This window comes from Maylandia zebra, linkage group LG23, assembly GCF_041146795.1.
Source record: "Maylandia zebra isolate NMK-2024a linkage group LG23, Mzebra_GT3a, whole genome shotgun sequence".
NCBI classification, from domain to species: domain Eukaryota; kingdom Metazoa; phylum Chordata; class Actinopteri; order Cichliformes; family Cichlidae; genus Maylandia; species Maylandia zebra.
Genome location: NC_135188.1, coordinates 27,899,124 through 27,971,212, shown reverse-complemented (window position 1 = coordinate 27,971,212; position 72,089 = coordinate 27,899,124). Strand labels below are relative to the sequence as shown.

The 72,089-nt window shown below is 40.0% G+C and overlaps 1 long non-coding RNA gene across 1 annotated transcript; it reads right to left on the bottom strand.

The window, feature by feature from the left end:
• Nucleotides 1–12,828: 12,828 nt before the first annotated feature.
• LOC143414939 (uncharacterized) lies at nucleotides 12,829–55,230 on the bottom strand. Its single transcript, XR_013095545.1, has 3 exons — nucleotides 55,084–55,230; nucleotides 52,258–52,378; nucleotides 12,829–12,949 (listed from the first exon to the last, which is right to left on the bottom strand). It is a non-coding gene; the product is annotated as an uncharacterized LOC143414939 (long non-coding RNA).
• Between the last annotated feature and the right edge of the window lie 16,859 nt (nucleotides 55,231–72,089).

Sequence of the window (72,089 nt, the reverse complement as noted above, 5' to 3'; positions counted from 1 at the left end):
GAGTCAGTGCTAATGTGGCCGATGTGGTCCATATTTGGATCAAATATTCACTGCTATCTGTGAAGAAATCCTGTCCCGCGCTGATAATTGTACAGTTTATGTTTATGAAGCCAGTAACACAAAGACAGCTTCAAATACAGACCAGTCTTATCTGTCCGGCTTGTTTTGTGCCTTTCTACAATTTTCCTTATGAGTTATAAATTGAAAGCTGAAAGTTAGATCTGTACATGTTTACACCCTCACCTGCATCCTTTCTCCCCCCGCTGTTATTATTTTAAACCTCCCACGGCCCTAATATTCCTCTGTAATTGCACCTAAAAATCACAAACATTAAACAAGCAAGATGTCTAGACTGGTGTATCTGCATTTTTTCCCGTGTTGCCGTTTGTTTAAACAACTCCAATATCCACCCCATAACCTTTTTTAGCCATTCGGCCCTCGACTCCCTCTCCTGCCTCTTGATTTCCCCAAAGTGCCGTGTTTTATGTGTGCTTTTCTTTGGAATCGGGCTGTGGGGGCGAGAGGAGCAGAGACGACTGTCCCGAGACGTGGGAGAATGAAATGAGGTGGCTGTTTATTCTCCCCCGCCAAAGCCACATACCTTTTTAGAGTGGCTTTGGAGCCAGGCCTAAAACAACACCAGAGGCCATGTACACAAATTACATGTCTCGGAGTGAGGAGAAGGATGCATGGAGGGATGGGAGGAAGGATGGAAGAGTGTGGTTCCCAGTAAGAAATAATAGCACTCGTCCAGATCAGTTCGAGCTGATGTGCCAAATAAGCCTGTTTCTAAAATATTTTTTTAATTCACCACATTCACTCTTTTTTTTGCTGTCTTCAGACAGAGTTCATGTGGAGGCCGCAGAACATTATACAACATCGAGTTAAGAGCTCGCGTTTCATTTTGCGGAGGAAACGGAGGCTGACTTTGATAGATTACAGCGAGGACGAGTCGTCCTAATTGAAACGAATATCGTAATTTTTCTCTCACGGCGTTTTTCCCGTCCGCCCTGAGAAACCCAGACAAATAAGAGCAGACCTGCTCCGTTGTTCACGCTGCAGTGAAAACAAAGGTATCGGTAATAAATGCCACGCTGGGGTTTGCGGTTTTTAGATCGTCAGGGGGGAAAATAACAGCCAGCGTGAAATGATAGGGATGGTAATCCAAGGTAAATATTTAAAAATTGTCCCTTTTTTTGTTCTTACTTTCAGTAACAGATATTTTTTAGGGGGAGTAATTTTATTGAATATGAGCAGAAATCTGGGCTCTTTGCTCATCATGAATATTCAGCTCCATCATCAGGCACCTCGTGGGCTTTTTTGTTTCATAAATGTTTGCTTATGTCAAGGAAATCCTGTAGTGTTTACCTACCCTGAGCCGTGTAGCTGCTTCTCCTGTTATTAATTTGTGTCGGGCTTATTTATTATTAGGCTTGTCTAAGCACTTTATCTCTGCTGCGAAAACTGCTGCACCAATAAAAATGTATTATTATTGCGATTACTCTTATTTACTCTGCGGTTAAGTAACCTCAGGAAAAGTGACAATTCCTGGAGTGTTTACCCACATTAATCTGCTGTGTGAGCTCTGATCTCACACGGCCTCCCTCCCTCCCCATGTGACCGAACGCCCGGACCCATCCCGTGGCTGATGGGGTCCAGGAAAGGGGTCAGCGCGAAGCAGGAAATGGGGGAAGCTGATGATGATGACCAGCGGCCTGGAAAGCGTCTGCCCATCCATCATGGCGGTCCCTATCTTCCACAAGGCGATGCGACCCGGCTCGGGCTGTGAACCGACGTCCACGGAGCGTGAGCAGAAGCGCAGCTTGTGTTGAGGTGATTGCTGTAATTATAGCGTTTGCCATTCCAGCTGAGAGAGACGGAGCGAGAGAGGGGGAAGAGAGTTCTTTGCTGGTTGGTAATTGTGTGTGAAAAGGTGGAGAAGCATGGGTGGGTGATATCATCCGGCCTTGGAGAGATGAGACTCAATATTCCCTGTGTGTAAGCATGTGTGTGTGTGTGTAGGCTCAGTATTGTTTGGCAGTCAAACATTGCATTAGTGGTGCTGTGGGCTTTGACACACCCCAGCTGTACTCCGTGTGAGAACGCAGGTTTGGGACTATTTTGGATTTTCCGCGCAGTCTGTGGTGCGCAGAGACGTAATCACGCAGCCAAATCAGAGGCCCGGTTATTTATTCTTTTCTTTCACATTAAAAAAATAAAACACACACACACACACACACACATAGGAACATTAAAAGTTTTACAAAGAGCGAGAACAACAAGAAGAAAAAGGAAAAAAAATGATGCCAGAATCCAGGCGTAACTGCCCATAGGCTGTGCAGAGGCGGCCACAGCTGCTGGCTGGTCGAGCAGGCTGGATGCTCTCCGAGGCTATGCAGATGTTGGAGCCCTGCAGCCACAATAATGCACCTCTTAACCCCACCCCCACCCTCATGATGTGCTCTTTTGAAGCTTGAAAGCACCTGTGCATGAAACAATAGTTAAACGATATCACAGGAAACGGCAGCCCTCTCAGCTTTTCCTCTTAAAAGGGAGTTTTTCCTCCTCACTGTCACCAAGTGTTCCTCATGGAGGGGTCATTGGATTGCTCCACTTTGGGAAACGGGCTTCTTGAAACAACTGTTATTGTGCCATCCTGTCTCAGCAGATTTAAGCGCTGGTGATGTTTCACTTTCTTCTTAGCACTGTTCTCAGGGACCCCGCACAAATAGATTATCCAGGGGGAATTTTATGCTTCTTTTAAAGAGACAAAAACAGCTAGTGGAGGAATGACATTTGCAGTCGGGAATCAAGCCAGGCACTGCTTTGCACCCATGTGGTATGTGCCCGAAATACTCTGCAATCAGATCTCTTCCAGATGTATGTGTATGCCAGCTGAACTCAGCCTCATTTACACAACACCTTTCATAGCCCAAATTGTTTCACAGAGCAGGAAAACAACAATAAATAGAGTTTCGTTGAACATGAACAGCAACAAAACAGTGAAATGTGCAAAAATGTTATCAAAGGTTTAAAATTCAGATGAGGAGAGGGTAAAAATAGCAGCAAGGAGTAAAAATAGGGATGCTCATGATTTTCAAATATTTGAATATAATGTAAAATATAACGTAAGTCTAAAAGTTCAAAATGCGACTTAATAACAAAAAAATTCAGGTTATTTTCTCAAGTTTTTTTTATTCTCTCAGAAGTTAGAGTCAGTAAGTTGAAAATTTTCTGTAATAACCTGAAAGTTGAACTTAATAAATATATAAATACTTTATGTATTTATTATTTACTTTCCGTGGTGGAAACAAACTTCATAATGGTGCGAAGAGTATTTTTATTTAATCGGACAATAAAACCGCAAACGCACAAATTTAGGAATACTGTTTTCTGTCTTTGATCTGTGTTTGGCATTTTTAAAGCCGTTTCTGTAGTTTCACAGACAACTAAAGGAATGCAAACTTGCTTTTGTAATAGGCTGCTAATAACAAAGTGACCCTTTGCTAAGTTCTCTGTTATGCATAGACACATCTCTTTGTGTTAGTGGCCCTTTTTATGCTTCAGTGACTCATAGGTCAGCGTTAAGGGTCTTAATAAACAAAGCTTTCCTCTGAAAATGGTCAGGTACAAGAACTGGAGTGAAAAAGCAGATTACTTGATAATTACAAATGTCAGTATCATTCAAAAGCCATATTCCTTTATATGTCTTAGACCCGAACATGAAAAGGACAATTTTTTTATCTTTCTACTATGAGAAGAAATGTAAATGTCATCATATCTGGATAAACCCCATGAGACAGAAACAATCAGTATATAATACAGACAGAAATCACATGAAGCCACAGATTGACAAAGTAAATGAAACTACAGCCTTAAAAAGACCAAATTTAATGAACAATGAAGTTAGATAACAAATAAAGTACAATAACCAAAATAAAGGAGTAGATGACATACACATGATAAAAAGTGGATACTTAAAGGTAGCTTTTTCCGATCAGAGGGATCCTTAAACATAAAAGCTTTTTGTTTTTGCCAACCTCTTTAGCTACAAAACACGCAGTAAGACAAATTGATCAGAGGTTCTAAACGCATAACTCGAACTAGAAAGAGCTAAATATGTCATAGACATTATAATGCATTTAAATCTGTAATAAAACATTTGTATTCCTCCTTTAAAGTGCCTTTAGAAGCTTAAAAGTTGTGTTTGCCTTATATTTCCTCATGCTCAGAGGTCACATATATACTGGCTGGGATAAATGTAAATATCTTTGTGATCCAAACAACTCAGACTGCAGAAAAAAACAAAAAAAAAAATGAAACTGTCTGCCCAAGTGGGGCGTGTAGGCAGAAGAAAAGCACTAGGGCGGGCAAACAGCCATGAAATCCCCGATGCTTCCTGCCAGTGTGGAGATAGGCCCCGCCAACTGCCCAAATCCACAGCAAGTCCTCATGCCTCCAAAGCATGGAGGAGGAGGAGGAGGGTGGAGAGGAGGGATGCCGCTAAAGCCTCTCCCAATGTCAAGTGGCATTTATTAAATACACGGACAAGAGGATGTTTTCATGCGAGGGTCCCCGGTGATCTGTGTGGTCCAAACTAGAGTGCCAAACCCAGAGCTGCTGTCTTTCTCTTCGTCTTAGTCGCTTCTTCTCGCCGGTTTTGTCACCGGTCCAGATTGGCGGTAATCCCTCGAAAAGGCCTCTCCGAGTCTCAGGTACACCTCGCGAGCGAACAAAAACGTCTGATAAGACGACGTGGCTGACGGCGATGATAATAAATAAGCCATTAGGAGACGCGGCACCTGTGGGAGATCTGTTCGGCTCCTGCAAAGAGACGCTTTGCGCCACACTCCGAGGACTTGAGAGGATTTGGGTGCAAATCACATTTTGTTATATTTTTCTCGCCCTCTTTTGTGCACCGTAATGTTTTGGCTAGGGTGTGGAGTAGGGTGGTATCTTCCACAACCGCCAAGCAGAGTCATGGGTGGTAAATCTCCCCTCCCGCCCTGAAGAGTCAGTCGGGGGCGGGGCAGGAGGGGTCTCCTCAGGGGCCTCAGATTAGTTCTATTTTTTAACACGTTGGGGCCGCGTGGCGTTGTGGCGGCTCTGTGAAGTCGCCGGATCTTATTTTGTGTGATGCCGCAATCAGCCAGCGCAGACGATACCAGCTGCAGACCCCGAGTCGAATGCTTATTGTTCATTTTGGCTAGAGCTGTCCAGCAATCCCAAGAATACGGGAGTTCATATCCAAGGATAATCTGTACCCCCTGTTTAATGCCTCGTCTCGAGTGCATACTACTGTTTGGTCAAAGAATAGAAGAGTGGAAAAAAAGAGAGAGAGGAGGGAGGGCAGGTCGCAGAGAGAGAGAGAGAAACGAGAGAAAGCGAGCTTAGGAGTTAACAGCATCCACTAATCCTTGGGTGACCAGTGGCGAGGCCCAGATGAGCGCTTACATTAAGGCGACCGGGATAGTTTTCAAAACTAGCGGGGCTGTCCTTTTGTCTTTTCAATGCACCGAAGCACATTACGCAGAGAGCAGGGGGGACGAGGCGGGGCGACATGAGAAGCTACATTTATCAGTTCACAGTTTCAGAGGATATTGCAAATCAATTTATTAGATTATGAGGCCTGCTTTGAGCTCTGCTTTTTTTCCTCCCCCTCCTCTGCCTCCCTCGGCCCTCCTCTATCCTCTGCCTTCAAACGTAATATTTTAAAGGAAACTCTATTTCCAGATTATAAAGCACTTTATCGCAGAACAAGGAAGTATAAATTCTGGCCCAGACATCCTAAATCCTATTTTCTCTCTCTTTCCCTTACAGTAACGTGCCTCGATCTTCTCAAGGACATTGACATAATGGTGTTTGTTATGCTTTGGTCTGTATTGCCCAATTTAACCTTTTTAGATGTGGATTCCTGTAAAGACAAAAATTAACTACTGCAAACATTTATATCTGTAACAGAGAAAGACACATGAGACTTTTGTGCTCTTTGTGGACATCAAACATCAGATTTTTTTATTTATTTAAAGACGGTGTGATGAATTAGAGTTGGCTAGCGCTTGTCCACTGATGCGGGTTCACGCTGCAGTCCAGCCCCCACAAAGTATAAAGTGTAATAATACGCAATTAATCTTCCAGCAGCAATCCAATTATCTAATTGAAGCTGCAGTTTATGAATGCTTGGCTTGTTATGTGCCGAGATAAAGCTCGGACTTCTCCTTAAATGGCGTTATCCATGTTTGGAGGATTTTTCTCACTGTGGCATTTCAAAGCGGCTCGCGCATGCCTGCTATGGAAAAGATAATTCACAATGGTAATCAGTGCTCTTTAAATCCACGCCTCCCATGTTGGGCTGACTTTGGATAAGACCCTTGAGGGGAAGGCCTTCTCTCTACTGACGGATAGCCTTTTTATTTATTTATTTTTGGATCACAATTCATCTAGGATTAATGGCACTGATGGCTCAAAAAACCGTCATATCATGTTCCAGATAGTTTTAAAAGTTGGTGCATGCGAATGCTAAGCATCAGAAAATTCAGTTAATGTGTAACAACAACTCGGTTTTCGTCAGCTAGTATTAACTTTATAGTTTTGTATTTTAGCTCGAAAACTGCAAAAAAAGCAAAAGTCATAACACGTAACAGACTTGTAATTCTAATTCAGCTTATTAATACTGAAATTACCAAGGACCGCATCCTTTATTTGTGGCATTCTGTTCTTTAGTGACTCTCTAGAAAGGGTTATCAGCCTTAGACTGAACGTAAATTATTATTTTCTTTTAGCTTTATATGTTTGACATCGGTTCAATTCATTACATCCGCCACTTCGTAGGGCTGTAGAGCGAGTTCATGCTAACAATCCATTAAATTTTGGCTTGCATCCACCAATGTCTTCAAGGTCAACTCAATGATTTGACAAAAAGCCTTATAACTTAGAAATTATGATTTTTACAAGGTTGGTGTTTGTGGTCAAAATATAGAAAGTACCGTATACGTGTAAAGATTTAAGATATGACACATTTGACTCAAACTGCCCAGACAGCTGCTTTGGTAGAGGCTTGTACTCTCTCTCAGTGCTTCTTGGTGTATTCCTAGTTTCATTGATAATATAAGTCTTTGCTGCCATGATTGCAAGAATGTAAAATTTAAGAAGTTCAGAAGAGTGAAATAATACAGCAATGCAGACAGATGATTCAGTGACGTAGACATATCACTCTCTAAAACATCCGCCAAAGTTTGTTCTCTGTTGACATTAGTAGGCAGGGACGGGAAAAGCCTGAAAAAGCCACAGACTTTCTAATATTTCCAGTGCTTGTTATCTTAACTTCACTGTCTGCAAAAATCTCTTAAAAATGATGTCCAAACAGTTTCTGATGCATGAACGGAACATGAAAAACCCCCACAATTTTGCATTGCCTTGTACAGCAAACTACTCAGCTATGAGGGGAAACCCCTCCACTCCTTGGTGTACGACCTGACGCAACCTTTCCCAAGTAAGGAAAGAGCAAATGGGAATGACACATGAAACAGTCTGGGACAAAATTAAAGCCAGACCTCTGTAGCCTTTCGGCATACGGTGTGTCTGCTCAACCAAGTGAGCTACAGCAGCCATATTTGCCCCCTTTAGTGGTGCGCTGTGCGGATTCTGATTGATGGACAGTTTCTTGCAAACTTAGAGAATTTTTGATATTAATTTCAATAATTTTTGAATGATTACTATTCAGACAGACCCAGTTTAATTTATTCAAGTAAAAAAAACAAAAAATATGCAAATTAAACAAAGACAAATGAATTCTCTTTCTTACATGTTAATCTGGAAGGTTTTTGAAGTTTTAAAGTTAACAAAAGATAAAGTAAAACATGAAGACTTTGGACTATTATTTTGACCAAATTAACAAAGACATTTGTGTTGTTTAGTCTACTAAAATGTTTTTCACATTTAGATGTTATTTTTTATGTGGTTTGGGTAACTATTATAATCTTGGTCTACAGATGTACAAATCTGAAGGCAAAAAAAGATTCTGGGAACCTCCAATTATGCAGGAGGAAGCTTTGGTTGCAATGCATGTGGAGAACAATCCAATGATTACATTTGCTAAACTGCAGTCCAGACTATTTTGTTTTAATTAGCTTCTTTAAACCAATCCGAATTCATAAACAGGGGGTGTTGAACCGAACAGGAAGTCTTGAACCAGAAGTTGGTCTTGATATCTCAACTTCAATGGAAACCCTAAAAAAAGTGGTTTGCTGGTGGTGTTTTTGAAGTCCCCGCACACCTTACATGATTTTTTTCGAGAAAATACAAAGTCCCAACATTTTCTTGTTTCTGGGTGGTATGTATTTATAAAGAGAAGGGGCAAAAGGACCAATTTTGTTACAAATGGAAAAGAACCTTTGTAAAAACGATTGGGTCCAGAAGGTGGTGCTTGGTCACACTATTAGTGAAAAAGTACAATAAAGTTATATACATTTAAAAAATATAATAATATAAATAAAGTTATAAACTTTAAAAAAAAATCAACTAAAATGTGCAAGTAACATTTTTGAGTAATCCTGAAAAAACACAAACAACAACAACAACAAAAAGGACCAATCACACAATCTCCTTGCTGGTAAAAATGTATAACATCTTAATTTAACAATAATTTTACAATTTCTTTACTCATTTTACCGTTCCAAGTTAGCAGCTTCACGGACTCCAAAATATTTAAATATGCATCAACTGCATCTTAAATATAAAAATATAGCAACTCAACCTCATCATGAATGTACAACAACATGCAGTATATCCTTTTTGCCTGTTTATCGCACGACCGTAATACCTTCCCGAACACTGTATGTAGTGTTGTGCTGCCACATCAGCTCTGTCAGGGGAGATTTTTCAATCCAAAATAATCATCGCTTACAGACCTATTAACTCTGAAGGGTTTGCAGTGCCGCGCTCTCGGCTTTAGGAAACACTGCATATTAACTTTGCGGCTCAGCTCTGCTGAGCGGCGGCTGGTTTGTGTGTACCTGTCACATTTTGTCCCATTAAACCAAAAGACCTGCAGAAGAAAGACAGTTCCTGTCTGCAAAAAGCTGTCCCCTGCTGCTTCTGTTTATCCAAAACACTAGCATTTTACTTGTGCTAATGGACTACTACTCAAATCAAATCTGACCTCCAGAATGAGAGTAGGCATTACCAAAAGCAATATGATAATTCTCTTTTCCCCCCCTCTCTCTGGATAAATAGCAGCACAAAGCAGGGTTCCATTTGATGGCATCTTTTTATCCAAGAAACAAGAGAAAGTGAAATAACCAAACAAAGAGACGCTGGAAACGACTTTAACACCCGTCAAACTAAGTGTGCATTCACACACTTTAAACAAAGATGTGGTTACCTAAGTCTGCTTGTCCCACCATGCTAACGTTGCATTGGTGTTGTTTATGCTTTCTAATCAACAGATTTTTAGGTTTAAATTAACAAAAAAGAAATAACAAAAGCCCTACACCGGATCTGACGATATTACAAGATGTAGAAGTATGTGTATACTTCTGCAGCGTGTCCTGCACAGTGACAGTGGAGAAGGAAGGTCGTGAGTTAGTGTTGAAACAGCTCAGGGATTAGTAGATGAAATGAGCAGTTCACTCAGGTAAACCATTGAAAGGATGTAAAGACTCGGCTTGTAAATAAATACAAGAAGAAGAATGAGATATTTACAACAAAACGAGCATTGTGCATGAGCAGGTAATCAGTGCGAAATCGCTGTTATTTGAATGAACTCTTTAAATTAACATAAGCTTTATAATTATCATCCTGTGAGAGTAACATAATTAAAATTTGTGAAGATGAGAAAAATGTTAAATTCCACCTACAAATAATGTGTTTTTCTTTTGCTTCATTTTAATCTGAATTTTTTTTTTTTGATTGTTTGGTCACATCTAGTTTTGTTTTTAAGGATGAAAAGATATCATTATACACTCTCTCATAGAATAAACCCCTTACCCCCTAACTGTTGTTTATTTGTTGTGTATTGTAGACTGTAATATTTTTACTCTTTGTCATGCTGCTGTAACACAAAAATGTCCCTTGTGGGATCAATAAAGTATGTGTCTGTCTAATAGGTCAATACGTTACCTGATATTTGCAGATATCAGTGTCTCCTGTTCATCTCGGTTTTGAGGTTGATTTTAACAGAGTGATTTAAAATGTGAGTTTTTAATGAAGACTTAATTGTTTCCCTAGCATGTAAGGGGGACTACGTAAAATAACAACAACAATAAAAAGCATTAGCACTGGCTCTTAGCCAAATTAATCTTGAAACACAGGAATCAGCCCATGAATCTGACAAGTATCCCAGCTTGTTTTAATATTTCCAGGTGCTAACACGGCGCCAACATGTCCTAAAGGACTGTGACATTTTTTAAAAGGGTGTTTTTCCTCTTTCCTCCTCGTGTACTCAATTTTTTTTTGGAAAGATTAAGGGCACGCACTAAATGTAGCATGGGAAAAGCTGAAAGCTTCATTTTTCAATCCTCCTAACCTTCTATTCTAGCAAGTTATTTGACTTACGTGTGATCTGAAAAAGAAATATAAAATGTCATTTATTTACTTGCCAACTGGTGGGGGAAAAAAGACCAAAAAAAATGCTAAAAATGTTATATAAAGATTTAGAGCATCCATTAAATATAGCGTGGGTAAAGATGTCCAAAAAAGATTAGAGTTCTATGTTCTTCCAAGTATTTAAGTTAGATGTTAAAGGAACATAAAAAAGAAAATGAATATGTAGCTTAATTACCAATTGTTAAAAAAATATCAAAAAGTCAATAATTATTTCATATGCAAGACACTTTACTCCACCTATCCCTCAGCTTCATCTTTATTAATCTTAATATCAGGTGTTAGATTTTAGTTATTTTTAACTTCAATACAAATAACCTGAAGTGTCTCAAAATACATTATTGATAGTGTGTTCTCAACTGTGCACCTTAAGGATGAGTGTGTGTGTGTGGTAGGGGTGAGGGGGGGGCAGGAGAAAGGAGAGGGAGGAGGCTGAGAGAAGAGCAGAAAGGAAAAAAAAAACAAAAAAAAAGGAAGCAAAGCTGATGAAAAGGACGTTATTAGCTTGGTCGCGGTCGGAGCCCATTTGCGTCCATTTGCATCTGGGCTGAAACCTGCAGCTGAGAGCATCTCGGCGATGTATAATGACCGGTTGTCACAACAACACGGGAGGTGGCCCCGCCGGCAAAATGACGGCCCTGTCACTCCTCCGCAAAGACGAAACGCTGGCAACCTGTAATTCCCCTCGCAGCGCTGCTTCCTTCCTGCCTGCCGCCTGGTTAAATGGCACTTTTGAAGGAAGTAAATCTACAAAGTTGTGTTTAATAACATTGCCAGAGCCCGAATGTTTGACGGGGTGAGGTGTGTTTGTGGGGGGGCGGAGAGCGAGAGGCTCACAGGGTTAAGAGGGATTTGTCATTTGTTTGTGCTCGCAGGCCCTAATCTGTTCATTGAAACGGCCCATCTTTTCAGCTAGCTGTTTTCAAAGTAAATGAAAAACAATTATGCAGCGAGAGGAGAGGAAGGAAGGCAAGGTGGGATGCTGCTCGCTCTGGGTGGAGAGGGAATGATGCTGGATCCCCCTCTGACAGGATTCATCTATGCTTAATGTGATTTTTCAATTAGGTTTTTCCGACACTCAGACTATTAAAATGTAAAATGAGGAAATATTTATGTGCTTCACTTCCCGAAAGAGGGGTATGGTAAAAAAGTCTATTTGTGCACCTAAAAATAGAGTCTGCACAAATGTTCCTGGTCAGGGCTAATTACTGGACCTCAAGGTAAATATGTGCAGCCTTTTAAAGACCAAGAAAGATACATATACACATATGTGGTCCCAATATTCATATTTATACAGTTTCTTCTGAAAACGACATAAATAGTAGGTCAGGGTTTGTTCACTAGATCAAGAAATCAGGTAAAATATGAATTTCATTATCAGACTGGTTTTACTTTTAGTAAAAGTAAATCCATTTACAGCTATCAGATAACATGCAATGAATTCCCCCCATAGTAACCACTTCTGATAATTTCAGGACAAACAGGGAAGTATGTTTAAAAGCTTTTTAAACTATTACAATTAAACAAGGTACAAATTGAAATAGATTTCAGGGCAACTTTAAAACCACTCACACTGTTTTCCCCATTCATGGTTATGTTTTTGTCCGTGCATGTAGATAAAATGGTAAAATGGAAGCAGCTCAATGACAGATTTATATATAAAGGCAAACCCATGAGAAAGTCTGCATACATACAAAGATGGTTACTAAGCAGCAGCATTCAGAAAACAGTGCGAGTTTCCCCAGCAGGCAATAAAATGTAAAACAAAGCAGCGTACAGTATTCAGCTTTAATGCTGGTCATCTCAACAGAAAAAGGATTCATTCCCAGAAAAGAATTTGAGGTTCAGCATGCACACAAAGTTCCCATTGTGATCTTAAGAAAGAAATGCTAATACACTTAGACAGCTTTATCTGTTCTGTAATGTGGCAGCATGACAGTGCAGAGGTTGGATCTGGGTTCGGACACATTTTAGAGGTCTCGGTGGCTCCAAGTTGGCCAAGGGTGCAGGCAATAGTTTATTATGTCAAAGGTTGGAATAATTAACCTTATAGATAATTAAAAGGAAAATACCACAAAGTAAAGACCCTAATCAGTCTAAATATAATATGATATGAACAAGGAGTTTAAATTTAAAAATGAATGCAGGCATTGTGGTAAGAGGTAGTAAATATTTTCTGTGTGTTTTGTTGTGTGACTGCAGTTGAAAAAAGTGTTAGAGAAAGTGCTCAGCTGCATGTCCAGTGTATGGTGCAGAGGGTGTTCAGGAACCAATAATTCTCCACAGTCGGTGATTTGGATAACCTCTCCGTCAGCTGAGTCCAAACCGTGTGTTGATTCAAACAGCTCTGCAATGACATACTCTTTCTAGTAAGTAATGTGGACGTTGAGCAGTTTCCTGTCCTTTTAAAAATGAGTCAACACTACTTATAATAAAATATATTATTATTGCCCTTCTCTGTTTGCTCTTCCATGGTCACCCATCAGCTGATGGAGGAATCCGAACCATGTGTTCCCTTCTTTTGTAAAGGCCACTTTTGGATTAAGGTACAAAATTGCCACCAGACGTTCAATATTTGTCTCAGTAAGGTACAAACCACAAGAGAAGAAAGGAAGTACATTAGAGGTTACAACATACCGCTAAAGCTCGGGTGTCAGGGTTTCCAATACAGACCAATGGGTGGCTTTGCAAAGTGTGAGAAGTGTAACAGAAATGTTATAAAAAAATATAGTTATTTCTAGATCTTTGCATATTTGCTCCACTTTGAGATGTAATGCACATGTAATAAGACATACTGTTTTTTTAAAGAAAGTAGTTCAATATTATTTTTAATTAACTGACAATTAAATATAAAAGATAAAGCTAGCTTATCATGCAGTCCGACCCCGTGTAGATCAAGTTTGAGTTTAAAACCCTGCTGTCATGTTTCAGTAAGGTACTGCATTTTGCGCACATGAACACCTTTGCTTTTTATTGAATTCATTTTCATAAATAAATGACATTAATAGGTTTTTTACCTTACCTTGGACCTTCCAGGCAAGGCAAAGGAATTCAGTGTTACCTCTCATGTAACATTCAACTATGTGAAAACAGCTGCAGGTACCCTAAAATGTGCCATCTTAAAGTTAAACCCTTCCTCGCCCCTCTATCTGCTTTAGAGCCACTCTGACAAATCTCATGAAGAAAAGTGAAACTCCAGAATAGATTTTATATTGTCTGTAATGAGTCAAACACCACAGTTGACTCGCTTGGGTTGCAGCCTCCTGTCTCTGCAGATGTGAAGTGAAGTGACACATTGATATGCAGAGAGAGAGGGAGAAAAAAACCCTACTAAACACTAAAACTCACAACCAAAGGCCTCCCCAAAAGGCAAACACATAACTAAACCTGTGCGTTGAAGAAGCAGCGGGGAAATTAGCGACAAAGCATTATAATTTGTCACTGATGCATAAATCTTGCTGACGTGCTCAGTCACTTTAATGGTGCCGCGGCTGCTCGGTGGAAGGCTGTGCAAACTTGCGCAGTTGCAGAAAAACAGAAAAACTATATGTTCGAACATCACCTTATTTGCATAATTTACCAAAAGCCAATGAGGCAGCTCAAGGAGTGCGGGTGATAGTAATAAGTGTTTGGGAAAGGCAGAAAGATCACTAATGGTTTGCCTATGGGGATTTCTCCACGCCATGGGGGAGGAAAATGAGAAATATTTTTCAAACAGCAGGGGTAAAGGTTTTAAAACTAGGAGCACATGGGGAGATAAAGATGTTCCTGCCACGGGGTGCTACGCGGGAAAAATGCAACGGCGAGGATGACAAAAAGAATGCCCCCGTAATTTCAGCATTAAGAGGTAATAATCATGTTTCACCGATGATATTAAAAACGGTAACCCGCAAAGCCGGGGTAAAATAAATAAATATATAAATAAAAGTGGAGAGGGAGCGAGAGGGGGAGGAGGGAAGAGGAGTGGGCCCATCAGGTAGAGGAGGTAATGAGGTGGTGGGTGGTGGGTAGGTGGGCGAGGAAGAGGAGGGGCTGGGCACTCATCACCAACTCTGTGTGAGAGTAAACAAAGAGTGAAGTGAGCGGGGAGAAAGAGTTCGGAGATCACGACCAAGCGGCAGATCGGTGGCTCCCCGCCGGGACCCGTCGTAAAGAAAGACGTCCTCATCCGGATGAAATATGCCATCAACACAATGCACATCCAGACATCAGTGAGATGTATGCATGTGCACTGTGTGTATTGTAGGAAGCTCACAGGCTTTAGAGTACTGTGCAAAAGTGTGGAGCCACCTCTCGTTTCTTTATGTTACGCTTCCAAGGAGCCAAATAGGCCCGTAAATTTTGAGGTGGTCTTTAAGGTGGAGCAAAAGTTTTCCATTTTCTAAAGCTTGTTCAAGGTTTTTCTTTAGACAAGGGCTGCTTCTGCTTCTTTTTAACACACGTAAAATAAGGATCTTGCACTAACTTCCAAGGTGATTTCCAAAGAGCTTTTCATTGAAAAATATCTCAGAATTGTGCACATCCATCCATCCATCCATTCGCTTCCGCTTATCCTTTTCAGGGTCGCGGGGGGTGCTGGAGCCTATCCCAGCTGTCATAGGGCGAGAGGCAGGGTACACCCTGGACAGGTCGCCAGTCTGTCGCAGGGCTAACACACAGGGACAGACAACCATTCACACCCACATTCACACTCACATTCACACCTAGTGGCAATTTGGATTATCCAATTAACCTATCCCCACAAGTTGCATGTCTTTGGACGGTGGGAGGAAGCCGGAGTACCCGGAGAGAACCCACGCAAACACGGGGAGAACATGCAAACTCCACACAGAAAGACCCCGGCCTGATGGTGGAATTGAACTCAGGACCTTCTTGCTGTGCGGCAACAGTGCTAACCACCGTGCCACCGTGCTGCCTTGTGCACAGTGTGAGGAAAATGGGCAAGTGGAGGAGAAAAGAAGACGTTTCAGGCCCACAAAACTATCTACAGGCAGATGAACAGTACCTGAATGTCATGACCCTAATAAACAGGAAAGAAAACCCAGCAAAGACCTGACACAGGACCTAAGAGATGCATCTGGACCTTCAGCTGATCATCTACTGTTCACTGAAGCCTCATCAGAAATAGTCTCAGTGGAAGGGTGGCTGTCAAGAAGACATTTTTAGATGTCCTGTGGAGTGATGAACCCAAATTTGACATTTATGACTGGCCATCTAGCCATCTGTAAAACAGGCTCTGTCATGGTTTGGAGCTGCATTTCACTCAGTGGAGTAATCCTTTAAATTTCATCCTCCATTTAAATGAGGATGAAATTTAAAGGACTACCTGGTTCACTCTGATACGCGATAGTCATCCATGTCAAACCCTCTTGAGTCCCCTTGGAAATTAAAATTATCGATGTGGCACCCAGAATCATAACATTAGTAAAACTACATACTTTTGACATCCACATACCGGTAAAAAACTTTTAATTAACAATGTGATTACATGTGCATTTACTCATGTGATACATAAGATACGTTCCCCTTGTAGTCTTGCATATATCAGTAAAACTACACGGAAATTAAAACAGAGAATAAGTGAACATAAAAGTGTGACATGAAACATGATGTTCGATGCAACTTGTACTCATGACCTTGATTTTTTGAGCTGTATTTGGTTTGATATGTAAATTGTATAAAAAACACCATACATCACGGAATTGACTTTAGCATAAATATTTGTTGTAAACTGGTTTTATATTTGTGGTAATTTTGGATCTAAGTGATATTTTTAGAATATATAGGAGATGTGGATGTTAATTGTTGTTTGGAGACTCGATGACAGAATCATCACCTGTTTGATACTATGCACGTGTGAGATGTCTAGTAGCCAGGAATCCCTAATTGGCTGAATCTTACTGATTGTGAAGGTCGCACAGATCGGAACTTGAATAAACTGAACTGAATAAAAATAATGGTAAGTGGGACAGCGTGCTGATGTTATAATTTATATGAATTTTAATTAAAAAATGCCAGAAGGTGCCAGCAGCACAACCATAGTTGAGAGATTCAGGTCACTGACTTGAATTAGTGTAGGTAAAGCCTAAGAGGTAAGTGCCGACTAGGAAGCTAGCTATCTCTCAGTCACAGCAGCCCCGCTCATGTTAATCTGTTTCATTATCCAGTTAAAACAGGTGTAAGGTGGGATATTTATGGGAGTCTATAGGGCCTGACTCACTTTTGGAGCAAGTCCTAAATTTGTAGTGTTGCAGTTTACACTGGATACATGATAACTTCATATCTGTTGTTATACTCCACTCAGATTGCATAAAATATAAAGTTATGGCACAAAAAGTCTTTAACACATAAAAATATACAGTGGTCCCTCGCAATAACGCGGTTCAGCTTTTGTGGCCTCACTGTTTCGCTGACTTTTTTTTGGTGCAATTTTTTATTTATTTCTTTTACAGCGCATTGTGTTCTGCGTCCTGATTGGCTGTAGACCATTGTCAATCATTGTCAGCCGCATCTCCTGTCCAGTACAAAATGCGTTCAGCTTGTCAAATTTACATAAATCTTGCCAAGACATAAAGTGCTGTACTGTATGTTTGTTTTCTCCCCGTTAAACACAACGATGTCGATGAAACTTTTGCACCGCCAAAGGCAACCGCAGGTGCCTTTGGTTTCATTCAATAATACTGGATTCATTTTTCTATGAAGGTTTGAACTTTGAAAGTATTTAAACCATTGAAGTGTGAAAATGTTCATGCCTGTCTGAGAAAAGTGTATAAAGTGTGTAGTGAGGGGTTTTACAGCCTTAAAGCATCTATAGTTATTGTAAAAAATAAAGTTGGCTACTTCAGAGATTTCACCTATCGCAGGTTATTTTTAGAACGTAACTCCCACGATAAACAAACACATAATTTTCAAGCAGCTGCCCACAATGAGAGCCCAAAATATATATCTCTTCACTGACAGATCAGTCGAGGTCAGACAGTTAGATTTTTGAAGAGGAAATAATGAGGAAAAGGTGCTTGGAATAATGTAAAAATGATGTGACAATATACAGTATAGCAGTTACATCACAGCTGATGCCAAGGTGGGCAGAGTTATGCGCTGTCTTCACTTTGCTAACTAATTGCTAACCTGAAAAAACATGGAGAGAAAATAATTACTATAGTATTACTATAATACTTTTAATCTCAGTACCTCAGAAATTCATTATATAGTATGTATGTAGCATGTAGCAGTTGCAGTCACTTAATGTGTGCTTTACAGGGATGCAGTTGCAGCCCACGTTGAGTTTAAGTGGGCGGGGCCTATGGAACTACATGAAAAATGTGTAAATCTACAGGACAGAGTCTGGGGTTTCATTCAAACTTGAATTATTAATAATTCAGATGTCAAAGTGCTTTTATGCTGTTGTTGCTAGCTATCTGTTAGCAAAGTGAAGACAGCACATAACTCACCACCAGCCCACCCCGGCATCAGCTGTGATGCGACGCTGCTACACTGTGCTGAGAGTATGTGGACCAGTAAAGAGTGAAACATGTACTGTTAGAAACACCGGATTAATGAGTTTCACGTGGTTGCCGGCAGGTAGCAAAACAACTGCTGGGACTCCAGACATGCTCACAACAGTATGGGATGAGTTTGACTGTTGTATAACCATATGCTGTCTGGTCCAGAGAGGGAAACCTTTGGTATCTGTGAACATTTTGTGGGTAAAACTTTATAATTAGCCATGTCTTTTAAAATTTACCACTAGCTTCTATGCCCTTTAAAAAATACAAATCGTCTGATTGTTTTTGACAAACCCTTATATCTGTTTGTCTGTATTATTGAAGGGTTTTACCTCATAATAAAAAGTACATAGAGGTGACTGTTGTTGTGATATATAAATAAAATTGAATTGGATTTCACATTATAAAGTGAAATATATTAGCAGAATGCAATGCCTTTTATTGGATTGATACTTTATGTGTGACTACATAATTATATATTTAACTTTCCATGAATTAGGCTCAGTATTTTCAGTATTTTTTTTAGTACACTAATGTCATGTTTCAATGAGGTCTGGCTCTATGTACAAACACTGAGTTCAGCACGCAACAAAGACAGGCACACAAGCAATAAACTCAAAAGTACAGAAATGACTTCTGAATAATGTTCTGTGAATGTGTTTGTCTGGCGCGCTAAGGACAAGTGCTGCAGAGAGAGTTTGGTGAATGTCAGCGGACGCCTGCCTTCAACTTCCCATGAAGAAAACGATAAGCAGGGAGCCGGTTGAGACGGTCGGTCGGCGCAGTACATTGTGATAATGACATTTGGGGAGGGATAGTGTTGCAAAGCTGTTAAGCTCTTTCATTGCACCAAGAAGATTAGTCGACGAGATGGGGCTGAATGACAGCGAAGGTAGCGTCCCCAGCCTCGCCTGCTGAGGACTTGGCATGCAGAGGTCCGTTAAAAGCCAAGCGCTCACTTTACACCGAGGACCAATTGTCCTTCACTCGTAAAGTATTGCAAACCCCCACAAAGCAAGGGCATTCTGTTGTTTGTGTCTCTTTCATGTGGCTGTTGATGTCGCCGGATTTACCACTGATTTCTACTTCTGTGCTTCACCTTTTTCTTTTTGCTGGGTTCCTCGTTCTTTTGACGGATGACTTTGACTTCATTATCCGAAGTTGTTGCCCTTTCTAAAGCTCAAGTTTGGAGTTGTAAATACAGCCGGTGTCTGGCGAGGCCTGTGTGGCGAGGCTGTATTTAGTTTATCTGCTCACCCACCCCACTCTAAAACCCCCAGTCGGCTGCACAGCCACCACATTAGGCCTTGATTGACCGAAGCAAAGCAGGAAGTGGGAACTCTAGACAGCTTGTCCTATTATCTGGAACACAGGCCTGCCATCCCTTTAACTCTTTGTCACAATGCCTATTCGCGTTATAAGCCTTCGTATACATTGACGTGTGGTTTTAACCCGAGTTTCCCCACAGGCCTCTGCAAACACTTTGTCCATCTCTTGATGTTCTGTCTGGATCCTTCTGCCTCCGCCCACGCAGGAGTCATTCTTATTTATTATCTCCTGTGACAGCCGAGGGAATGACGGGGAGTCGGAGAAAGCATTTTGTCAGCTCCAAAGTGTCTGACAATCTGAATGAAGTTTAGCATGCGAAAAAACAAGAAGGCGTCCCCGATTTTTTTCTACTTATATTCCTGCTGATGGAAAGATGGGAAGGGCCAAAGAGAAAGAGGGAGAGAGGGAAATGACAGAAGGAGCAAGAAAGCTGTGTGGTACTGTGGCGATAGGCGGGAAGGTAAGGGAGGGGACGGAGTATCACACAGTGACCCCCCGCTACGTGTCCACGGTCCCCTGGTGGTCACAGCCCCAGGAAAACGCGGGGTGCAAAGTGATGAAGCACGCGGGCTGCCAGTTTGACAGGAGCGTCATCTCATGAGAGGATCAGTCTCAAACATGGCAACTCCTTGGCCTGTCAGCCACGGTCCTCTTCTTCCTCTACTTGTTCCCTGATTTTATCAACAATGATGTCAAAAAAGAGGCAAACAGTAGGACTTAAGTTTAGTATAGAGTGATGGGGGGCAGTGATGAGTGCTGAAACAACAAATTAATTCATCAACTGGCACAAAAATTCTGATATTTCATTTATAAAACACGACACTTGCATCGCACCACGACGCCCATTCACTGCAGCGATGTTGAACGTAGAGAGATAACAGTTATCTCTCTACGTCCATCTTAGGAGATTGAAGTGGTGGCGGAGTCATAAATAGTAGATGTGGCAGACAGGAGACTTTTGTGCTTTACACCTTTTCATTATGATTAAAAAATGCATCATTTTACAAAGAAGAAACAAGAAGATCCTTCTCTGCAAATGCTCAAAAAGTACTTAGTTTATTTATTTCTCTTTGTGAGAGCTTGTAAGTTTTCAGATGTCACCACGTCCATATGGTTTGTTTCTGCTCATTAAAATATTGCAGATTACTTACAATGTCCAAGTAAAGATGCTAATCTAGGTTCTGCTAATTCTTTTTTTTTTTTTTTTTGCCTTTATTATACCAGCAGATAGACAGTTCTAGGAGAAAACAGACTGGGGTGGACTCAAACCCTGCAGTAGCCTTTTAGCATATGGGTCACCTGCTTTACCAGGTGCGGTCTAGAAGAACCCTGCGCTGCTTGATTTTCCAGCCGGCACAGCTATGAAGCCACACATTTGCAACAGTTGATTGATTCAGTCACAAATCTGCCTGTTTTTACAAAAAACACTTTTCTCTTGAGATTTTTAAGGAAAATATAAATTATTTGCACATTTAAAAAATGTCATGTTACCTGTCTGAAGTGACATGTCTCAATATAACCTGTCCCAGTAACAACTAGGAACATAGAGCCTAACTTCAATCCAGTCTTTTTTTGTAATGTTAATGGATATCAACGCACCAACAATATAAGATGTGAAAAATCCAGATTATAATAAAACTGCTTATTTACATCTACACCTCTATAGTTAAATTAAAAAAAATATATGCCAAAAAAACAGCACAATGAAACAAATCAAACAGAAGCAAATTAAATGTGGTCACAGATTGGTTTGACATGAACTGCTATTTTATATTTAAAATATAAAATAAAAATTGTATTTATGTAACACCAAATCAAAACAACAGTCACCTCAAGGTGCTTTATCCCGTAAGGTAAAGGCCCTGCAATAATACAGAGAAACCCCAACATTCACACTCCCTGTGACCAAGCACTTGGCAAAAGTGGGATGAAAGAATCCGCTGCTAAAAGGAAGAAATATCCGGGCTCAGGGTGGGGCAGGTATCCACCATGACCTTTTGAGGGTGAGGGGAGAAAACAGTAGCCGAAAAAGTAGAGTGCACCTTTATTGACATTAGTACACTGCTCCAGTATTTAGCTGTAGTCCCCCCCCCCCCCCCCCCCCCCGCACCCGCACACACACACACACTTTTTAAGTAATAAAGGTAGAACATAGTAATACAACACAGTGTTTAATACTGATTAATGATACATACAGGAGTCATGCTAAAATATCTCTCACAGTTCTGCCACAAAAGGTAATAACAGAACCTTTAGGAGTAATAGCATTAATAATAATAATAATGTGTTAGTTATGATGATTTTTTTTGAATAACAGGAATAAAACCTGTCGATGACGTGCTGCTACTACAACAATGGCGTCTGCTAGACCACAAATTCGTGGTCAAGGTGCTGTGGGTGGGTTCTTTCAAGTCATCCAACATATTTTTCAAGAAATCTTTGTCTTACTATGAACATGAATTTATATTCTCATGGGGGGCTGGACAGAAGACATCGCCGCGGATACCAAACAAAAGCAGACTCCGGTGTTCCTGACTTAAAAAGGTCACGGATTGACTTTTTTGTTTATTTTGACCTCTTTTAACTGAAGCTTCCAAGGAGTCCTCCAAGTCTTATAGGTGGTTGCGTTTGTTTGTTCTGAGGACACCACTTCGGCTGTGAGGACACATCTGTCCAGGGGTGATGTTTAGTCACAGACTGGCCTGAATTGCCAGGTGTGCGCTCACACTGAGGCCGAGGCCCCGACTGGCGTCAGGACGCTGCGGTGGGCATCTTCAAAAACCAGCGTGTGCTTTAGAATTTGGAGGGTGTTAACTCCGCTGCGAACAGCACTCAAAAATATTTAAAGATTTCAAGCCTCTAATTTGATGTTTGTCCAGCCTTCAAGACAATAAAAAAAATGCACTTTTTAAACTCCTGGAAAGTTTTCTGAAAAACCTTTCTGTGAATACATGCGCTTCCATGCGTGCACATTTTTAAAAAATCCTAAGTTTCTTTCTCTTGTCTTTTAGATTCCAGCTTTTAGTAACAATATAAGCATCCATATGTACATGGAAATGCATGTAATACATCTTCCTGTACACTTGCACGCACAGTAGTACTGGCAGACATGGCTTCCATCGCCTCAGCAGTTACATAAATGCAGTCTTCTCTCTTGTAATTTGTAGCCTCAGTGGGTTTTTTTGTGTTGTTTTTTTTTTTTTTTTTAATGTGATGTTTATCCCCGCAAACACAGCAAACAGATTCTGTGAGAGCAACGACAGCCGTGAAAAGCATCGGCGAGCACAGCAGGTACTCCTGAGCTCCGCTGTAACAAATACCTCTTAAAGACTCTTATTTAAATGCCCCATCTGCTTTGACAGGTGCTGTTTGAAATCTAACCCCACGGGGGACAACCTTGTAACTTTTTACGCGCCTCTTTGTAACCGCGCGAGGAAAAACAACGGGGAGCGTTCTCTTTAGTCAACCCGCCCCACTTTGAGAAAAAAATATACTGTGGAAAAGGAGTGTGTGTTTGTGTGTGTGTGTGAGAGACGAGGGGGTGTTGCTGATGCCTTCAAAAACTTTAACTCAAAGATTTCTCTCCATGTGGTGACTTTCCACTCTCTCCATCGCCACCACACACACGCACACAGACACGCGCACACACAACCTCAAGGGAGTGTAATAGTGAGCAACGCTTCTCGCTGTTTGTATGTTTGTCATTTCTCCTGTAAAATCCCGACAGATAAACCAGCGCCTACCTGCTTTCCTCTGCCGTCTCCATGAAGATGAATTACCCGTTTAATAAATAATGACATGCAGTGCACAATGACAATTACCTGACTTATTTTTCATTCGTGGGATGGGGTGCGGGGGTGTTGGCGGGGGGCTTGGATGGAAGACACCTTACGCCTGTCACGGATGGCGGAGCATAAACGGCACGCTTTAAGCTTTAATTACCTTGTTGTTTTTGTCCCTCTGACACACTGGCCCTGCACTCAATCATACTGCTGCCAAAGCAAAGCCACGGCTCCACTCCAGAGACCCCCCCCTCCCCCCATCAGTCCACCGCAACACATTAAGAATAGATTAATAAACAACATTAATATCTTTTCTTTTCTCCCCTCCTCTTTGTCCCTTTCTTGTCCTGATTTTTCCTTTTGTTCTTTATTAAATCTCCTCGTCAGGCTTTGTTCGTCGTTAAAGGTTCACCAAAAAGCACTGCATTTAATTGCCCGCCACCCTTGATTGCAAGCTTGTCGCTGTCTTTGTGTGTGTGTGTGTGCGTGTGCGAGAGAGCCTGCTGCCATTAGAGCCTCCTGAAGGATAATTGCTATCAGTGTAATGATCACAGCGCTTTCATGTATCGGGCTCCTCCATCTCCCAGATATGTGCCATTAAGAGCAAGGTTGTCTTTGTTGCATCTCATGCTTGGACATAGGCCAACCCCCTCCACCCCAACCCCACCACCCCCTCGTACACACACTGCTGAAGCTTAGACATATTTCTGATATGCCGAGATATTCTCCTCTCTGGGAGTGAGGGGTGGGATGCAGGAAACAGCGGTTCTGTTTCATCTCATCAGTGAAGCAAGCCCGCATCATCAAGGTAGCGTCAATAATTTATGGCATCATCTGCGACGAGTGAATTAAAATCAATTAAACAACGGTGGTGGTGGGGGGTGATACCCGAGCTAAGGTACCAGAGGAAGAAGTGACAATGTCCAACTTCACACGCTAGGAGGAAGTCCTAATTGTATTATTTCTCAACATTAAGAATGCGAGAGCTCTCGGAGAAAACAAAAGCAAAGAGGAGACCAAAAAAAAAAAGCACACTAGCCAGACATCTTGGCATCTGTTACCATTAATTTACTGCTCACTGCTTTCAATGTGATTTCCTCCCATATGTTTCAGATGTGTCTTTGCGTTCGCCCCCTGAAAACAAACGGCTTTTTCTCTGAATTATTCACTCCAGCTATCCCCCCCCAAACAGCACGCACAAAGTAATACACACCCGTAAAAGCACCATAAACAATTCATCTGCGGCTTTATCATTAAAAGATGTCACACTGACTTTTCCGTGAGAGATACTCTTGGATTTTGGTCCGCGTGTTGTCTTCAGAAAACAAAGGCACACACGCTGACACAAACATGACAGTGACAATCACACTTAAGCAGTACTCCCACATAAGTAAGGGCCATTATATACACTTACATCCTGACACAAACTGACTTAATATACTGTAAAAGGCAGGTCTGAGAACACAAACACACTCACACACACACAGAAATACAAACCACTGACGCAATCTAAAGACTCGGCAGGATGCTTTTTTTTAGGGGGGGTGTGAGGGATATTGTAGCCACTTCCATTTCCCATCAGATAAGCCTCAGGTGTGTCTTCTTACGCCCTAATATGTTTAGTCTAAACTTGCTCCTGAACACAATCTGCTCTGATGGATCACAATGAGACAGGAACCGTCCCTGGTACCCCTCGGCTGATAACGGTCTCTGCTGTAATGGCTCTCCATTGTTGTGCAAACACAATGCTGTTTCAGCCGTGCCACTCTGACAGGCCGAGTCCGACCTGCCTTTGAAGTCCCCCCCCCGCCCTCACTCTCAGATGCCCTCTCGTGCCACCAGCTCTGGCTGAATGATTGATGACGCAGATCAGGAGAGGTCGCAGAGAGTGAAATATAGATTTCAGAGAGCACTACGCAGATGGCAGGACTTAATGCATGATGTTCAAATTTTACGCCATATCTTTGTTATAAGTTGTTTATATTTCCTTTTGTACAGACAGAATAAAATGTTTAAGCTTTATTGTGGTTTTATTTTAGCAGCTATGACGCTGTAAAAAAACTGTTTTGAGTTGATGTAAAAAAAAGAGGTTATCAATATTTTGTTTTAATGTAATGGAATATTTCAAATTTCAGCCAACACAGTACATTTTATACTGCAAATATATATGCTGATGCTTGTGAGCTTATGGTATATTACAGTTTTTTTCTTGACATTAGAAATGAACCCATATTTAATTTATCTGCGTAAAATCATCATGTTACATAAAGGCTTGCTAGTGGTCCATAAAGTAAAGAAATTAAATATAATACAATGGTTTTTGAAGGCAGTTTTGAGTTTATATTTAAAAGTCCTTAATTTAGACTCATCAGGATTGTTATTTTAGTTATGCTACAACATCAGTGTTGATTGCTGTTGATGTGTTGCTTAGTTTCCAGCATATTTGTTTTGTAATGGGCCCCAAGACCAAGACTCCTGCGATTAATTACATCATATCCAGTCAGTGTTTAGCTCTAAATTTAAGTACAGCAGCTCTAGTGTGAGGAGTACCCTGCACAGATTCAGGGCGTCTCTATCTGTGATAAAACCTGGTGTCCTGTCATAGTTCAAGAAAGACAAGCAGCTGAATTCAGGGTGAGAACAAACAGACCGATACCTTGTTCACCAAAAGTAATGAATATAGATAAAAATATACAGTTCCTAAATTCTTTTTACATTATTAAACTATTATAGTTTGGATTGATAATGACAGTAACATTTACTTTGTCCTCTGAACCTTTTGTTTAATGCTTTAATGTTGCATTTCCAGTACAATACCTAGTTAGGGTAGGTACAATGTAGAATAACAATTTACTGTAATATTTTTTATAGTAAGACACGGTCATTTTATACAGTATTTATAGAGTAATATTGTTTTCACAATAGAAAACTATAGATTGCTGTAGGCAGACTATTACTACTACTGCTATTACTATATTTTAAAGTATGAATCTATTGTTATAGACTACTAGTTAAATTATAACATTGTCTTACTGTCAATTTTTTTGACACAGTTGTTTCATACAGTGATGTTTTTTCTTTAAGAAACTCAGTGGCAGATTATGATAGATGCACCTACAGTACCTACCATTTTCTGTATTACTTTTAAAGTACTAAACTGTCTATGACTATTTTTACGTGAGAAATTATTATTGTAGATTACAGTAATTAAGAATATTAAACCAATGTTTTCTCATTGTAATATTTTGAAAATGGGAAACTTCTGTTCTAGATTACAGCACTTATACTGTAAAGTATAGTGATGTGTCGGTAGCAAATGAAATGGCTCTTAGAGCCGGTTCTTTGCCGCGAACGACGCGAGCCGGCTCCTTATTGCGAGCGGTGGGTTTTTTTTCTTTCTCTCACCCACCCTCTCGCACTTTTTTTCTGCGTCACGGTGGCATGGTGGTTAGCACTGTTGCCGCACAGCAAGAAGATCCTGAGTTCAATTCCACCATCAGGCCGGGGTCTTTCTGTGTGGAGTTTGCATGTTCTCTCCGTGTTTGTGTGGGTTCCCTCCGGGTACTCCGGCTTCCTCCCACCGTCCAAAGACATGCAGCTTGTGGGGATAGGTTAATTGGATAATCCAAATTGCCACTAGGTGTGAAAGTGAGTGCGAATGGTCCTGTGTGTTGGCCCTGCGACAGACTGGCGACCTGTCCAGGGTGTACCCCGCCTCTCGCCCTATGACAGCTGGGATAGGCTCCAGCGCCCCCCGCGACCCTGAAAAGGATAAGCGGAAGCGAATGGATGGATAGTTGGTTTTTGTATTATATGATTTATTTATTACATTTTATGTGGAGTGAATAAATAAAAGTATATTTACGGTGGCCCCAAGATACAAAGCACATACAAACTCCAAAACACGTACGAACTCTGAAGCACGTACAAACCCTGAAGCACATACAAACTCCAAAACACGTACGAACTCTGAAGCACGTAAAAACTCAAAACACGTACAAAAGACAACAGAAGTGCTCCAGGATGCTAGGCACTGTGTTGAGCTTTTGTTACCTAGTGGCTACACAAGCCAGCAAGTACCAACGATGGGATTTGGTGTGTGGTAGTAACAGGTAAATGAACACTTTTTAAAAAATTCTTTGAATATATATGAGTGCTTGTGTATAAATACATAAACAATACACACATGCTTTCAATTGTGTAATTTAAGTGATCTAGGTAGCTCTGTTTTGAAGTTCAGTTAACGCTAGAAAGGTGTTTTGGAGTTTGTACATGTTTTGTCTCTAGGGGCCACCGCATATATTTATATATAAAAATATATAAATAAGACCACTTTTTTTTACATTAGTAATTCCTTTTGTGCGTAATTTTATATTATTGTTAATAATAAATTAATGAAAGCAACAAAACAACCTGAAGAGCCGGTTTGGAGCTCACTCTTTTTAGTGAGCCGAAAAAAAAAAAAAAAGAGCCGGAAATCCCATCACTAGTAGAGTAGTGACTTACTTTAATGTTTCTAAAATAAAAAATAGTCACTGTAGTACTTTACAGTTGTTACACCGTTAAGCATTTTCTACTGGAGTATTTTTATCTTCTTTTCTCTATATTTTCTTATTCTTTCTCCATTTTTAGTAAAAATTATGGTGGTTACAATGGATGTCATCAAAATACTAACAATAGTTTTTTATTTTTCTTGTATGGATCCGTTGTCATCTTCTTCAGGATGTAAAGGCAGACAAACATAGCATCCCGACTGATATAGGATTTTGAAGCCCAATACCGATATCTATTGATATTGATATTTTGAAGCCCAATACCGATATCTATTGATATCGATATTTATTGGCCATTATGAACGCAGACATTGGCTAGTAATAACAAAGAGGTTCACTGTGGACTAACCTTTTTTGTTGTTGTATTTTTACAGTACAAAACTGTTGAAGTAGATATACTATTACTTATTACTATTACCTTTATGGTAAGATACTTATTCCATGCTGTCATTTTGTTTTCAGTAGCAGGCTTTGTTGTAGATGTGACTGAAGTTATGTTGGGTAAGATGTAGAATAACACCTTACCTGTTAACTCTAACTGTAACTCTTAATGTTATTTTTTGTGATTGTTCTACTTAACACACTGTAAAACATTGTGTTGTAATTTTTTTTTAATAGATTCACTCTTATTCAATAATACCGTTTTTTCAATAACACACTGTTATTGTGTATTATGATACCAGTTTCTCACTGTTATTTTTTTGCTGCAGATTATAGAATTTTGCCTGTAAAACATATTGTCTGACTATGTGTCTTTTATAGTAGTACTAAACTGTTGCTTAATATAATTAAAGGCTGCCAAATTTAGGCTCCTGAATTGTACTGTAAGTTTACAGGGACATTTGGTAAAGTGTATCTAATTCTATAACTTTTCCTCAATTATTTTCTGTATTTGATTAACCTAACTCAAAGCATAACAACACACCAGTGTAATGTTTATCTTTTTCCAATTTCTGAGTCAAAATTACACAAGTTTGTCACAGTCAGAAATAAAATCTCCCACTGTGTAATTTGCTCCAGGTTTGCTCAGAGTCATAGACTCCTGCTGTTTTCAAAAATACATTAAAAAGAAGTCGCAAACACTTGGCCTTACAGGCTGACAGCTAATGAGCTCGACCATCATCATCACCACCATGTGTCAGAAGAAAAAAAATGGCCTTGCAAACTGCACATTGCTGCTCACTACAACGAGACCTTTTGCAGCTTGAGGTAATTGCACAGTTGAATAAAAAGGTTTGAGTATTCAAAAAATTGTGTTATGTTAAATGCACATTAGGACTCTTCACAAAGACTGATGCATGGACCAGTGAAGGACAGGAGGAAAGACGGAAAAGAAATTAAATGGGAACGTGAGAAGACTGGTGTCTTAATTCTGGAGATCAAGCTTTTATTTCCAATCCGGAGAAGTCTTCTGCTGAGCTTTGAGCATATGTTTAAACTAGTGAAATGTTGTGCCCAGCACAGAAATACAGTTGTGATATTGTTCGTGTCTACATGCCCCTTGTGGTCTGTTATCCTATATTTTTTAAGCATGCAAAACGTTTTGAGAACCTCTTTCATGGAGGTTAATTGTGGACCCTGCATGTTATAACTTTAATGGGATGTGTATGATGCCACTCAAATAAAAATTCAACAACACTGAAAAATCCAAACAAAACGCACAACAACATCGTTGTTCTCGAAAGGGGGCTTTCCAAGGCTTCCTGCCCTGGGTGGTTGTTGGTCATGGGTTTGCTTATATCAGATGATAAATAAGGCCAATAATATTAGGCAGCTGGGACAGTTTGGTTTTCCCCGCACCAGTAAAGTGAAGTAAATGATAATTATTTTAAGTTGTAAAATTTAAAAACACAAGTTGAATGTGTCCATTTCTTCCCCTACAATTCAGAGTTTTCTCTTTCATCAGTAACTCCCTTCTTAATCAGAGTGATTATTCTAGTCTGTTTTTGTGTTATTGTATAATACTGTCTATATTTAGGCATCTCTCTGAATATTTTACAACAGAGATTCTTGTGTTTCAGCCATAATCTGATGCACTGTGTTAAAGATGCTTAATGTTTGTTAAGTTGAGCAGTGCTGTAGTGGCTACTGTAGTGTAGGGTGATGTCAGCTGCTGCGCTCCTCACTTGTTACCGTGTGTTTCCTTTTCCATCTTAATGTTTTCTCTTGTTCTGCTCGGTCACCATTCGTTTGCAAAGCTGTGGTTTCCATCTTCACTTAATGTTAACTTTCAGTTCAATACAGAGAAAAGGTAATAGTCTTGTGTCTCGTTTTTTTTTATATTTTCTACTCAAAGTTTGGTATAAGTTGGATTTTAATAAACTCTGTGAAGCCTAAGTACCCCTAAATATCCAAATATGTCGTTCAGGGTTTTGAAATTATTTATTTCAAGTTCCTGACAATCAATGCTGGTCCAATTCAGAATCGGGCAAGGGGCAGGGCACATCCTGGACAGGTCACCAGTGTGTCACAGGGAAGCACAGAAACAGACAACCATTCACGCTCAAATTCACATCTACAGCCAATTTAGAATCACCAGTTAACCTAACAAACATGTTTTTGGACCGTGAGAGAGTATCCACAAAGAGCATCCTGGTAGATTCCAACACAGGACCTTTTTGCTGATGAGTGCTGTCCAAAGGAAAGTCACATCAAAATTATAGTATTGTGCAAAAGTCATGAGCGACCCCTCATTTATTCATATTTTGCTTCCAAGGAGCCAGACAAGTGTTTTTTCAGTTGTTTTCAAGTCAAGAGATGAACAATGTTGTGTCGGCACGTAACAGACAATGTAGCAAAGAACCAATTTGAAATTCTAACTTTAGGCACTTTGTTACTAGCAGTCTGTCACAAAAACAGATCATTTGTTCCTGTTACTTTAGTTGAATCTATGAAAAATGTCAAAGATAACACAGTTTCATAGAAAAATAGTATTTTTGCACCAACAAGGTGATTTCCAAAGAGATATTAGCTAAAAAAAAAAAAAAAAACTCGGCATATCTCAACATGGTGTCAAGTGTGTTGTTAAAAATTTGAGGTGGAGAACAAAAGAAGAAATATCAGGCCACTACAGCACAATATCTGAAAGTCAAGTCCTTAAGAAACAGAACAAATCCAGTAATGATTCGACACAGGATCATTGCACAGAGATGCATCTGGACCTTCAGCTGATCCATCTGAAGCCTCATCAGAAATGGTCTCAGTGGAAGGATTGCTGTCAAGAAGATGTCTCAGTAATTGTTTTGGCCAACTCTAAAAATGGGTGTCTTCTAATAAAATAAATTCTGCTGTTATGTATTCAACTGTAATCTACAGTTTTAGCTGTACTCTTAGTTCAGGGTGTCAGTAGCTGGTTTGAGCAGTCAGCACATTGCAAAGTTTTGATCTCCACAGACATTTGGAGACAAACTGTCCCCAGCGTCTATGACTGACTCATCCACACAGCCCTAATGGTACAAAAAAAACAAGACATTTTTTCCCTCTGTTTTATTTTTTTCTTTAATCCGAGTGCCACCGATGTGACAGCAGAGCTGTCCGGGGGGCAGATGATGTCATTTATTGATAAGCTGACGGCCTGTTTCGCCCGTTTTTGCCTTAACTTATCCACCCATTTACCGTCACTGCTCACACACACAGCCTTATCAAACAAATGGAGATGTAAAGAGAAATGAAGAAACAGAGTTGATATCTGATTTTCTTCGATTGGAAACAGAGCGTTTTTCGGTGCAATGAGTCATTGCGCTCGGCCCACTTCCTTTTGATGTGCAGCGCAGAAATGATACAAATTGCATTTCGTCCCTGTGAAATACAATAAGCGGTTGGCGTGATGGAGAACATATTCATTTATTAACATGGAGCTTTAAGCGAAGGGCTCCAATCCTTATCTGAAGGGACTCATCAGCTTCCTTTTCTGATAAAAACCAAAAAGGGGAAGAGGCACCGGCAGCGACTGCGAGCCCTCCGCGGTTCAGAGCAGGCTGATTTACAGACTCGCTGATTCCGCCGAGACGCGGATTAAGTCAGGAAATAAGATTGAAGAAATGAGACGCTACACATAATTGTAACTGAAATAACATCTTTGTTTTATGCAGTTTGTCTGAACATGTTTCAATTTACTCACCAAGACGTTGGCCAGAGCTGAAGTTTATTCATAGCTCCAGTTCGAAAGTAACTTTTTTCTTTTTTTCCTTCTAAAGTTTCCCTTATGCTAATCGCAGAGGCATTTAAAACGCCAATCAATTATATCGCTTTGTTTGAGATCATTAATTACAAACCAATCAGGAAGGCGTTAAGAGAAACCCTCTCGCTGACCCGGAACAGCTTCAGTCCCCGCTTTGGTCAGTGAACAGTGTTTACTACGGAAGAGTGATTTTGGACCAAACTTTCGACCCTTCACCTTTTGTGACTTTGCAGTTTGACCCAGAACACGTCTGGAAGCCAGAGGTCGTTTACGGGTCACAGCCTTCAGTAAACCACCGTGACCTTTAGGCTGAAATTCAGTCTGTTAATGAGGATTTCCTGCAGGAAGAGGTGTTTTGAATGCACATTATTGTATTTGTATTCGTATTATGCCACACAGTGAGAACAGAGAACTAATGCAGATCTTGAAACAATGGTGATTTTTTTAAGACTACCATTATTGTTTTTTCCCCCACAGTTATAACATTATATAAAAAAGGGCAAAAACAGAGAAAAGTATCTCAAAGCTTTTATAGGTTTATGGTTTTTTTAAAAAAAAAAAAATCCTTTTATCCTTAAAAAAGTTACCACTGGCTTCACAATGAATATTTTAAACAAAACTTGGAGCAGTAATTTCAGTTTTCCATGTAGCTCGCTAACAACCAGCAGAAGATGGCAAAACTCTCAATGAGGCAAAACAATAAAACATTGCTGAAAACATCTCACAAAAACACCCAAAACATGAAAAAAGTGATTAAAAATTGCAATTTGTGCGAATATAAAACATGTTAAATTACATATCATCATAAACCTTTCCTCAATGATTAGTTGCATTAAAAGAAGACATGCAAATAATGCATTCTTCCTAATTAAACAGTCATTCGCTTGCCTTTAACTTTTTCCAAATGAAAAAATGCAAACATATGAAGAACATTAAGGTCAAAATACCAAATAAATGCAATAAAAAATACATTTATGTATCAGGATTATTTTTGTGAGTCGTGCATTTTGATAATAAAGTTGATCTAGTATTTTGAGTGCTTCATTTATGTTTTTATTAAGATGGTAAATCGGATTTTAACTTTCCGATGTACCCTCGTTTTACTTTTTATAGATAAGATGTGTTTTCTATATTTTGCTTCCAAGCAGCAAGACAATAGTTCTCCAGGTTCTCTAAAGGTGTTTTAAAGTTTTTCTTTGAACATTTGCTGCTTTTTCACTCATTTTCAGTCCTTGTACCTGACAATTTTCAAAGGAATTATTTTTTATTTGTTAACCCACCTAACACTGACCTGTGAATTATTCAACCATAAAAAGTGAAAGACAAAATAAGAAAACTATATCCAGCAGATGAGCAGTATCTGAAAGGCATCTCCTTAACACGCAGGAAAAAAACAGACAGAGGACCTGAGAGATGCATCTGGACCTTCAGCTGATCATCTAGTGTTCAATGAAGGCTCATCAGAAATGGTGTCAGTGGAAGGGAAAGAACTGGACTGACAATCTGTTCCAAATAGACTTAACAGAGAACAGAACAAAAGGCAGAAACATCCAAAGAAGAGCTTTGAATGTCCTTCAAGAAGCCTGAAGAACTATTCCTGAAGACTACTTAAAGAAATGGCAACAAAGCTGCCTAAAAGAGTTCAGACTGTGCTGAAAAATAAAGGTGATCACACCAAATATTGACTGTTTTTGCCTAATATACTGCATTTCTATGTTTGTTTGCATAGGTTTCAATAAATGTCATATTAAACTATGAGGGGTCGGATCAGGCCTTTTTCTCAGTACTGCATGTGATGTGTTTTTAATTATTCTGACATGAAGCAAATTTTCACACTGTCTTTTTAGCATTTTAAATGATTCTGCTTGAAATTGTCAATAATCTACGAGAGACTGTGCAGGACGTTGCATCTGTTCAGAAGAAAAGAGGCTAAAACTATTACTCAGGGGCTCTGATTTATATAATGCAGCTCTCAGTTAAGAATACAACTTTAAGACTGCAAGTAAGTCACTTTCAGCTTTGCCTTTCTTAAACTTACTTGATAGACTAAAGGAGCTGACGTCACAATGTCGACTTTATTCTCAGAAATATTATTCTACTGTTTTTTTTCCCTTAATGTGGTCATAATAATATCTTGTAGAAAACACTGTCAACATGTGATGCAACATGTTTTTCAGTAATAAAAACTGGAAATCTGAATAATATATCAATAAACACTTTAGTAAAAAACACCCAGAATATAAACTGAAAAGCGTGGGGTATTTAAGCAAAGATGTATTGTGGAGACTAGTATTTAAAGGTAATAGTTTTAACTAATAGTTTGTGAAACTTCCCATCACTGATTGTGCGACATTAACATAATTATGTTTTTGTATTATAAGCTTATGATAGATATTTTTCCTCATTGAATTTGCACTAACTTGCATGAATATCCACCCTGCAGTGTGTTCTATATGCATTTTACAGTAGTCTAAGAATTAACCCGTGTGTGAAAAAGAAACATTTTTCCTGCAAAGTCTCACCTAAAGTGCACCTTCCTGCCTCTTTGTTTGGATTTTACTCTGATCTTAACTCCTTTTATCATTGCAGAAGTATGCTATCATCTCACATTCATCCCATAATTCAAAACATGCAGCAGTTTTGACTCCAGTCGCACAAATTGTAGCCTCCTCAGTAGCACGTGCGTGACATTAATACTATTGTATCACACCCACCGGGCCCACAGCCTGCTGAAATTTGATTTTGATTTGCTTTGGATTTCTGAAAACAGGTACATGTCATAAACAACAGCAGACAGTCATTTAAACACATCTGCTCTTACTGCTTCACAAGGGGGGGAAAAGCGCCGAAACAGACGCAGTTTCTGCTGCGTGAGGAATGATCTCATCCACTCAGGGAAGATGTTTGGATTGATGGATGGATCAACGGAGGAGCAGCTACACATTCGCTTGAACCCAAGGTAAATACAAAGTGACAGGCCAGAGTTCCCCTGGAGATTGTGTAATTGTATTTTCACTTTGGCGCGTCAAAGCTGAGCAGATTCCCCTGGAGCGGCTGCAGACAGATGGCCACCGCTGCATATTTTAAAGGTGACAAAACTCAATCTTACAACCCTTTACAGTATATTTGTGTTTCTCTCAGAGACTGAGGCGACCACAACCATCCCATTTACTTTCTGCAGTTTGTGGTTAAAGTTTCACAGTTTCTGCAGACTGTGTACTCAGAGCCTGAAGGAGACTGAAAGATTCCTCTTGTTGTTCAGTGAGGCTCTCCTGAGGACACAACACCAAGGTTGTGGTTATGTACCTTTTCATTTAGAGATACAGTGTTAATCACCATCTGGGTTCTCAAAACTCTTTATTGTGGTCAAAACAATGTGTGATGCTGATATTTTATGAGTGGTAGTACATGCCCATGCTACAGTATTATTTGGTCTGTTTGCAAAATGTAATACTTAATCACACTGACAATAAAGATTAAAAAAATAGGGGTGATAGTTATGCGGTAAAATGGTAAAATGTTTCCTTTTAATAGGCATTGTGGTGTGATAGCTAACTAAAACACACTGACACAAATTTTAACTTCTGAGTGGGAACAATTTGCCTATCTTTGTGGGTTCTCTGTGATACTAAGGTCCTGATACTGTACTATATACATGTAATTTCAGTCATTTACTAGGTGGTTGCTGGGCAACTTAATATATTATGCATGAGCCATATTTTAGTGGATGAAAATGAGATGTTATTGTCTTGAAATAAAAATAACAGGTGCATAAATACTAAAATGCATCAACTATAGTTGGTTACTAGGCAACATGATGACATCTGATATGGATGAGAACCGATAACAGAATTGCAAATAAAGGTTTCCGTATGGCTGCTATAGAAATTTTGGCATCAAAATCACAGTAATAATGTTACCCATTAAATTATTGTAGTTATTTTTTTTCTTTGTTGTGCAAATTAACTAAAATATAAGAGCATGGATATGTTGGTAAGACATTCAGTAAACATAAATTTAGAAAAGCATACAAATAAACTAACATCGTTTTCATACAGTATGTGCATCATTGAGATAGCTTAACTGCAATGTAACAATAAAGTAACAAAATATGAACTGACTGTTAACAATAATACTCTATGAGCTAACTTAAAAGCTGTAGCTGATGTCTAAAAAACAAGAACACCTTAAAAACACAACACCCTGTGACATTTGGTAGCACAGGACCACGGTGGCTTGCAGTCCACTGTAGAGGAAATGATGAAAACAGCAGATCAAGTCTCTTACTTTGTCTAACACAATCTAAAATCGATTAACTTTACTGTCAGGTGTGGTAAAGAAAACCACCATGTGGTTTGTTGGAGGGTAACTAGTAGTTATAGCTCGTTTATAAGAGCTACTACCGTTACTTAGATTACTGTTACTTTCCCGTAGGAACGCTGCGTTACTGAGTTACTAAAACTGTGATTTTTTGAAGGATGTCTCATGACAGTGACGTAAGCAAGTGCAACGTTCGTGACAACAGCTGTGTGCAGATCAACAATGGATAATATATCGAGTGCGGAGAGAGTATGAGCGTGCAGCGTTTAAAGCGTGGAAGTACTGACCTTATTTTGAGTTTGATTCCATAAAAAGTGACAAAAACATTAGCGTCCATCGTGCGTGGGAAAAAAACTTCTTTTTACAGCGAAAAAAATCCCTAAACTTCCAAGCAAGCACCGAGTGCGCTACGACGTAATGGGAAACTCACAGAGAAACTCCCGGATTCTTCCGCTGACCGCTGCGGCACACCTGCACCAGGGTAAACCTCCGCCTACCGTACTCCTGCTTTACAGGTGAAAATAGAGCAAAAGGACCGCTAGTCTTTGACTTTATTTATTTTCTGCTGTGTTTTACTTGCATCTATTTGAAAAAATGTGAGTGTTAACACACACACACACACAAATTTTATGTGCTGGAATGTGCAGAAAATAGGTTTAAATATTAAACAAATTTCTTCCAGTCAGAGAATGTTGCATATAATTAAATTTTTGCTTGATGCATAAAGTTAAAAGATTAAAACTAATAAAACAAGTTTTAAAAAGGGACTTTTCCATTTGATTACATTTTATATGATGGATTATGTAGAAAAAGTAGAATTGGGCTGAAAGATCTATCGCTTTATCACCTATTCAGGTTGTAAATCGTGTTTTTAAAAAGTAACTAAGTAATTAATTACTTTTGAAAATAAGTAATCAGTAAAGTAACGGGATTACTTTTTGGGGAAGTAATCAGTAATTAGTTACTGATTACTTTTTTCAAGTAACTTGACCAACACTGGTTACAACAAATGCATAAAATAATGCAACAGTTTTAAAGCTGTTTTTAATCCATCATGATTTTTATTTGGATGCAATTGTTTGGCATTTCCCTGTAAAAGAGGCACATACTGATAAATCCTACGGCGATAATTGTTTGGCTGATGCTAATGTTCTAATTTAGTTTCCTTATTTTGTTTTTGTACTTGTTTATTCCTTTTTTGTGCGCAAGAAACTAATAAATCTTAATGATAACAAATAACTCATTTGTAAAAGATTTGCCGCTCTTCATCACTGTTTTTAAAAATGACACAACAGATAAATACCGGCCTCTAAAGCCTAACCCCAGATTTATACTATACTAATACTGATATTAGATGATTTAAAATTAAATTATTTATGAGTCCCCACTAAGAAAATATCACAGTGTAGTTCAATCACACGCTTTATTATCACAACAGTTACGCTCTGCTTGCTTCTGCTCAGGTAAGTTGGTTGTGCACAAACTATGCAACATCAACGTCTCGATGCATGCTCAATCATCCAGGTAGGAAAATCATAAAAGGTTGATTCCGTTCATCTGAATGTAGCGTTTTATTGAAGGAACTGACCTCACAGCCCATTGTTCATTCAGTGGGCTAGTTTCAGTCATTGTGCAAATGTACTGGTCGGGGAAACTTGAATGAGAAAAGTAACATCCAGATAAACAGAATCAACCTTTTGGGATATTTAACATCAACACTTGCACAACTCAGTTGTTCTTTACCGTTTTAAATTTTAATTTATCTTCTCTTATAAATGCTGATACAAATTTATAAGCTAATTGCTAACACAGATCAGGCTCGGTGTCAGCTAGGTGTTTTAAGTTTATGTTTAGGCTTAAACCTTTGTAGTATTAGAAGCAGGACTACCACTTAAATAAATTTCAGGCTCCTGTGCTGTGTCACAGTTCATGTAACACATTTCTGTGAGGGTACACATAGATTTGCTGTGGTCCACCTCGCCTTGTAGTCCCCCCCCCCCCAAGAAATAAAGATAAATTAAAACCCCACTACAACCTGAAAAACAAACAATAAACCATAAGACACCAATGAGTATTAAAAGAAGCAGAAAAAGTGGTTTAATCATCCCTTCAAGATAAAATTCTTTTGCTCATTTGAACATCACGTCCACGTTATTCCTTAATCTGATGCTAGGCCGCTCTGTGTGCAAGTCACGCTTACGGGACAGGAAGCTGCAGCTCGGGGGTGCCTCGACCCCGGGGCGTGCATGAACGCAGTGGCAGATGTCAGCTATTTCACCCTGGCCTCCACTGTATACACTCAACTTATCGGATGTCTTTCCTTCATTTTTTTTTCCTCCTTTAAACGGTCTGAAGGGAATCCATTTTGACAGAAAACCCTGTAATTAAGTGTATTGCTCTGCCCTCTCGCTAAGCTAATGGCTTTATTTTGACAGTGTTAATTGTCATAATTGTCAGAATGGTACCTCTGACAGTCGGCTCGGAGACGTCGGCGAGGAATTGTTGCACGTTGATGAAAGCATTGTCATACATACTTCATCTCAACGAGCTAATGCGGCCCGCGTCCTGCCTCTCCCCGTCGAGCCTTATGGGACGCTGCAGCATCGGCTTTCTAATTGCCTCTAATGAAACGCCAGCGAGGGAGGTGATCTACTCCTATTTAGATCTCCGTCTTTAAAGGGGAGACGGAGAAGCAGATGGAGGCGAGTAGAGACGGAGGGAGAGGAAGAACGAGGGTGGAACAGACTGAAAGTAAAGTAGAAGAAATGCAGAAGGAAGGGTTGAAGGGGTGGGGGTCTTTATAGATGCATTGAATCCATTCTAATTAAAGGCCTAAAACCCCCCTTCACACACACGCGCTCTCAAACTAGTGTTGTGAAACTTGACACAGTGATATGATTTCACAGTGAACTGCTGTCCGGAACGGCTGCCCTGCCTGTTTGTGCCTGTCAGCTGTGGAAGTGGGATACCACTGTAATGCAGATGTTTGCACAGCAGATGGTGCTGTGCGTGGCTCAGATTGTGGCACCTTCTTCTGCAAAGATGCTTCTGAAGTACTTGAAACACTCCAGCCTTTGAGGAAAATCAGGTTCGCGTTTGCACCGCTGTGAATCTGAAGTTAACATGGACATCAGAGACACTTTATGCCAATTCTAAAGCGCTAAAAGTTCACAAGTTTTAAATAAATTGAAGAATAGAATCTCAATCTTTGCACTGTTTTCCTTCTTATAAATTTTGCATGTTTCCCCCCCTGCGAGCTTGAGTTATGAGCAGTCCAATTAATAACTTTTTGAGTACTCGCAGAGGCCTGAAAAGGTGAAAAAAAAGAGAGTAAGTCTCGAGAAAAGTCCGCATAATGAGCAGTTTACAGAATTCAGTCTTTTCTTATTCCCCTTCCTCGGTAATCATGTTGCAGCCTGGAGGTGGGGAAGCTCTGCTCTCTGCTCAGATTTAATAATGAACTTGAAGTTATGATCCCGATACAATTTGGAGATGGCGAAACGGCCGAGCAAACAGCCGCGGCGTTACGTGTGTGCGAAAAAAAGAAAGAAAGAAGCCTAGAACCCAGAGGAAGAGTCATCTCTGACTTCACTGCAATAATCCAAGTGCAATTATTGCAGCAGCCGCAACAACAACAACAACAACAGGGTCACAGAACAGATAATGTGTGCTGGAAGTTCAAAGCTAACGATTTAGATGAAACCCAGTGTGTGTGTGCGTGTGTGTGTGTGTGTTGGTAAACAGCACCCGGATTATCCGGAGGAGGGAGATGGAAGGAGAGGCGAAACGAGACATAGACGGAGAGGAGAGCGGGCTCCTCGGAGAGCCCGTCTTCTCGCAGCTCAGGTCCAGATAAGAGAATTATGGCACAACAAGGAGAGTTGACAGAGCTGGCTAAGTCTGTTTATTAGCAAGCGCACTTCATTAGAAACCGAGATCAGGTTGATAAGCAGCCCTCCTCCTGTTAGCGAGTAAATAACCATCAGTCCTCCTTCGCGGCTTCTTGTTTTTTTGTTTTTGGAAACCTTCCCCGTCCAACCTGGGCGAGATTATTTGCTCTTTAAACGGCGACGAAGTGTCGAGATCAGCAGGAGAAAGGCTAAAGGGAACAAAACAAAACCAAAAACCCCCACACCACTGAGATTTTTTTTTTTTTAAAGATTGATAAATACGGTGGAATCTCAATTAGGCGTCGGGCACGAACGCAGATATTAAAAATTTGGTCAAGAATCTAATTAGCTGGAGGTAATTAAACAGTCTCACACAGGGTCATTAATCTTTCCTGTGGACCTTTGATGTTTTGCATACTGTCTTGCAAGTCATTAATAAAATTCATAACGCTTTTCTTTGTGGTGTTTTATCATGGCCATTTCTTGGCCCCCCCTTCCCTCTTTTTTTCCTCCTTCCTCCTCTTCTTAACCCCCTCCTCTTTTCTGTACCCTCCCTCCTCCTCCTTCCACTCTTCCCCTGTAAGAGTGCAAGTGTCAACACATCACAAGGGCCTCTCCTCTTGAGTTAATTTACTTTTTGTGCATATTACATTTTAAAGTTGCACGACCCCTCCCACCCCAGCACGCCTCAACCACCCTCCACCACCACCTCTCCTTTTCCTTTCCCCCTCCTCCTCTTCTTCTTCTTTTTTTTGAGAGCACAATTACAGCAGCAGATCAAATTAAATTCTTCTGCAAGCACAGCTCATTTGGAGTGTAAAACATTCCTCGGCAGTGTGCAGCCGAGTGTGCTGCGTGTCAGCGCCTCGCAAGAAGGGAAGAGAAGAAAACAGAATTGTGTGGCCATTGTGTCCCCCGTAATTAAATCCCCACAATCAGTCCATCTTAAATCAGTCACGCTGTAAATATGAAAAGGGGCCGGGATGAGCTTGAGTACTTACTTGGCCGTCAACACAGCGGGGGTAATATATGTTATGTAAATGTGTCGGAGATTATAACACTGCAGACTGACACAGCAACATTGTAAATAAAGGAGGGGAAGAAAAAAAAAAGACTTGTATGTATGTTTGTGTGTGCGCACTTCCAGACCACACAAACAAATATATGCAGGTGTGTGTCGTTCTATGCTTCCTGTGTGTTCGCTAACACGCCTGTGCGACACAGATAGCCAGCACTATATTTATCTCGGTGTGTGAGTGCGTGTGTGTGCATGTCGGAGCATATAGATGGGTGTCGAGCGTGTGAGTGACATTAATGCACAGCTATCACGGTGAGCGTGAAAGTGTCGCCGAACCCCAGGAGGACGCGTTTCAAACACTGACAGCTGAGAGTCGCTCCGAACAAAACAAAACGCATTAGTTAGGCGGACGAGTAAAAACGGGCGGTTTTATGCGCCCGCTCGAAACGGAACGGATGAAGGATTATGAAAAGCACAAAAACATGCGACTGTAATCTGGATCTCTGTTTCAGGAAAATGACCTCGGTGTTTTTCCACCCTTTTGGTATTGACGTTGGAAGAAAAAGATGAACGTTTAGTTTGATCTATAAAAATATGTCTGTTTTGTTGTTGCTGGTTCACAGACTGATGGCAGAGGCTTCGATAATAAGTGGTGCAAAAGCACAAAAGTACATGCATAGTAATCCTGTGGAAATTGACGTTATCCTGAATCACGGATACTCAAATGTGCTTTGCATGGCAGGTAGCCATTTAATAACAAGACATAATATTTATCCTATAATAATATTTAAAAATGAATAACAGTCGAAGGCCCTTAAATTGTGGTTCTTATTTATTTTCTAATTAACTGACTTTAGGAACCGCACAGAGTTTCCACCAAAAGTTGCTCAGACCAGATCAGTGGAGCTACATACCCTCACCGTTCACTTCACTTTGCTAGTACCAGGTTTTACCTTCAGAACTGCCTACCATCTGAATGTTGCAACAGAAACTGTAACTCATCACCAGGCGATATTTTTCCAACCTGCTCCTGTTCAGTTTGGTGAGCCTGTGTGGATCGTAGCCTCAGTTTCCCATTCTTAGCTGTCAGGAATGGCACCTGGAGTGGTCTTTTGCTGCTGTAATTCAGAGACGGTCTTCTGCATACCTTGGTCGTAACGGGTGTTTATTTAAGTCACTGTTGCCTTCCTGTTAGTGTGGCCATTCTGTTCTTACTGCGCTCAATAAACCCTAAAGATAGTTGTGCTGGAAAATCGTCTTTTTCCCCATTCTGATGGTTGGTGTGAATTTCAGCAGCTCATCTAGACTATGTCTACATGCACTGAGTTGCAGCTATGTGACTGGCTAATTAGAGATTTGCTCTTAAAGGCCCTTAAATTGTGGGATTGACGTTGGAAGAAAATGCATTAAGATGCATTAAAAATGAGTTGAGGGTGTATATCTAAAAACGTGACCAGTGCGTGTAAGTAAATCTTTCTGCAGTCTTTTAAATTCTCTTAAATTGTTTAATATGATTGATTTTCTTAATAACTGAAGCGTGACTTAAAAACCTCAGCAAGTTTTGACACTACATATTTAGCATATGTGTTAGTAAAGATAAAGGAGCTGCAATTGGAACAGATGAGCTGCTCGGGTGTAGCTCTCACTACTTTCTTACTCAACCAGGTTTCACAGCAGCTCGTGATTTAGTCACAACGTATAATCTATTGATTTGTGGTTTGGGTATCAATTTTCATTTACTTTTTTGGAGTTTTTCAACATGAATTTCTCAATATTATTGTAATCCATGACCTTTTTTCCAAGACAAAATTAAAGCAATACTCACTTACAAGGTGCAAAAAAGACTTAAAATAGATATATAGACGTAAAAAACAAAAAGATATAATTTAAACACAGTTTACTGAAATACCTGGTAAGCCTGGGACTAAAGAATACTGAACGCTTAGACTGAACATGAGTTACTTACAGGGGGACGTGTATGTCATTGTAGCTTTTTCTATCTGTCCACTCTCATGTGTCCTGATTAAAAATAAAGAAAAAGTGCACATTTGGAGATTGGAGGAGTGCTGGAGTCTGTCATGCCAGCATAGGAAGTTTGAGTTTTGCATATCATTTTTAAATACGTTGTTAATTACAAATAGGTTGCTGATGGTTACTCATTAAAAAGTACTTGGTTATAGTCAGGCATTTAAAAAGTACTTGGTTAGGGTAAGACATTAAACACTGTTTATTATGGTTTTGTTAAGAATATACACACTGTCTTATATGTAAAAAAAATTTTTAGTATGGTAACAACTTAATAGAAAATATTATATGTCCTATAAAAATGAAAAAAAAAGAACAGGTTACTTTTTCGTGAGTGTTTAATGAACTTCCATTAAACCAGGCTAAAGTTACTTCTTCCAGAATGAAGAGAAAGGAACGTAGCCATTCACGAATTCATGAATAATTATTAGCTAATTACTACCATAATCAGTGGACAGGGACATCAGCGTCAACAGGTAAAAGAATATTAAATATAAACATTAGGCTGCCTTTTTAGGCCATATTTCCATGTAAAACAGCTGACTAAAAAGATATATTAGAAGGTGTAACTTTTAAGCGCAGCACAGATCTGGTGGGCTGTAGTTTCTGTAACATACTGGTGCATATAGCCATTCAGTAACTGTATTTGCACATGTCTGAGTATCATTCATAAGGTTTTATACATTAAATAAACATAAATCTCAGCTGAAAACATGAGCTGACCGTCACTATATTAAATTTATTTTGAAATGTTTAGTTAATTAATTAATTAATCAATTGGATATTAAAGTCTGTAAGTAATATATACTCAGTTCCCAGTTTATGAGACACATAAAGCGTTAAACAGGAATACTGCTGTGGATTCCTCTGAAAGTCAGAGAGCTGAGAGTTTTGTTCGAAACAGTTTCAGCCGAGCCCTTCATTAAATTTTCTGGTAGTTTTGGAAGATGTAGTTTGTCGTTCTGTTTGATTTCATCAGTGAGAGGTGCTATTAATGATTTGAATTAAACTCAAAACAGAAAGAAACTAAGTATTAGTTTGTTAAAAGTTTGGATCCTTATGGTGATCTCCTGTAGTGGATGTTCACTAGAAGAGGCTTTGACAAGATTTGGCCCCAATTAAGCCTCTGTGCACAAATTTTAGCAGATTGGGGGGTTTGGGGAGGCAAAACTTTCACATTATACTTTGGCTTAGAGGTTTCTCTCTCATTGCCCCAGTCAAGATAAATTTGGATGACATGGAAAACTGTGCGCCTAATTAGCCGAGGAATTCTGTGAAAATATCTCAGTGTCCATCCCTCCAAACACATCCAAACACATCCAAACACAGGAGAGAGTTCATATAATATTTACCATGTGTTATTAAATGTGAACAGGAAAGCCAAGAAGAGTAAACTCACTTTTAAAAAATACTTTCTCTGTGGGGCATTTAAGCAGCAACACTTCTGTTTCTTTAAATAATTTAACTTGCATGTTTGGGAAGTTTTACCTAAATAAACAATCTTTACCTTATTTTATTTGAAACTCATTTAATTTTCTGCTCATGAACGTATATTAACCAATTGTAAGTTGCATCAAAGGGTTTCCTCTGCTTTGAAGGGGGAAAATGACATAATTTCCTACTGTTGGCCCAAACAGACAGGAAAAAGTCCCTTACATGCATGCAAAGACATTTTTGGCAGCACAATGCGAGATGTAATGCAGCACATGATATAATTATATTATCTTTAATTGTTAAAGGGAAGTCACAAGTAAGCTGTTATGTTGCGTATGTTGCAGTTACACGACAAACTTTGTTTACTTTCCTTAATCAACTTCTGTTTGTCTTACATAGTTTTATTTGTAGAATGGGGAAAACTAAATTGAATCCTGCATGTTCTGCCTCTATGCAAAACCTTAACAAAAAAAACATGAAAAGACTGAGGCTGCTGTGAGTGTAAGATTATGCAATAAAAAACTTCCTCAGCTCATACCTAATTTAGATTGGGTTGAATTTAGCTTCAAGCATATTTGAGGGAAGTGGACAAAGTTGCAAGGATCCAAATCGGGTGATACTACCCCACAGGTCCTGGATAGCCTTGAGACCAATCTGCAACCATCTGGCAGGCGGCGATTGCCAGATGTTTGCCAGAAAAAGGAGTGTTACCTAAACATATTGCAGGTGGTTGTTGTGACAACAACTGCTTAAGCCACATTCACACAAGCCTAGAGACCAGTTAGTAAACCCTGTAGTCCCCAATTAGTTGGAGAGTGGTGGAAGAGGTTTCTAGGAGTTGAAAGGTGAAATTAGCAAAAGTCTTGCTGTAGTTGCCAGTGGTTGTATGGAAGATGGCATGTTGTTTGCACTTGCCAGCTACTTCCTCAGAAGTTGTGAAATGCTGAAGAGTGCAACACTGAGTTTGAATGGAAATAAAATGAAGCTAAATTCTCATTCTTCATTTTTATAACATTCTATGTTTGTGCATTTTTTGTGCCTGATGAAGGTCGGTTGGACCATAATATTGTGATTTAATAAATTAATTGTGAGACAGTGTGCAGAGGTTAGAATTTACCTTTTCAAAAACTGTTCCTCCTATACGCCTGTAATTCATTTAAGTGTGCAGAATTCTGAAACTAGATATTTGAGTATGTGCAATTGCTCTAGCACCTGCATTTGATAATTTGTCAATGTGCATAATGTGTCTTTGTATTATCTGTCTGTCTGTGTACTATATGTGCTTTTGACATGGTTTGTGATTATATCTGGTTCAAGATTTTCCTGTTTTGGTTTTATCATTAGTTCTTGTGTATTTGTTTAACTGTTACTCCCTCCCTGTGCTACTTTTCACACTTTTTGATTTTCTGCCCTCCAGTCATCAGGGTCACCTGTGTTCAGTCTGCCTCCCCTGCTGCCTGTCAGCAAACTACTAACCTGTGGATATTTACTCAGTGCCTCTCTCTTCCATGTCACTTTATTCTGTTCGCTAAACTTTCCAGTGTTACGTTTTATCTTTTCATGAATGAATTATCTTAGGACCTTGAGAGAGCCTCTTCACATACAGTATGGCCCTCACTCAGATCCTTGATACTAGAGCTCACCCTTGCAGATATATCAACCAATATTAGCTATTTGAGGGTATATTGGTAGCTGCCTTTATAGCGACCAATAAATTAAAATTTAAAAACTACAGAAGACAGTTAATGTTTGCAGAATTTGTTCACCTGAGTGTGGAAGAGCACAAACAACAACCAGCTGATCTGAGGAGAGTCAGCCATCGTGTAATCGATTTATTGTGACTTTAAAACGCGAGCATTTTTAAACAGTATAAATTTTAGTAAGGACTCATTAATAAACACACATAATAATCAGTATTTTCTCTGTCTGAAAGGAGAAAAGAATATTGGCTGATATATCTGATTTTTACCACCAAGTATCTCCTCTCCAGTACTTTTCCAGCACCTTTAATAAAAGTTGTGTTGGCTTGGCCATGAAGTTCATGTTTACACTCTGTGTGCTCAGAACAGGACTTCCAGGGAGCAATTGGAAAGTAGAAGTCCAGAGGGCCACGATAAGATTATTCTCAGGAGGGCGAGGGGAGTATTTTTTATTAGCAGAGCAACTGAAATGAAATGTGCTTTAATTATTTCTAAGTGTTGGTAAACCTACATCAGCATATACCATGTCATTATCAGTTTATTAATCAACCACCAAGTTAGACTGTCATAAACCGCTACAGCCTTTAAGTCTTCTGCTCTCCTTGTTGCCATACATGGACAGACACTCACCCGTACAGAAACCTCAGCCAAAGAAATGAAAATAAAACTCTGAACCCTCCATTGTTAAGAATAGAGACAGCAATGCCAGGCATGCCAGCTCCTCCTCCTCCTTCCAGCTCTCAGCCTCGGAGGTCATACGGGGAGCAGCTGGGCATGGGAGAAACACTCCGGTCTGCAACCATTATATCATTTCCTGCTCTGTTTCCTGTCAACCTCAGCTGCCAAAAAGAGAATAAAAAAAATCCCCTTAATGGGCAATTTCCACGGGGCAAAAGGGGTGAAACCAAGAGGGAGTGTTTAAAATGTGCTCGTCGTGGTGGGAAGGGTGCAGACACAGGTACACTTGAGCAGGTTCGCGTTCACTGCAGTGAGATAATCTGAAAAGAGTTGCCTTTTTATCCTCACTTGTACCTTTATAACCAGCTGGTGTTTATGTGGAAGACCCCTCCCGAGGCCTTCTCTGTGTCATCCTCCCTCCTTTCTGGAGACGGGAAAATAAGTGGTGTATTTCTAAATATAAACCGGCAAACAGAGGGGCTTGGTGGCGGCAGTCCTCAAAGGCACATTTCTAGCGGTGGTTGTGGCACGAGGAGGGAAGAAAGAGGCATTCGCTTACCTGATAAAACGCCGATTGTCTCCCCTGAGAGTGCAGGCGGATAAAAATTATTTTGAGTGGAAGCACAATGGTGGAGGTGCTTATGTTAATCCTGACACTTCTTTAAAAAAAAGGCGGCAAATAAGATAAGCTCCTGCCTCAAGGTAAAGAGCAAGGAGCGGGGAGGAGGGAGAAGAGGGGCCCTGCCACCACCAAACCCGCCATATTCCTCCTTCAGCCAATTTCTTCCTCGTTGAATCCCCGTCCAAGTTTGTGTCAGAGAATGCATTTGCATAATTCACACCTACTCCCTGCATGCCCCCACCAAAACAAAACAATATCCTGCCCCTGTCACTGCAGGAGAGGGGAACGTGCCTGTAGATCGGACTTTTAGCTTTAAAAATATTCTTCAGAGGAAGGAATTGCCTCATATGCTGTGGCAAACCTCAGCCTGGAAGGTTCGAAGTACTTTAAAGCTGCATTTTCCCCAGTGTCCACCAGGGGGCAGCTTCTAGGACTGAGTAATTGTTTAGACCCCACTGCTGTCTTCATTTATGACACCTTTGTGATGAGTTTTTGGCGTCACTTCCTACTTTTAAGTCTTTTTGAGTACACCAGGTGGTTAATTTGGTAAGTTATGGTCCAACTTGAGTGAAATAGATGATAAATCTGTGTGTGGCTGTCTTGTGATTAACAAGTGACTTTGTCCAGTGTCTTTGGTTTGAGTCAAACCCATTGCTTGTCACAGGGAGTGCCAAAATTCAGAACATAGGGCTGGTAAACTAATCTTTTCTTTTCTATAAACTCTGTCAATCTCATTTTAGCTACACGCAGCTCAGCTTGATTTAAAACGGGATGGACGGGTCAAACCAACGAATAATCTGTTATAAAACACATCAAAATGTTAGTACTTTATACTATTTTGAAAATGTTCCCTATAACTGAGCCCATCCATCTGTCCATCCTCTAACACTTACTCAGTTAAGGGTTGTTGTAGGCTGGAGCCTGTCCCACCTTAATGAAGCTGAATGAACAGTTATGAAAGAGTTGATAAACAGCCTGAAAAATCTTCAGAACAATACACCACTTGCATTTTAGCCCTTTAGAATCCAAACAATGTGCACTGCAATAAATATTCAGTACAGTTAGGACCCCCATAGTCGAAAGCAGATTGTCTCTACATTATTTCCACTTAAATTTGATGGCTCTGACCTGTGAAACAGACATAAGCGAAAGCAGGAAGGGCACAGATTAGGAAACGTGATGAAAAAGAGGAACTAGGCTGGAGGTGGCTTGCCAATAGGCTTGCAGATGCACAGCAGCTCGAGTCAGGCTGGAGTAGCTTTGATGGTGGGTCATAAATAAGAGTTGCCATTTGGATGGATAGAAATGTATCAGCTGAGTTATCAGCAAATAAGATTTAGATGAGCTGAACTTTATGCCCAGCCTGAGAAAGTGCTATTCTTAAATTAGACCAATCTGTAGCGTTTTTGACTTCAGAGCAACTTTATCTCTTTGTGATTCCCCTTTCCCTCACCTTATGTAGATTTTAGGGGTTTAAAATCATATTCCACCCTGAGTTGGTTAAATATAAACATTACATTTCAGATTTTGCATGTGTGATCCCTTGTCTTTTGTTGTTTTTAATAACTGAAAATAAGGCAGTGAGCTAGACTTGCTAAAGGTGTTTTTCAAAATTTGCATTTGAAGTCACTCGAAAGACTTTGAGATTCGTGTGATGTTCTTCTCACCTTGTTTGAAGGCCTTTGAACGGGTTATGTAACAGTTGGGGGATAATTTGTTTTGTGCTTTGAGACTCCTGACGCCCGTGTTTTGTTTCCTCCTCTGCTGTCATGTTTTAGGAGCGGCCCAGGAGAGAAGCTCTCCGGAGGATCAGCGGTAACTAACTGTGGTGGCGGCGGCAGCAGCCCGGCAGGTATTTTCCCACACAAAGAGTGTTTGTTTTGTTTCACATGGACTATTTTTGTCGGTCTATCTTTGTTTCTTTCCTCTTTCTGTATTTCATTTTTTCCCCTTCTCCCCCCATTTAGTATTCCTGTTTCTTATTTTCCTCCTGCTTTTCTTCTTACCCTTCTGTCTTCCTGGCTTTTTAATAAGATGGGTTGGAGGGGGATTTTATTATTTTGTTTTGAGCTCTGCCAACAGTCTTGTAACTAGCATAATTAAACGTGCTTGTTAACAATGGCAGCTAATGAGGAATACAGCAGTATTAACAATAGGAGCTGATTAGACAAAGACAGGCTGATAAAGCTTAGGAGAGCTCACAGTCGGGGCCCCTCTACCTGAAGACACCTGTCCTCTTATGTCTTTTGCACACACACAGAGAAGGAGCATAATTGTTATAATTGTAGTCAAGTCATCACATCCTTTGTTTCTTGGAGCTCAGAGTAAAGCTTTGTTGAAGCTTTGTGGCAGTTAATCATCCTTTTAATATGAATATTTCTTATTTTTCTGTGGTTTTTTGCAGCAGTTATAACATAGTCACAACTCTGCTGCATGCAGCGATGCGGTTAAACAAGTATATATTTTTTTTTCATTCACACTCTAAAACTGAATAATATTTGTGTCACGAGTCGAGATGTGAATCAACCCGCGAGTATTTTTATCTCCATGTGTCACAAACAGTCTGGAGTTATCTCACTCAAACTGACCCCCGTCTCATTTATCTTTATTCATCCAGAGAAGGTGTTGTTTCTGTCTCGCATTCGCTCCGCTTCTCTCTGTGTGCACATGGGAGCTGCCCAGTATAGTCGCAGCCCTCTGCTGCCGGCCACTGGGAGCTGAGCTGGAGCAATTTGGGAGCGGTGAAGCATTCACCAACAGAACGGCTATGTATTGGTGTTTGACATCAACGACATAGTGTCCTGGTAACAGAGAAACTCCATCTATGAGGAGCAAGCAGCTGTGTGAGCACTGAAAGACAAAAACACCTTAAATAATTGAAACGTGTGGTGTGATGGCATTTGTGATTATTATCTAATTTGTCTAGTATGGCATGCTTTAGGTTGGGTGACAGCACTGGTTATACTCGCTCTGTTTCAGTTTTTCAAATTTAAAGTAGATCTATAATGCGTTTTCCTATTTTCATACCTCTTTATATTAAATTTCAAAACAGTTTTTGTACTCCTAATATGTTCATTTGAGTCACACAACTCTGACTGTGAGCAGAGAAGAAGAGTAAGTCCCGACAACTGCACAACCCTCTATGAGTAAGAACTTGGCAAAAGTGGGGAGGAAAAACTTATTTTTAACAGGAAGAAACCTGAAGCAGAACCAGGCTGAGGGAGTGGCAGCCATCTGCCACGGCCGGTTGGGGGTGAGATGACAGTATGAAGATCTCAGAACAGCAGATGTTCATACTTAATAACCTGAAGACGTGCTTAATATTCATTGGACCATTTAAGGGCGCCCGACTTCCTTTTGATCGGCTGCCTTTTGCAAACAAAAGGTGAAGGGCCAATATTAGGGATTTTTGCTCCTACCCTACCTACTTCATACTCAGGAAGACAGGCTCTCAGGGATTATTTGAACATATTTTGATTCAGGCCTTAACTATATAAAGACCAATTGTTGTTCAGTCCCCAAACACCCATTTTGAGCTAGGAGAAACCATGATTTCATACTTTGATCTTATGTGCTTGATCTTTTACAGATTAGCATCTACAAATCCTTTGTATTCATTAAACATCACACAGTACAGTATTCATAGAAGTGGCTATATTTGTGTATTTTAACCTACGGGTTTTGTAAAGCTGCTGAAAACCACTTAACTTCTATTAATAGAAGTTTTCATACTGCTAGAAGAAAGTGAAGTGCGCAATAAAGGTTATTTACACCATGTTTTTGCCTTCCTGATATGGAGAGGGGAGACCTTTTCAGTGATACAATAGTGCATTTACACGGAGGAACAGCAACCTGACACACCGTAAAGTACTTCTGAAAAGCCCTCAAAATACACCGAGAGTCGGCAGGGAAATGAAGGAGGCTACAGATAAGAGTCGACTTGTAAAACATAATTATATTTCCGTCGCGGCGTTGAAAGGAATGCATTTAACCTGTGATTCATGCATGGCAAGAAGTTGTCGAGGGGAAAAAAAGAACAGCAGTTAAATTGTGGAGGTAAGAAGCCTTGAATAAAGTGTAGCTAAGGTCATACCATCTTATGAGAATAATTTGATTCGCTGCTAGTCTTCTCTGTTGCAGGCGTTTTCTACAGGGAAAAGGATTATATCTCTCTACTTTCTCTGCTCCCAAAGGACGGAGAAAGGTCTGCTGGTATTAAAATCCTGAGAGCAGGTTTGGGCTTGAATAACAGCACAGAGTAAAAGGAAAAGGTTGAACTGTTGACTGTTTCGTGCCACAGCTCTCCAAACCTTTTTCCCCATTATTATTATATTTTCTTTTTTTACTGCACACTTGATTGAAACTGGCTTCATTCATTTAAAATTGCTCCCCCCATAGAGGTCAATTTCCTGTAGGCTCTTGTTTAAATTAATTCACAAAGGGTTCATTTGACTTGTGAGGAAAGCACAGATGAGTATCTATGCTTTGTATAGAAAGAAATATTTAGTTTAAAAAAAAGAAAGGAACTTAAGGATATTTTATCAGATTTAAAAAACAACAAAAACACGTTTATCATGTAGATTTGAATTTTACTTCTCCTTACAGTACGTATTGCTTACCTCCTCAGTTTCCGTCTATTTTAGCGCAGCAGTAAACACAAGTGTTGTTTGGCTGGCAGTGGAGGGAGAGGTTTCCCAGGCGCTGATTCATATTCTGCTGCAGAAATCACATCCTTTAAACCTGGCAGGATATCAAAGCAGGACATTAACAGACATTCCTGCCTCTTCCGCTTACCTACGTGTTTCTTGACAACTCGATTTATTGATAAGCTTCTCTAACTGTGCTTTAGAAACTGTGTTTTAGGATTTTTACCTCACTGTTGGCCTTGTACATACAGTGAGCTGCAGGAAAATCTGCCCCCACAGTTGTATTATTGTAGGGCACAAAAAAAAAGGTTTTGGCAGTGTTGTTCTAAAGATGACTCAGGACAACCCGGTCTCATTGAAATTCATGCACACGGACAAATGTTCTGTTTTTTTTCTTGTTTTTTTGTTTTGTTTTCCATCATATTGCAGCTAATGCATTTCCAAAGGAATCATATACACACCTGTATACGGCACCTTGACAACCGTCACATTTTAACTAAAACCATCTTTTTCTAATCCTAAACAAAATGTTCTAACCTTTGGAGCTTATCGAGATAGTTTTATTGCTTAAAACTATCTAACCTGGTGAGTGTAACTTAAACCTGAATATCTGTATTAATGCAATTAACTGCAATTCTTTTCTCCCTTTGATTCATCTCCTTTGACATGAATGAAAACATGAGAGAAATGTGATGAAAAAATGTGGCCTTTTGGGTTAAATACAAAGGCTTTTAACTCTTCTAAAATGAACAACTAACAAATGTGTTTTTACTGACTTTAGAAAATGTCACAGTTTGTTGCCAAGACCATAAAAATATTTTTTTATGACTATTATTTATTTATTCATGACACAAACTACCTTTTCTTCAAGCTGGAAATTGGTTGGTGGTCTCACACTAAACATTTATCTATTATATTCATAATGGATTTCATGTACACGATAGTTTGAACACAGTCTGGGATTCAGCATTTGCTTTATTGCATTAAATTAGTTTCTTTTAGTGTACAGGAAAGCTGTGCCTCAGGAAGTATAGCGGGCTGGCCACTATTGAAGGGTGATAGTTTGATCTTCAGCTCCTCCAGTCTGCATGTTGAAGTATCCTTGGGCAAGATACACAATCCATCAGTGTGAGTGTGTGAATTAATAATAGAAAGAGAAAAGTGTTCAAAATTTTAAGCTAAGTTTTTTTTCAGGATGAATGCAGGGAGATATCTGCTTTTTCATTATTACTGCCTTTATTTGTTACAATAAACCAGTTACATTTGCTGTAATTGTTTTTCTTTTATTATTTTTTTTCTTGTTGTCTTTACTAACCAGGATGATTTTTGGTAATGTTGCTTTTTCCATCATAAATTAATTTCAGTTTACTGTTTTTGATCATTCCCAATCTTGATTTTGAAGCTCTGTCTTTTTCCTTCTTGCGCTGCTTTAATGATATATATATATATATATATATATATATATATATATATTAGGGGTGCAACGATACACAAAATTCACGGTTCGGTTCGGTTCGATACTTTGGTGTCACGGTTCGATATTTTTTCGATACAAAAAAAATGTTCATGCCTTTTTAATTTGTCATTTATTAAAATTATAAATATATATTTTAACTCAAAAGTACAGTTTTTAAATTTAACCCTAACCCTTGTGCGTGTTTTTTATTTTGACAGCGAATGCGCACCTGCGGACCACTTATGTGCAGCCCTGGTTATTTAGCTCATCATATTGCAGCCACAGAAATTATTTTGTCCATGAAACCATAAAGCTGCACTTTCTTTTTGCCTTATAGTCTGATTTGTCATAACTTCTCCGTTTTGTGGTAAGCTTTTCTTTGGCTGTCACTTCTTCACCCTGACCTGTCTTATTTGGCTCAGCAGAACTGAAATGCTTTTACACACGGACTCACATAAGCTCAGCGATTCTCTGCGCGATCAACCTCTCACATGTGTAAGCTGCGGGAGATTTCACTTGTCATGTTTGCATAGTAAGCTAACGATTAATAAGACGATGTCAGAGGAATTGGTGCACAAATTATCATCACTCACAGATCAGTGCTGTCGCTCTCTATACACAGTTCGCACGATTGCAAAGTGAAAGCAAAAAAACAAGCGCAAATTCAAACGCGACTTCAATATGTCACATATTGACAGTGGCTCACCGATGCCAATGACATAATTACCCAGCTACATTTCCGAAAGAATGCAAAAGCATTGACATATATTTTTCCTACAATAGCCCGACGGGCAGGGCAGAGATAGATTTTGGTAGCCCGACTGAAAAAATCGCTAGCTCCGGGACGTCGGGCTAGCGATATTGCAAGCCCTGTATCTGATTGAGGAATCACTCATCTTTGGAAAAGAGAGTTTATTACAGAGAAATGTCTCTTTCCAAAATAAAAGCTATACTATCCGCTTCTTCTGGGCTATATTCTCAGCAGCATAAGGAGAATCGTGTGCTAACAGCGGTCTAAATGACTCGGCTAAAGTTAGTCGCATGCTTGCTTTTTTTTTGTCTGCTTCCACTTGTCTTTGCACTAGGATGATGTCGGCGTAAATGTGCAGTCATATTCGTTGTGTTCCCGCTAGTGCTTTCAGGTTAATCTCGTTGAAATGACCTTAACGCCACAACACGGCAAATCTCCGTTAACGAGCTACCGCCGATCGCTCCGTGCATGGGGCTAGACGGCCAACACGTTAACGAGCTAACTGCGCTAACACACTAGTTCACACCAATGTAATTGAGCATTGCATGGCACATTCAACATACTGTTTTACTTTAGTCCATGACTCGCTTACCTTCAGGGTCATACGTCACATGAAAACCAAAATAATTCCAAACACCAGATCTGAATGACGTTCAATTTGCCTGTTGTAAGGAGAGCTTAACTTCTGTCTCGCTAGCTTGCCCTGCGCTCTTCCTTCTGACTATGCTGTCTGTGTTGAGCGCTCAGTGGATCTGCGCTCGACAGTGCAGCCTAGGCGGAGTAGTCGAACACAGATTCACTGAGCGCTCAACACAGACAGCATCGTCAGAAGGAAAATTGATAAAATAAATTACAAATGTTGTATTGTTCGATACATATGCGTACCGAACCGAAAGCACTGTATCGAACGGTTCAATATCGATACGAATATCGTTGCACCCCTAATATATATATATATATATATATATATATATATATATATATATACATATATATATATATATCTTTTTTTACTCTTGAAAACACTAATAAGTAATCAATAGAAAATATGTTCCACATTTAGGCTTTAATACTGTTAAAAAGTAATTGCTTCCTTGTTAAATTATGAATTAACTGTGATAAATTGTATTTTTTTGGAGTTCAGTTTCACTCGGCCTGAACACACATTTGCCAAAAAATATGTTGATGATGCCCAAGACATAAACTAACAGCATTTCATAAAAAGAACATCATACCAGCAGTCAGACCTGGTGGTGGTAGGGAGATGTTCTGAGGCTGCTTTGCTGCTTCAGCATGACTTGTGTGACTGATGGAACCATGAATTCAGCTCTTTACCAGAAAATCCTGAAAGAGGATGTCCAACCATCAAGAGCACTTGGGTTACATAGCAGGACAATGGTCTGAAACACACCAGAAAGTCCACCTATGATTGGCTCAAAAAAAAAAAGGCTTTGGTGTGGCCTAGTCAAAGTCTGGACTTAAATCAGATTGAGATGCTTTGGCATGACCTTAAACAGGCCATTCATGCCATTCAACCCTCCAGTGTGTCTAAATGAAAACAATTCAGTAAAAAAGAGTGGGCCAAAATTCCTCCACAGAGATGTGAAAGACTCATTGCCAGTTGATTGCAGTTCTTGCTGTCATTTAAAAATTGTTTTTTGTATTTACTCAGGTTATTTTTGTGTAGCATTAACATTTTTTTGATGATCTGAAATATGAAAAATATGCAAAAAAAGAAGAAGAAAAGAAACCAGGAAGGGGACAAAGACTGTCACAGAGCTGCATATTCACTGTTTTTTGATTTTTATGAGATGGCTTCAAAGTTATTTTCAGGTAAAAACATCACAGCTAGATTTGATTTTAAGTCGCCCTTCTCCAGCAAATGTCTGAACCCCTCCAATCAGGCAGATTTACAGTACTTGAACTGATACTCCATCTGGATCGCCTCCACTAAGCAGGTTGGCATCATTTGAATCAGGGGAGCTGCTACTCTCTGCCAGTCTTCATACAGAAGAGGAATTTGTTATTCAGATTTATTTTATCAGCTAAAAATACATGTCGGAAGTAAAGCTCATTGTTCAGTAAAGAGTTGAAGAATGTCGGGGAACCTTTTGAAGTACATTTTAGGTCTGTCAGTCTGTCCTGAAGAGATATTATTGGCACTGTCTGGTACAATATCTGTGAGCTAGATGTGAAAGATCAGAGCGATATCTAGCCTTGCGGGATTTTCCAACCCTGCTGGGACTTAAAATCGAGGTTAACCTCTAAAGCTGTCACCTTCATCTGTCCCCCCTCCCCGCCACCTCCTCCTCCTCCCCCCAGTGCTCTGAACTCTTCCTGCCGGAGAGTTTCTGCTTTAACTGCACACTGCCACCCAAGTTGGCCAAAGTGCACTCGCAGTCGTATCAAAGTCGTTTATTCTTTTGCTCGGCAGCGTGGTAAAGGTGATAACATTGCTTTGTGAGTCCTCGGGCACTTTGCTCTGCGGTCTTGGCATTTCCGTTTGCCTCGCACCAGCCTCCCTGTCTAGAGGAGCCATCCTAAGCCTGAGCACTACATTTCTTTTCTCCAAATTGTAATTAAAAGGGAATAATTATTTCTCAGCGGTCGCAGTCCAAACAAACAGACTGACAGCTCTCTTCTTTTTTTTTTCTTCCACTCAGCGAAGGCCCACGGTTGATATCTCCCTGGTGTCCTTTTTTTTCAGCGGCTTTCTGAAGCTGCCACTTCTTGGTTTTATTATCTTTGTCTCCAGCCCTGGCCCTTCGTCCCTGTGCTGGTGCTGTTGGCACTGGCCTTGCCCCTGCCATCCCTCTGTTCCACGCTCAACTTTTTACTCGCCACATGAAAGTGGCTGCCCGCTGAGAGACCCGACCACGTGGCCTGGACCGTACCTTTCACTCCCAAACTTTCCTGACCTAATTAGTGCCGAATTAAATCGGACAGGATGCATTCATTATTAATTTCCCGTACTGGGGGTTGGGGGTCTTGAAATAGACATTGGACAGAGAGAGCGAGAGAATCACAAGCTCTCTGGCGTCAACCCTCACTCCCTGTCTTGGACTTCATTTAAATGCCGTATGCAGTGTTAGCAAAGCAACACTGAAAGACAATGCAAGTTAATCAAAGCACTTTGCATGCATCTGTGTTCCTCTTCTCTGTCTCTCTCTGCAGCTTTGGATGTACGGCGTGCCAAAAACCCCTCTCATCTCTACGTGAAACTGCATGTTCTGTTTCATGTCTGTCTCATCCTGTTGTTAAAAGTAAAACCTTCCTCTCCCGATGCCATCTTTCAGTAGCAAGGCCGTGTATTCCTTATATTCCCTGTATGATACTTATACCACATCCTTAATCATACTGGAGTTTAAAAAATGGAAACTTGAGATATATGAGAACATCAAATACATTTTATTTTTGTAGATATCAAGTAATGTATTTACAGCTTCTGTCTTCAGTATTTTTATACTATATTGACAAAAGTATTGGTTCCTACATCTTAATCTGTTAAATACTGCGTTTTAACAGGAAGAGATCACCAGCCATCTTCCGTGGCAGGCTGGAATGAGACAATCGAAAAAGTAAGAGCACATTTTGATAACTTAAAAGCTGAGTTTTTTAAATCCTGTCTAGATCAGCATTTCCCGTTTTGGGTATAAATACAGCTAACAAAAATGCTAAATATTTGGTAGCTAATAGCTGACAAATAGCTAGCTAATAGCTGAGTTAGCGCATTCAAATATGATTGGTCAAAAACTGTAAGTGGTTTTATTGCAAAATGGAAGCATTCAGGAACCACGGCATCTAAGCCGTGAAGTTACAGAGCAAAGTCACTAAGTGCTAAAGCTGCCAGCGCTCTGCGGATTGAATGACTGCAGAGCGTCAAATCTCATCTAGCATTAAAATCAGCACAAAAAACTGTGAACCAGGAGCTTCATGGCATAGATTTCTACAGATTAGACATTTCACCTACCTGCCCAGCAGCTTCTGTAGGTAAGGTGAAATGTGTAGGATGCCCACCACACATGTCCATATTTTATATATTCTCAGTGGATCACTGAAGGGGTAAAGCACGAAGTCTTCATAAGGGGAAATGAGAAACTGGGACTGTGAAGAAGGGCTGCACTAATAAAGCAGGGTTGAGTTTAGATTACTGGTGAGACCCACCACAACGGTCCCAGCTTCTGAGTTAAAGTTATTTGCCCACCCTTGACACAGAGAGTATAAAAGATATCAACTGTGACATCACCCAGAGGTGGTTCTGACTGTGAATCTGGACACTGATTGGCTAACTTGTGATTGTTAGCCAGTGAGTGTGCAGTTTCATACCACAGATAATCCTCTATTTTAAAACATTAATTTTTCATTCAACATGTGAGACTAGAAATCTGTTTTTGCAACAACAGCTGTTGCTATCCGGTGGCATTCCGATAAAATTCAAGTATCACAGAGAGAGTTACTGGATTCCTCCAGGTGCCCAGACTCTCTACGTGGACTATAATAAAATTCTTGAAAATTTTGCATAATTTTGAAACAGCTGTTGAAATGGGTCCCACAACATCCTTAGTCTGGGATGGTGAAATTATACTGCTGTTTATTTAGACTTTGCCAATAAAAAGCATATACCGGTAATAAATTTTAAAAGTGCAATTATTTGGTATGGTACATATAGTGGTATCTTGGATGGTACAATAAAAAATAGTAAATATTTAACAGAATACCTACACAGCCAACGAATAATCAGTTAGAAGAACAATATAAAGAGAATACCTAAAGATTAGGAAGCCCAGCTGTACAATAGTCTCTAAACATATTTTAACGGGCGTTGTTTCAGAAGGACTTCTGCACCTTTAGCAGACTTCACCCATTCCATCTCCAGCAGGTAATATCTACAAAAGTCTAGGTTTGCAGTGCGTGTTCAAGAATGGGTCAGTCAGGATGATTAGCTTGAGCTTGAAGCCTGGTGCTAGTTTGAATAATGCTTTTCAGAGTAGGTGTGCAGAGCTGAGCTCAGACCGAAATTTTCAGCAATCATTTTTATGTGAAATTGTCGATCGGTTACACTCCCCTTCACATCCCTCCTCCCCTCGCATGGAGAACAGAGCAGCGTTTAGGTCTTTGAGCACTGCCAGCTGCAGGTCATTCGTCTGAAGACCACTGGTGGGCTTGAGAAACGCAGTGAGCTGCTACCTCCTGTGGTTGATGAGAAAGGGAGCCGTTGACTTCCTATGACATGGTTTTGTGTGATACTTGGGGTGGGTGATTGTAGGAGGTGAGGGGTTATCTTTTGGTGCAAAACACAGAAACAGCGACGGCTTCAAAACAGAGTATTTATGGAAAAACAAAGTTTAAAAAGTGCTTCATGCATTACAAAATACTTCCAGATAGCTGACAGAAGAATTAACTATTTGAAAATGTATGGTTAGACTGCGTGTGTACGTGTATTAGTTGGTGTGTTTTGAGGAATTTTGAGGAACAAAAATACAGTCCAGACGTCAAGCAGAGGAGGAGAGTGAAGGTCACACGAGCTTTGGCAGACTATAAGCGCTAAACTAATTAAAAGCTCTAGAGTTTGGGCTGAAATACAAAATGTAAATGACTGCACGCTGGGGTAGATTTAGACTTTGGAGATGTGTATAATTGATTGGACTTGGATTTCGAGTACTCGGTGCATCCAGTGACTTCCATAATAGAAAAAAAACAGCTCTCTATATAGCTTTAACCAGTTTTTTATCTGCTCTTTTCCTGTAGTGTCTGTTAATTACCTAAACACAAGATTCAAAAAGTTTAAAGCTGTAATTTGGTTGACTGGATCATTCTTATTTTGAAATATGCCACATTACTGTGGTACTGTCTCTCCACAAGTCTTCTTTCCACGCCATGTATGTTTCAAAATTTCTAAGCATCACAGTGAAATCAAAGATTAAAAAGATGCCTATTCGAGGTAGACATGCCCCAAAACTGCAGGTCTTCTAGTGACCACTTGGTGCTCAGTCCAAAGACTTCCATGTTAAGACTTTATAGCAGGAATAAACAGGTTTACAGGCTTTTTTTTTTTGGTGACCTTTTGCCAGTAGTTATGGTGACCCTTTTCAATTGCAAGACCTGGTGGGAGCTGAACAATGCAAATGGACTGAATGTAAACATTCACAGTCAGATGGTGAAAGGCTGGCAAATAATCAGTCTGTAATTATAAATGCTGACAGACTGTCAACACTCTGTAATCAATCAGAGTTAGTCTGCACGCATGTCTTTACAATAGGGAACTCCACTCGAGTGGTTGCCAACTGGTTGTATTGTTGTACTGGTTATATTGCTACATTAGGCAAGGTTTCTGAATGCCTGTATAACTTTGAAAATAAATTGCCATTTTGCAGCAACTATGAAACTATTTATCAAGGAATTTCTATATCAAATGTATGAGATTCTGAACTGTGAACCTAAGTAGTTTATATGAATTCATGTATATGGTGCAAATTTGCAATTTATCACCATTACTTGTCTTATTATCACAGACAGATTGCAGGTAATTGCCACCTTGACTTCATCCAATAACAACTGATAGTGGACTGACTTGATCTTAATACTTTTTTATCACCATCTATCTTCATTTGTGATTTTGGTGCGTAAAGATGGCGCACAAAAACATTCAGTCTGCCATCAGTCGAATGAGGTCAGTTTGGCAATTATATGCAATCTGTTTGTGACAATACATCAATTAACTTTGATAAACTCGCAGAAATAATAAATCTGCTGCAGGCAACAGGCTGAGTGGTTGCAGACCTGGTCCCCATCTTTGAAGCAACTATTTCAAAGGCAACAAGATTGCAAGTTCTTTGCACATGATCGCAATCATTTGGTTTGTGCTATAGTCTCCAAATTCCTCTAGCGTGACTGAGGCATTAGGCTTCACCTTGGCTAATAAGAGTCAATGTTCTGCAGTTATCTGACTGTCGCATTGCTTTCCTGCTAGTCCAAGAAGTTGAGGGTTAATTTTTGATGAGTGAAATCATAGTAGCACTAATTAGCAGAAATAAATAATACAATTTATGAATACACCTTGTTAGCCAAGCTTTCTACCAGGTAACGACTGATTCCACCTGGTCATCCAAATGTGGTCACTTCTGACTGTAACAGCTATAATGCTTCCTTTACGGCTTCAGAATGGGACTTGAGAAACCAGTGGGTGACAGTCATGTCTGCATCGAAGATAGAATCTAATACAACAAAGAGGGTGTACAGAAAGCTTGTGATACAGCAGGCTTCCAGATGGTTTCATCTGCAAATGATGTTCTAAATTCATGTAATCCATTTAGCTAATGTTGTTTTGAGGATATACTCGTCTGTTGTTGGTTTTTTTTAGCGTGTCTTCAACCTGGACATGTTGTCTTCAGTTGTTAAAATGCTTCTGCTGCCTAAAAGTTTTTGTTTAGCTTATGAAACTACCAGATAACATGCATAACACACATCTGTGTGTGTCTCTGAAGAAATTCACCATCTCTGGTTTCCTCTGTGCTTGTGAGTCAGATTATCCTGAGAAGGCATGATCAAAGACAAAAATTGGCCGGTTCACAGTTTACAAATGCTGTCCAGTTATTGTTATGTGCAGATTCTGTTCCGTATTTATTATTATAAAGTTTGTGGCTATTTCAAAGATTGCTTTTAACACCGAATTCCTCATATGCTCAGTTCTCGGTTGATTTGATGTTACGGATAATATACCTTTCTTTTTACTTTTATCTTTTCTACTTTTATGCCCTTTTCAGTCAGGGTTGTTATTGTCTGAAATGCCTTTAGAGATGGTGTGAAAAACACTAGCACATAAAGCAAACCTGCGAGCTAACGTTTGCCGAACATCAATAGACATTTTTGCCCGACTGTAGTGCGAGTTATCTGGAAAACTGCCGAACAGATCAAAGCAGCAGAGGTGTCACACAGGCTGAGAGGTAAAAGATTTTACAAGTCGTCAAATCAGAGTTGGATTCAGCCGTGGTACACAGTCTGAGTAGAGAAAAACAGAGAAAGAGAGACACAGGGAGCAATATGTAAAAGAGAAGAGATCAACCGTACAGTCATGTCATAGCCCAAGGCAAAGAGCTACAGATGTAACAAAGACAGGGCCTGCGATTGTCAAGAGGCATGGATAATGATAGCTTTGCATGTAGGGTACAAGGCAAACATCAAGGCCATGCACATTGCAGTGCAGGACTTTAAAGGCTGTGGCGAGAAAGGGGGCCATGGGAGCAAAGATGGCCCCAATATGGCCCCCAGTGGCTCCCCTTCTGATGGCAGGGGCAGGTAACTGGGAACAAAGCAAATTGGATGGGTACAGTGCAGAGCCAGTGTCAGGGCTCGTCTCTTTCTGTTTCTTTTTTTGTATGTGTTGAAAACTTTTCTTCTCTTTTTGCTCTTTTGTTTGTTTGATCCTCCCTGTACACTGGCACACATCCTGCCAACTCCTTCTGAGTGGACCGAGAGCTGCTCTGCTATATGCAACTCTGCAAATGAGCACACAAAAGTAACAGAACACAGAGCTGAGCTTTGGTCGTAATTTGAAGAGCATTTATTGTTATGGAAATACCAGTGAGGCAAGGTTCACAGTGCAACACGAATAGGCTTTTTAGGAGATGCAGATAAATAGCAGAGGTGGCAAAAGTACAGGCATTGTTCACTTAGTACTTCAACTTTTACTAGAGTATTTCTTAACCCAGGTATCTGCACTTCTGACCCTTTATTGAAGTAAAAGTAATATGTAAGCGAAATGTTAATTTAACATAGCAAAACTAAAGCAGCTAAAAGATCAGTGGAGTCAGTTGCGTGTTCAGTGTCCGGATGTGAGATGCTAACCAAACTCCAACAAACCCAAACACCAAGAAACACCAGGCTGTATATCCGAGAACGATAATGACCTCTCTCAAGCCTTCCCTAATGAGGAAGCAGCACAGAAACCTCACAAGGTGTGAGTGAATCATCAGGTAAATTCAAACTGATGTGTTACCCAGACCACAAAAGCTATTGTTACTGTGCTCCAGGCCAGCACGCCAAATCACCAGTTCGCCAGTTCACCACAGTACTTTTAAATAACACAGTGTTAGTTTGTTTCACAAAGGTTTTACAATATAAAGACATTAGCTTCAGCAGCACGTCAGGCGTATGTGATTACAAGTCCTGAAATGAATGAGGACTTTACAGGGAGTGCAGAATTATTAGGCAAGTTGTATTTTTGAGGAATAATTTTATTATTGAACAACAACCATGTTCTCAATGAACCCAAAAAACTCATTAATATCAAAGCTGAATGTTTTTGGAAGTAGTTTTTAGTTTGTTTTTAGTTTTAGCTATTTTAGGGGGATATCTGTGTGTGCAGGTGACTATTACTGTGCATAATTATTAGGCAACTTAACAAAAAACAAATATATACCCATTTCAATTATTTATTTTTACCAGTGACACCAATATAACATCTCCACATTCACAAATATACATTTCTGACATTCAAAAACAAAACAAAAACAAATCAGCGACCAATATAGCCACCTTTCTTTGCAAGGACACTCAAAAGCCTGCCATCCATGGATTCTGTCAGTGTTTTGATCTGTTCACCATCAACATTGCGTGCAGCAGCAACCACAGCCTCCCAGACACTGTTCAGAGAGGTGTACTGTTTTCCCTCCTTGTAAATCTCACATTTGATGATGGACCACAGGTTCTCAATGGGGTTCAGATCAGGTGAACAAGGAGGCCATGTCATTAGTTTTTCTTCTTTTATACCCTTTCTTGCCAGCCACGCTGTGGAGTACTTGGACGCGTGTGATGGAGCATTGTCCTGCATGAAAATCATGTTTTTCTTGAAGGATGCAGACTTCTTCCTGTACCACTGCTTGAAGAAGGTGTCTTCCAGAAACTGGCAGTAGGACTGGGAGTTGAGCTTGACTCCATCCTCAACCCGAAAAGGCCCCACAAGCTCCTCTTTGATGATACCAACCCAAACCAGTACTCCACCTCCACCTTGCTGGCGTCTGAGTCGGACTGGAGCTCTCTGCCCTTTACCAATCCAGCCACGGGCCCATCCATCTGGCCCATCAAGACTCACTCTCATTTCATCAGTCCATAAAACCTTAGAAAAATCAGTCTTGAGATATTTCTTGGCCCAGTCTGGGCGTTTCAGCTTGTGTGTCTTGTTCAGTGGTGGTCGTCTTTCAGCCTTTCTTACCTTGGCCATGTCTCTGAGTATTGCACACCTTGTGCTTTTGGGCACTCCAGTGATGTTGCAGCTCTGAAATATGGCCAAACTGGTGGCAAGTGGCATCTTGGCAGCTGCACGCTTGACTTTTCTCAGTTCATGGGCAGTTATTTTGCGCCTTGGTTTTTCCACACGCTTCTTGCGACCCTGTTGACTATTTTGAATGAAACGCTTGATTGTTCGATGATCACGCTTCAGAAGCTTTGCAATTTTGAGACTGCTGCATCCCTCTGCAAGATATCTCACTATTTTTGACTTTTCTGAGCCTGTCAAGTCCTTCTTTTGACCCATTTTGCCAAAGGAAAGGACGTTGCCTAATAATTATGCACACCTGATATAGGGTGTTGATGTCATTAGACCACACCCCTTCTCATTACAGAGATGCACATCACCTAATATGCTTAATTGGTAGTAGGCTTTCGAGCCTATACAGCTTGGAGTAAGACAACATGCATGAAGAGGATGAAGTGGACAAAATACTCATTTGCCTAATAATTCTGCACTCCCTATACATGTAAGCTTTAAATTTCCAGCTTATCGAAACACCACTGAGCTGTCCTTACCTTTAAATATACCCTCTCTTCTTCATCCACTCTCCCGTCTTCCTCAAATCTTTCTCCGTCTCCGAGTGGTATTATTTCAATTTTTTTCTCTTGATGGTAACTACAGCAGCTGTACATTCAGATAGCAGACACATTACACAGAAACAGTATGTGTGTTTGCTGATATTTGTTGAGCCCACTTTAATGCAAACGGGAATTTAGTGCTATATTCGCACCTATATTCCCGTTTGCATTATTGTACAATTTTTTTTATGTAAAAAAGTTTTAGATATTTGTGTTAAAATGTAGAGAGTAAAAATATAAAGTCGCCAGAAAACAATTACTTAATTAAACTCCCTGAAATATTTACAATAAAATAACAAGTAAAAGTTTGTTCTGCAATACTTACCCACCTCTGATAAATAGTGAGAAATATTGATATAAGGGAGGATGAGCATTTCAGGCATTGGAAATTATTCAGCTGTTCCTCCACCCATCCAAACTGCTCGCAAAATAGTTGCGGCAGAAATGAGACACGTTAGTTTTAGCTCACTGTGCTGAAAATCTAAATGTGAGCTACAATGGACTTCTGCAGTTATCTTTGGTTGCACGTTTCTTTTGCTTGTACGGTAGCATCTACTCTCCCAGCATAATGTTGAATCACACACTAATCCAAATAAATCCGAAGATTATGACATAATCAAAAAAATAGTGTATCCACTCTTTGAGAGGAAATAAAAGCAGAAATGCTGAGCTAGCTGGCAAGTTGGCATCTTTGAAGGCAGCAGAAATGGGACATATACTTAAATGAGCAAAACGATGGACAGAGTAATGGCCAGAGATGAAGCAAATATAATGGAGTTCAAAAATCTGCTCGACAAATGCTTGGAAGCAGGGGGTCAAACCTCATGACAGCATCAAATGTCTTGGCTGTGGTGCTGGGTACGTCCCACTTTGACTCTCACACAGAGCAGGCAGCAGAAGGCTAGTTAGTACATAAAACAAAAACATCAAGTGGGCCTAGAGAGGCGATGTCCTAGCGACCTCCAATTAGGGAAAAATGTGAATTCCCCAATTAGAAGTTGCTGGCTGTTGCTAGGTGAACTCAATCACAAAGAGGCTGCAGCACCAAAAACCTCCTTTTGGTGGTTTGCAAGTGTTTGCAGACAAGTCAGCATCTTCCATGCAAACTACGGCAATCTGTGGGAAAACAGAGTTAAAGTAAACTTTATTGTCATCTCAGCCTTACAGAAGTTTACAAAGTGATTAAAGTGTGAAGCTTAGGGTCCAGATTAATACAGTATCAATAAACAGCAAGGCGAGCAAGGTTCAATGATATGGTTAATCTGTACAGTACTCTTCTTCCAGATACAGAAGATAGAATTGCTTAATCTAAGCAGGGTCTGTAGACGTACTTTTCTGTTGTAACTTCTTTCCTAAAAATGTAGATGACATGACATGAATGTTAAACGGTCTTGAGAGCTTTGTAAGTTGATAGCAACTCCCTGCAACCGCTAGCAACCACTCACCAACCGGTTGTGTAATTCACACCTTTCCTTAGTGACACTTGTTTGCTAGAGGTTCACTGACCGGACTCTAGTGGTTGACTGAATGGGGCTTTAGCCCTTGTGGACCATTTAGGAGTACCTTGCAAGGGGTTGCTGAGGGCTGCTGTGAAACTGACGGCTAAAATACTGAGAACCAAACAGACAGATTTAAATGTGCAATAAATGAAAGTATGTAGTTTTCCCTTTCTGATGAAAAATAGCATCCCTGAATATATTCATCTTCATCAAGCCACATTGTTTGATGACCTATCCACCCGGCCAGCCCTCTTCCTTTGGAGATCACTAATAACAATATGATTTTCTATCTTTATTTCAGGTAAATCTGAAGATAAATTAGTACTTTAATAAACAACAAATCCTGACATTTTTCACTCTTTAACGGATCAGGGTACAAAAACTTGATGAACTGCAGTCAAAAATGATTAAATCAGGAATTTAAAATGAGATGATGACAGGATGTGTCTCTTGATAAATTTCAGCAGTCAGTGCTATGAACGTGTTTTGGACAGTTTTCATAAAAATAATGAGTTGCAATATCCAACTCCATGAGACTTAAATTGTATCGCTTTTCTTAGAAATTAATGTGATGATTTTTAGCGTTGCGCTGCTTTTATAATAACCGGGACTTGCTAAGTGAATAAACTGAAAAATATATTTTTCTGGTGTCTTTCTGCTGCACGCATTAACTCAACAAATGACACAGGATACAATATGACTGGATATGTTCAAAATAAAACTGTTTTTTCCTGTGCACATTTGGCCCAGGAAATATGTTTGCTCTCTTCACAGTTGGTGCATTGCTCGCTATATCATAGACTTCAGGAGCAATTAATGAAATTATGATAGAGAGCTGGAGTTAGTTCAGGCAAGCGTGCAGCATTTCCCCTCTGAGTATTTATGTCTTGATTTCGTGTGTATTTTGGTAAAGAGTGCAACTTTTCACTTGGCGGGACTCCTCTTAATGACCGTTGGCTGCCAAATGTTTCTTCAGAAGCCATAAACATCATTTTTCCACAGCCTGTTCCTTGAATATGCACAACAAAAATAACCATCTTAACTTTATACTGCGCCCAATCCAATTATGAATACTTTGAAAAGTTCATCAGTAATTGCCAGACAGTGCACTCTTCACTCAGGGCCGCTGAAGGGCGAACAACAACAGGTTTTTAACTGAACAAAATACGATTAGTGTGGGGGGCCTGGGGGATGATACAGCGCAGTATATGACCCCTGAAACAAAACACTGCAATTACAGAGGGGTTTTTTTTCCCATGCAGAGCTCCACAGATCTGGTCACTGGCCTCCAGCAGTTTATTTGCATTATGTTTTAGAGAACACTGAGGTATTCTGATGAAAGTGATCCTGTATCAGAGGTGCTTCAGTGCTGTTTTCTGCTTGCTTTAATGTGCAGAGGAATTCTTCTAGAAATACACCGATGTCATGGACCGTCTTCTTACAAAGGGTGCATTTTCAGATGTGCAAACAGGAACACAAGTATTTGATGAACTGCAACGAGTCTGCATTGGCAAAGTTCTTACTCAAATCGGGGTCACTGGGGAGCTGGATCCTATCCCAGGTATCATAGGGGGAGACAGAGGACAGGATGGCAGTCTGTCACAGGACTGTATCAAGGCAGTATTTGACACCCTTGGATCAAATCACATTACAGTCTGATCCAAGCCTCTGATGACCTTTGTACTTTTGTCTTTTTGCATCACCTTGATTACTGCTTCATCGGCTGTGCAAACCCACAATTCAGTCTACCAAATACATGCTTTTTCTGTCCATAGCCTTAAAGGACTGCATTCTCCTTTGTGCTGCCATTATAGGAAGGAAAATCCCAACACTGCTGCTGTCAGACATACAGATTACAGGTGTGTAACTTACAAATGGGATTTTTGAAATCCACTTAAGCAGTGTTATATATGCTCAGCATATTTTACTATTCAAGCCTAAGAGCACCATCGGGAATCTTAAGACTAAGTTCTAGTATAAATTTATTAATACTTTTATAAATGAGCTCCCACATGAGCCCAGCTATGCTTTCTACTAGCACTTCTTTCTTTGGTTAGAGAAAAGGTCCATAACGGTAGGAGAAGCATGATCCTATTCAGTATATTCTTATTGCAGGACCAGTAGCTTCACCATCTTTTTATAATAGATGTAGGTACAAGTGGTTTTGCCTCGAAGGGTGGTGTGAAATTCCCCAGGAGACCACAACGGTTCTGACAAAGACAGACACCCTACCATGATGCTACTACCACCCACTGCTCTTTTCCTCCCTCATCTGAGGATCTGAGGGGGATGAAGGCTCCATCTAGCAGGAGTGTGTCCAGTGTGACGCCCAGTGAGGGTGCCTGTACACCCGGAGGCCTGTGGTTGATCTGGCTACTGATGGTTAAAGCTCATTCAATGACTGAGGCCTTGTCGGCTAGATGGGACCCTGACAGGATTTGGCCTCACACGTCTCGTTCAAAGGTTAAGCACACTATTAAGGGTGTCTCACTGAATTCAGTGGCTGCAAGCCGGGCCGATGGCCTGTGGTGTTTTTTCCATGATTAGACCGGCCCGTCTCACTGGCCCTCTCATGAATCTTTCAGAGCTGAATGCCAACGAGGTTGTTAGTGGGGGCCTACTCTGCAGAGTACAAAATCCTGTGGTCGCGGTGTAGGTAGTACAGGTCCAAAAAATGAGCCAAATCTGCCCCAGATTTCTGTTGATTGGTGTCATTGATAGGTAATCACACACCAAAAGTTACTGACTTTAATGAGTCCAGGAGCAGGATGGGAGTTACTTTACCCTTTAGGAAAAGTTTCGAAATAATTCGTTGACCAAAAGGCCAATCAAATACCTCGAATGCTCGGGTAATTTTCTCATACCATTATGGAACCTTTACATGAAATATTAATGAAACCAGCAGGCTTCATATATGACTTCAAAAAAGAGAGAGGGCAAATACCTGGAAAATATGAACAAATCATCACCCCTCTCACGGCTGACATAAGGTTGCACAGAAGGATTTCATTTGAGCTGTTCATAAGGTACACTTTGTGTCTAGTTGCACGCATTTCTCACCAAACTCTGCCTCTGTGCTAAAAACAACTTAATATCAGTTAAAACATGTGTATATACCTATTTGCGGTGTTGTTAGGGAGTTATGCGATGCATAAACTGTCAGCCGAATAAAACTGGATGTCACGAAATGCCATTATCATCATCGTCTGTGGCGCTTCAAACTGTGATGTTGACTCATCCTGAGTTTTGGTGTCAGTGTCCAGATTGGGAGCAGACGGCCTCACTCTTCTCAGTCCACGGCCAAATTAAAATCCCAACTCTTAATTACTCAGAGCATTCGCTTCAGGCTGTCTGGGTACCCAAATGGTTTGCATCTCTGACGCACTACTGCTCAAGTCAGGCATTTCTTAAGAAATGTACTTGGAGGGTTTTCAGATGGTGTTTGCAGCCAGGACTGGCATATAACTTGTGCTCAGCAGTTAAAACTGGCATTGTTTGTCTGTATTCTTATTAGTTACATTTTGAGGGTGACAGAAATGACAGATGAACTTCCTCTGATTTGCATACGCCATAACCTTATTATTATTTGAGTTGTTTGTTGTAATTCAGCTTGGTGTTGGGGCACTATGCAGGGCTGCATGATAAACAGGGCAAAAACAAATCTTTGTCTATTTTTATGAATTCTTTAAATTACTAGTGATAAATCCGTCATTTAAACAGGTAGCCTCACTGATATGAGGATAACAAACAAATATAAGAATTTATGCAGATAAATTATATATGTTCAGAGAGATATGAAGCTCCTATCTACCCATTAATTTTGTTCTTATCAAAGCAAATTCAAAATAAGCTGTAACTTCAAGGACAAAAAGACTGTCAATGTCAAAGTGACAAAACTGCTGTTCCTTTGATGGCCACTAGAGCATGACTCCAAAAGTAAAGCGTGAATTAGACTTCTGCCGGAAATCTATGATGTAACTTATGATGTAACTCGAAACCCATTTTAAGCCCGAGCCGTCCTTCAGTCATTGCGGGCTCTGTCGACCCGACTTGCAGTTACATTTCTCGGGAGATGCACGGCAGGTTATGGGGTTAAAAGTGGTTTTCAGTTACGCCAATAGGTACGACGCAGATTTCCCACAGAAATCTAAAATAGGTTTACATCGACCCCCACAGACTCCTGTGTGAAAATGGCCTAGTTTATAGCAGAAATAAACCTGTTTATAGTCTGCTACAATTGCATATTTGGTCTCTAGTGCTGATTTCCCTGCTAATATAAACTGCACTGAATTCTATTAAAGAACTCACCCGTTTATATTTCATTAGCTCTGGCTACTTTGACTGACAGATTGATGCTAAAATAGGCAGCTGTAGCTGCTAGTTGTTTGCTCAGCTAAAAAGTGTTGTTGTAAAGTCTCTGTGTTGGCTGTTTACCTGTTTTATCCTCTGTATGTTGCTCCAGGTTTTACTTTCCTTGTCTTCTTATCTTTGATTATTTTTATTGTATTTCATCGTATTCTACGCAAAATAATTACAGCACTGGCGTTTCTTATCCGAACAGGAGGATAGTTTGTTAAACTTTGGCGCACGTGCTCATAGCGTGTCGCTTAGTCTGCTTACTCAACCAGCGCAACCATACCAAATCAGTCTACGTTGCCATGGCAACAGAGGCTGACCAGTACGCTCAAACATATTCAACCTTAAATTTGATCTGCCTGATTATTTCTTCTGTATTTGTTGTTATTGTCCACTTAGCTCTGTGTCCTTGGCTGTATATTCCCATCTTTCCCAAACTTGTTTTCGTAAATGTCCTCGATATTTGGATTCCCTGCTGTTCCACTTAATAATTAATAGAATTTGAACTGAATCTGATATTTTTCACATTGAAGGTTTGGTTTGTGTTTAACTACCATCTCTGGTGTCCAGCTTTTGGGTCTACAAAGTCATCATGAATATGGCGCCAACGTTACGATGTCTGTCCATCTTTATTGCAATGTATTCTTTAAGGTCAAAAGGTCACCCGCATATTCATTTGTATTATTAAATTCAGAATTTAGTCTAATATTTTCCTAAAGTGACCATTTTAATGCATTTAAGTACAGTGTAGGTTAGGTATCCACAGGTTCTTTTACTTTTCTTTTACATTTTCATTTTGTTTTCTTTTCTTATGTCTCACTCAGCTATTAAGGCATCCATCATGTGACTAAATAAGTTGCAGTGTGGAAATAATCCA